At 33.9% G+C, this 72,089-nt stretch overlaps 4 protein-coding genes and 1 long non-coding RNA gene across 7 annotated transcripts; 4 read left to right on the forward strand and 1 right to left on the reverse strand.

Moving 5' to 3' along the window:
- The first annotated feature begins 3,905 nt into the window (after window positions 1-3,905).
- On the forward strand, window positions 3,906-7,030 carry LOC142634138 (uncharacterized). 3 transcript variants are annotated; one of them, XR_012844054.1, is made up of 4 exons: window positions 3,922-4,218; window positions 4,643-4,706; window positions 5,392-5,641; window positions 6,543-7,030. It is a non-coding gene; the product is annotated as an uncharacterized LOC142634138 (long non-coding RNA). The 3 variants fall into 3 exon arrangements; XR_012844055.1 differs by having other exon boundaries at window positions 5,399-5,641; XR_012844056.1 differs by lacking the exon at window positions 5,392-5,641 and having other exon boundaries at window positions 3,906-4,218.
- Window positions 7,031-12,269: 5,239 nt separating this feature from the next.
- LOC142633996 (protein UNUSUAL FLORAL ORGANS-like) lies at window positions 12,270-13,560 on the forward strand. The gene has a single exon (XM_075808258.1). The coding sequence runs from the start codon at window positions 12,307-12,309 to the stop codon at window positions 13,417-13,419; it is 1,113 nt and encodes a 370-aa protein (XP_075664373.1). The 5' UTR covers window positions 12,270-12,306; the 3' UTR covers window positions 13,420-13,560.
- Window positions 13,561-31,971: 18,411 nt separating this feature from the next.
- Window positions 31,972-38,973, forward strand: LOC142634267 (uncharacterized). The gene is made up of 3 exons (XM_075808560.1): window positions 31,972-32,087; window positions 32,362-34,064; window positions 36,762-38,973. The coding sequence occupies exons 2-3, from the start codon at window positions 33,018-33,020 to the stop codon at window positions 38,850-38,852; spliced, it is 3,138 nt and encodes a 1,045-aa protein (XP_075664675.1). The 5' UTR covers window positions 31,972-32,087; window positions 32,362-33,017; the 3' UTR covers window positions 38,853-38,973.
- A 1,119-nt stretch (window positions 38,974-40,092) lies between these two features.
- On the reverse strand, window positions 40,093-43,302 carry LOC142637029 (uncharacterized). The gene is made up of 7 exons (XM_075811323.1): window positions 43,164-43,302; window positions 42,755-42,897; window positions 41,448-41,515; window positions 41,041-41,154; window positions 40,755-40,917; window positions 40,426-40,572; window positions 40,093-40,332 (listed from the first exon to the last, which is right to left on the reverse strand). Exons 2-7 carry the CDS (start codon window positions 42,827-42,829, stop codon window positions 40,306-40,308), a joined length of 594 nt encoding a protein of 197 aa, XP_075667438.1. The 5' UTR covers window positions 42,830-42,897; window positions 43,164-43,302; the 3' UTR covers window positions 40,093-40,305.
- Window positions 43,303-57,520: 14,218 nt separating this feature from the next.
- Window positions 57,521-57,907, forward strand: LOC142634976 (uncharacterized protein At1g15400-like). Its single transcript, XM_075809202.1, has one exon. It carries the CDS (start codon window positions 57,521-57,523, stop codon window positions 57,905-57,907), a length of 387 nt encoding a protein of 128 aa, XP_075665317.1.
- The last annotated feature ends 14,182 nt before the right edge of the window (window positions 57,908-72,089 follow it).

Genomic DNA, 72,089 nt, shown 5'->3' on the forward strand with positions numbered 1-72,089 from the left:
CCCGTACTCTTTGGATTCTTTTAGACGGTATAAATAGACGAGCTCGTTTACCTTAATCATATCCCCGTTAGCGGCCAACCATATTTCCATACAATTGACCACTATTCTCCACGAGTTGGGCATAAGCTGCCCAGGGGCGATCCCCAGATATGCCAGGAGCTCCATCACAAACGGGTGGACAGGAAGCCTAAGTCCACAAGTAAAAGCGGCCTCATAGAAGCATACTTCACCGGGGAAAAACTAGCAAGCCCTATCGTCGTCAGTGGGGCGACGAACACGAACCCACTCTGGAAACTGAAACCTATCCCTAAACCGACTGACGGCGTCAGAATCTAACCCGCACGGCTCCACGAGGGCATGAAAAGCCCTAACCTCTCTAAAAGTCGAGACGGCTGTATCTCCCTCCATAGGGTCGTCGCTAGACGACAACCCAGTATCGAGGTCACTAGACCTAACCTCAGACATCAACTGCAGCTCCTTCACCAAGCCTTCGAACCAATCGATCGACTCTCGGAGCAACGGAAACAAGTCACCTAAAACAACACCTAAGCTGCTACCCTCAAAAACAAAACCCCTCAAATTGGGAAAAGCACCTAAAGACCCCCCTAAGCGAGCAAAGAGAAAAGAAATTGAAGGACAAGCTTCCCTAACCTCTAAATTACTGACCATGAACTCCCAGTCTAAAAAGAAAAATACTAAAATTCCCACAAAAAAGAGGGGGAGAAACAAACAAAAACACAGAAAAAAAAAAAAAAAAAAAACCAAAAATCAGATACTTGCGAAGAAGGAAAAAAGAAGAAGAAGGAGACGAAAAAGCTTACCTCAAAGAAGAGAAGCGAGAAGCCCAACAGCCAAGCAAACAACCAAACTCGGAAAAAAGCAAAGAAATATACGAAGAGGTTGCTCAGAGGAGAAGAACTGAAGTTTGAAAGAAAATGAAGGGTAAAGTACAAAGAAAAGAGTTTAAAAACCAAATAGAGGTGTAAACCGAAAATCGGCGAGAAACCCAAGGATCAGTCCCTCTCCAACCACATCACGCCACGTGGCCACGACCCACGTAACGCCGCCATAACGCATTCAATACGGCACGAAATCCCAAAGGGCAAAAAAAAAAAAAAAACTGTTCGGCTTCCACGATCGTCACCGACGACCATGAAGCCCGGGGGGCATCTGATGGGACTGACGAAGATAAGCATAGACGAAGCTGCCTTCACGGACGAACATGACCAGTATCCGCGTCATCAAAAGGAGTTAATGCCATTCAATGCTGCCAATAAAACCCCAACCGTTACGAGACCAGCTGGACGAACCGATGGGAACACATTAAAGTCCATACCTCCACCAGAGACGTTATCAGGGGAGCCATTAACACTCCAACGGCTATAATCCCAAGGGTATATAAAACCGTCGTAACACCAATGCAAGGTACAGAGACAACATCACAACCTGAACTAATTTTATTCTTAATATTTCGACTATTGCCTTCTTTCGTACTGACTTTGCCATCGGAGGCGTTGTGGCAAGCACCACACCGGTGACCACTCGAATAAGTTCTTGCTCCCTCAAGGTTGTCAGAGTACTGCTAGGAACCATCCGTACGAATCCCAGAGGAACCGACGAGATACTGCTTCATCATCCTAAAAAATCATATTTAAATAAAATAACAATGCTACTAAATTTGAATATAGTAAAAGAAATAATCTAACCTTTATAAACATTATTTTAGTCTCAATTTATTCATTCAAATTATAATATAACCTTACATACTACTATTTAATTAATTTTTCATTTTCTCTACTAAATTTTGTAAATGTTTTGTAGACCTTGAATAAAACACATGTATAATATGTATTGCATTTATTTTGTCTTTGTATATTACAGACTATGCCATGCATATAAACCAAAACCAATATACTTTATCTGCAATCTTGGGTAATTTTGATTTAGAGTATTTTTCCCCTTTTTGTGTTTGAAAGCTCACTTAGTGTATAAATACAAGTGATTGTTTAGACCCCCAAATTCAAATTTTCTAATACAAGCTTATATTTAAGCAATATATGTGCAGAATATGAAATATAAGCAATACCCAAATAAGCAAACTACTCTAAGCCATATTTTAATCACAGCTCAGTAGTAATTAAAAGCAAAGAGTAAGGGATAGAGAGATGCAAACACAAGATAACACCAGCACATGTTATCGAAGAGGAAACCAAAGAACTTAGCGAAAAACCTCTCCGCCGCCCTCTAAACGGTAAATGATCTACTAGAAAATCAGTTGAAATACATGAATAGCAATAGACACTCCAAGCCTAATATATCTGATGCACCTAAGCCTTCCAAACTTCTTGCTCCAACAAGGTTACGCTGAACTGTGTCTTCTCTAGCTTACTAGATCCCAAAATTAGGCCATTGCATCAACCAATATGAATTGGTTCTCTCTTGATCTGCCTCTTAAACACCAAGAACCTTCTCACTATTTTGAGTTTGGTGAGGTAAGGATTTGGTTTATAATTCTCTTATGGGTATGACAATGGAGAGGATGAAAGTAAAGGAATTTGGAGAATCAAATGTATAAGATTGTGGATGAATCATTCTTGTTTTTCTCTAGGGTTTTTCTCTCAAAATTTCATCTAGAAGCTCTCTACATTTTGTGGGTATAAGAGTATTTATAGTAGGGTATGAGATAGAATGTGAAAAGTCACTTTTCAGCAAAACATGATGCACTAGCAAGTCATTCGTGACTGGGATGAGTCGCAAGTTCTAGTCACCAGTTACCAGACTAGGCCAGACTGTACTTTTTATCCTATAGTAATTCAGCTATCCTGACTCTTCACCTTCTTGCATGCTTCACACGTGTGCTTCATTTTGGTGAGTCACTAATCGCGAGTCACTTCTTGTTGTACACTTTTAATCAAATCTTCACACTCTCTCACATATAACCCTTACATTATTCCCACCTAAATACAAGATTTTTAAATGCTGAATTATAAGCAAATTTGGCACGGAATAAAACTAACACATAGCTGAATAAATTCAATTGTATAGTGTTTATATTAAGTATTAACTAGAGTTAGCCCCAAAAATAAAAACAAAGAAGAAGAAGTTTTTATCTAGAGAATTTACTTTGACATTTTCAGAGGAAAAGGAGCTTTAAAATTAAAAAATTTCATATAGGAAATGACAAGATGCATGTCAAATTATTGCTGGTATTATCCAAGAATTGTCAAATTTTCAATTGGCAATGACCAACATAAGCAGGAATGGCAACAGGGTAGCCCATGAACTTGCACAATATGCCAAGAGGTCTGGAGTTTCAAAGAGCTGGTTTGGTGCAACTCCAAAGTTTGTAGTTGACCTTCTTTGCACGGATGCTTACAGCTAGACTAGGCTGGGTTTCTGGTCTATTTTGGTGCCTCTGTCCTATTTTCTTTCTCTGGTTTCTCTAGTTTTTTGTGTTTTGATATGGTTGTATGTCTTTCTCTATGATTGTTTTTTATTATGAATGAATATTCAGTTTCAGAAAAAGATGCATGAAATAAGCAGTAGTATTATATGAGAATAGATCCCACGCTTATGAGGACTACTTCATGAAAGAAAAATTGCTAATATCATAATATATATATATATATATATATATATATATATATATATATATATATATCACATGCCCCTATATGACCCCTATTATATAGAATGACCCTATATACATGATGCAATATCAACTATTGGATTCATATCCCATGCCATACCTAAATTCTCAGCCATAGATTTAATCTAATGGCTTAAATCTTTGACACCTCACCAAATAACAAAAAGAATATTTTGCCCTTAAAAAGTTTCACAGCACGCCCACTGTTTCTGGGTTGAAGGAAAGGGTATAAAACGTAAACTCTTGTTTTTTTTCCCTCTCTCTCTCTCTCTCGCTTGTGCAGTTGCCGCTCTCTGCCTCTCCTTCAACCCATTCTTTACTTCTCCTTCAATCTATTGTCACAGCAGCCCCAACTCATACCCAAACGCTGAAACTTAGCATTTGAAACCAAACCCCCAAACACTCACACTTCCTCTTTCTCGTGTGTGAAGCTGTCCCAAGTCCCAATTCTCATGGAGCGAAGGTCTCTCTGAAGCAACGAAGCCACTGGCCGGATTGGTGGTTCTGACGGTACTTGGCCATTATATCGTTGGAAAATCCCCAAAATCCCTTTTGTCCTCCTCTTTCTGGTACCCCTTTCCCTCTTTCACTTCTTATATATTTGTGTGCGTGTTTGTTATGTATAAGATTTTTTTTTTTTTTGAGAATCGTTATGTATAACATAATTTAATGGTAGTGAAGAAGAATTTCAAATAGGCAATGAAGTTTTTGGAGTCTAATTAAGTGGAATCATTAATTTTTGAAGTGTCCCATATGATAAAAATTACTCTATTTTCATTTTCTTTGTCCTACTACCTAACAAAACAGAGTATTAGTAGTGGTTGGCCATTTGGGTTTTATGCTAAAAATTCAATTTTTGTTTCAAGAAAACTAAGCATAGAAAAATCTGGGCTTTTTTTGTAAATTTGATAACTTTTCGTAAAATGAAGCTTAATTGCTTTAAACTTGAAGGTTAATTTCTTTAATCTTAATTGCTTAATTGTTGTGATGTAGGAATGGAGGATGTTCTGGCGAGCTATGTGTTTGGGAAGAAGAAGACAACATAAGTTGCTCACTTGTAAGTACTTAAAGACTGGAATCCTTGAAATATTGATTTTATATAGTTGTAAATTTGGTTTGCTATTTTGATTCTTTACAAAGATTTTAAACCTTGCTAATTCGGATTAAGATGTAGCTGATTAGAAGGAAATAGAAAAAATCACTTCACCACCTCTTTTGGCTGAGTGCAAAACTGCTAAATTGATAAATATATTATTAGCATTATAGTGGAAACTACAGAAGTAAACAAAGTGAAATATATAAATGCACTCTAAATACAGCAGAGAATAAGTTCTTACAAAAATAGATTGCAATTTTGCATAAGAATCTCTTTTCTGTATGAAATTACAGCACCTGATGCAAGTTTAAGTTTTTGGGGTTGTGTTTACTTACATGTGCATGTGTGGATAAATTTTTTATGAATCTTTGTTTGATATAAGCATAAGTTGGAACATTAGGCAGGTTGGATCACTCTCTACAATTTTCTTATCTTTTTTATCGATCTAACAATTAACGGAAGCCACTTTTAAGGTCCCAGGATATCTTTTAATGACACTTCAATGGCATACTCAATGATGAGATGTTTGCCATACATATTCCATGCTTACTTTACTTCATATCTTGCAAGTTATCTGCTCACCCTTAAAATGAGAATGAATTGCACCAGATCATGCTGCCGTTTATTAATAATTGCTCCTTCATAGGTTCTAGGTGGTGAACTATGAAATGCCATTTTATACACTGGTGCAGATGATTGCAGAACTCTTTTGCGGTTAACCATAAACACACACGCACACCCTTTTTGATACTTAAGTTTATGAGCTGTTTGCTACTTGATACTAGCCTTTTTCTAATCGGAAATCCCTAAAATCCCCGCTGGTACAGTTACCACCAGTGCCAACCAAATTTATCTGTGATTCCTAGACCGCTTCCTACATCGGACTTCACAAGGAGGTGAGTTCTCTCTTTTGTATGCATCCAATCGAAATAAAAATTACTTTTGTAAAATAGACACTCCATTGGCTGAGAGGAGAGCAGGGTCAGGGGTAGGTTTGTCCCTTGGGGTTTGATTTGTTCTATACTTCTACTAGTGATCCATATTTCATCTATGGGGTTTGATGTGGCTGAGCAATATCAGTTATGGCGACTCCACAAACTTCTTGTACTTTGCAAAATGGGTCATTTTTTCCAGCTTTACATTTTTGGGGATTTCTATTGATTGTGTGATGTAATTTATAGCACTAATGATAATCCTTTTCTTAGTCAAAAGGGATACATTTTTTCTGTCATAGAAGCAAGTGCTGTTGAATTTAGCAAGATTGCAGTGGGTCCTCTTGATTGGGATTACTACAGTTGTCCTTGTCTTCTTTTGAGTCTTGATATCATATTTGCTCTGTTTTAGCAGAAAACAAATTATATAATAACAATAATATCATATTTGCTATTAAAAATTTTGGTTTTATACAAAATGTGACTGGCCGAAATCTCATAACTTGTGTTATGACATATTTTCAAAGTATCTTTCAGCTGCATTCTTTCAATCTGTGTTAGAGAGATTAGGTGATTAGGTTGGTTGTAGGATATTGTTGTTATCTTACTCAACCAATTATTATAACTGTTTGAATTGATTAAATTATTTGAATTGGTTGTTATTGTTATCGTTATCTATTGTGTATTTCACTTTTAATTTTGGTTCCTTAGCTGAGTTCTTAAGATGGAAGTTCCTAAGCTAACCCCTCAACAAACTTACATAATTAGTAATGATAATGATCTTATGGCTTTACCCATGCTTCCTGTTAATTGGAAATTTTGATATATGTTTATCAATGAAATCACTCTTTTGTTCTTTTGTCAGGTTGAATGTCATGATTATAGGTATGCTATTCTTCCTTTGATCACTGAGAGCGAGAAAAGACGAGTGCTAGAGGGATTAGTGAAGACCATGAAGCTGGCTTTGTTCATGATTTTTTTTTTTTGGAGAAATTGTTCAAGAAACTGTTCATGAAATTTTAGATATAAAGAACATGACTCATATCTATTTTAGTTGGGATCATAATCAACATAAAATCCCAACTATTCCAAACTTTCTACAACTACATGAACATGTCTTATCTGCAGTGTCATAAGATACTATGTACTCACCAAGCTTATGCAGAAACTCAACAGTGTATGTATGCACTAACAAGTCCTCTTGGCGATTTTTTATCCTTGCTGCTAATTCCAAGTCATACTGATCATGAAGCATTCGAAATATTGTAGGTGTGTACACTTGTATTGCTTGCTTCAACAAGGGAGAATTTTTCAAGTCCAATTGGGGAAATTTTTGCCTAGCATTAAATTTAACTTGTAACTCTTTTTCTCATTTTTGCTCAATTACCCGATCAAAATGTGCAAAAAATTCTGCTACATCCAAATCAGATTTCAAGTAATCTTTCAAATCTCCATTCAAACTTTCACTGAGTTGGGTACTTCACACTTTCAATGTAAATTCATTCTTCATGTAACACTTTGTTCATTTTCCTTTCAATTTGTAGATACTATCTAACCAACTACGATCATGAATAGCATAAGTGTCAATCATGTCCTCTCATGTTTTTTCAAACTCAATTTCATGATTAAACTCAAACATACAAGTTTTACAAACTTGAAGAAAAGAAGAACCATCTTTATCAAATTCCCCATATATTTTATCCGATTTTGCATTATGTGCTAAGTATATAATTTATGGTAAGTGTTAGGCATTACCTCATTCAATACCTTTGCCATTGTAGGATCTTTATCTGTAAAACTTGTTTTAGGTCTTTTACCTGCATGTGCAACTAGAAAGCTTTCAAAAAGCTACTTAAATGAATCCACCGTTTCATCATATAAAAGAACAACCCCAAAAACCATTAACCCTCTATGGTGATTGAAATCGATAAACACCCCTAACAGTCTTAACTCTTAATTAGTATCATATGTAGTGTCAAATGTCACCACTTAACCAAAATTAGAATAATCAATAATCATTCTAGCATCAGCCCAAAAAATGCTTGTAATCTGCTTAACATTGTCCAATTGTACTGCATATTGAAAGGATGGATTTGTAGTCAATTGTTCCTGAAAGTATTCTAATAAGCATGCAACTTGACCATATATCAAATTTTTTTGTCGTCTTGTTCTAAGATAATTATGCTGATCAAGCTCAGTGAATCCAAAATTAGCTCTACCACCAGCCTCTCTACTCATTAACTTATGTACTGCTTTTAGTTTGATTCCAGAAGAGGATGCTAACTCAATCATCCTGCATGAACTTTAGAGATTTTCCGTTGAGATCTCATCATATAAACAATTTTTGATAGATGAAAAGTGTGATTATGTTCTTCAATAAAATCAGTCACTTTATGCTTTCCAGTTTCTCGCACTAATGAAACATATAGCATTACAGGACAATTAGTCCTCGTATTATCTCGGTTACGAGTGCGAATCATATCTTCTTTTTCTAGACCTTGAATGCCCTGCTTTGCACGTACAAATTCTCTTGATGTTATCTTTCCATCATTCTTACTTTTATTTATGTAATGTTTTCTAACATCAAAGCCCATTTGCTTCCATATTTTAGCCAAAATTCTCATATATCTTCTAATGTATCAAATTCCATTCCAACTTTAGGACTCAAATCTTCATTGGCATCCATGACTCTAGGACTCAAATCTTCATTGGCATTCATGTTTTGAGAGAATTCTCTATCAGACGTTATTTACTATTTGATCCATAAACTCATCTTTTATGAATTATTTTAAACTACAAAAATTTGACTTTTAACAATTGATTGATGACATAACTATTAATCTTTGATCACCTTAAAATTTTGCAAGCATAAAGAATGTATGAAGATAATGTAATCCAACGGTGGATTTGTCCACACTATGCAATAAATTAAAGAATACTCCTGTAATTAACAAATAAATGTACAAAATATCAACTATTATAAATATAGAAGAATGAATTTTTTCATTAAAAATAAGAGCTGAAAATTTGTGTACTAATATTGTGCTTATCATATATAAGAATTACAACAAACCAATATATGATCATGAGAGATGATGACCCAATTGATAAAGAGCAGTTTCAAGCTAAATTTTTTTAAGAAACTGTTAAAGTATATCATACCTATACAAAGACAAACTGTCAATTATCAGAATTTTATCTCTAAAAAAACATTATCAAAATTTTCTATCCCTATGACAATAAATTTTTATCAATAAATTCTAACTACAAACTTGAAAGGCAAAGATTCATCCGCCCCACTTTAAAGCTCAAATAAGGTAAAGATTTTTTTTTTTTTTTGGGTGCTGAATAAGGGTAAAGATGTAGTCATATAGATTATCATTCTTCATGAGAAGAGCAATAATGGGCCTGGTAATAGTTATCCAATGTCCCAACCAAACATTTCAATTTAAAACTTCAAATGCTCCCTGCCATCATCACAGCCATTATTTAATATACGCTACGAAATGTTATGAATTAACCCTCTTGAAATTGAAAGGGAGAAGGAATTAACTTCAAATGCTTCCTATAAATTTTTTTTTAACAATAACAGTTTAAAGAAATTAACCTTCAAGTTTAAAGCAATTAAGCTTCATTTTACGAAAAGTTATCAAATTTACAACAAAAACCCAGATTTTTCTATGTTTAGTTTTCTTGAAGCAAAAATTGAATTTTTAGCATAAAACCCAATTGGCCAACCACTACTGATACTCTGTTTTGTTAGGTAGGACAAAGAAAATGAAAATAGAGTAATTTTTATCATATGGGACACTTCAAAAATTAACGATTCCACTTAATTAGACTCCAAAATCTTCATTGCCTATTTGTAATTCTTCTTCACTACCATTAAATTATCTTATACATAACAATTCTCAAAAAAAAAAAAAAAAAAAAAAAAAATCTTTAACCTAGCAAACACGCATACAAATATATAGGAAGTGAAAGAGGGAAAAGGGGCACCAGAAAGAGGAGGACAAAGGGGATTTTGGGGATTTTCTGACGACACAATGGCCAAGTACCGTCGGAACCACCAATCCGGCCAGTGGCTTCGTTGCTTCAGAGAGACCTTCACTCCATGAGAATTGGGACTTGGGACAGCTTCACACACGAGAAAGAGGGAGTGTGAGTGTTTGGGGGTTTAGTTTCAAATGCTAAGTTTCAGTATTTGGATATGAGCTGGCGCTGCTGTAACAATGGATTGAAGGAGAGGCAGAGACCAGAGAGCGGCAGCTGTGCAAGGGAGAGAGAGGAAAAAAAAAAAAAAGAGTTTATGTTTTATGAAAGGTTACTCTCTCCTTCAACCCAGAAACAATAGGCGGGCTGAAACTGAATCAGTGAGCGAGCTGTGAAACTTTTATAAGGGAAAAGTAGTCTTTTTGTTATTTGGTGGGGTGTCAAAGATTTAAGCTATGGCTGAGAATTTAGGTATTGCATGGGATATGAATCCATCAACTATCATTATTTTTCACTTTCAAACCGATTTCTGTAAAAATCAAAAGCTATCATTGTAACGTGCAATTTTAATATAATTCTCAACCACTGGACTACGGAACTATCATACAGATATTGGATTGTTAATTGCAAAAGTAGAATGATTGGTACACCTGTTTTAAGACTTACCAGGACCTTGGACATTCACTTTTTAACATTTTGGATTTTAGATGATATAATGGGAATCTTATTAAACGGGGCAAACGGGCAAGATTTTTTTAAATGAGTTATTCAGAAATGACACCATATGGAGTTCAACTTGTTCAGATGAGTTTTTTTGTCCTCGAGCAGAGGATATTGGGTTGAACATCGTGCATACACAAAAATTAATTAGTGTCTTGACTTAATAATAAGTAACAATTATTATGAACCGACATTACAAGTTAAATTCTATGCTATATAAAAAAATGAATAAAAAAGTAGAATGATTCCATCAGTTTGCAAAGTCAAAAAAGGAAATTATTCTATTTTTTTAGAAATTCATTTAAATATTCAAATTCTATGTATCGAAAAAAAAGGAATAAAGAAGTAGAATAATTCCGTCAATTTGCAAAGTCAAAAAAAGGAAATTATTCTATTTTTTTTAGAAATTCATTTAATTTTTTTTTCTTTACTCTTCCTCTATTTCTTTCTCTCTCTTCCTCTCCGTGTTAACAACCAACAAACTCATACCCACCACCAGCCACATCCACCACTAGCAAACCCAAAATCACCACCGCCACTGCCACCCACAACCCCCCACCAACAAAAACTAACAAACCCATACCCACCGCAATCCTGTGAACAGCCACCTCTATCTCTATCTCTTTCTCTCTCTTCCTCTCCTAGTGAACAACCAACAAATCCAATCCCAAATCTCCAATTCCTAACAAAATCAAACAAATAAATAGGAAAGAGAAAGATTTTTAGCCATAGATAAAACAAAAGAAATAAAAAAAAATAGAGAAGGAAAACATGAGCTTTGACCCTCTCAAAGGTCTTGGTGGTGGCGGTGGTGGCGGCGCCGCCACATGTCGCCAAGTGGCCCTTTCATGAGCTTCAGCCATGGGTATTGATCAAGTCTGGTTGTGAGAGAGAGAGGTGAGAATGAAAAAGAGAAGCTTGGTTGAGAGGGAGTAGGAGAAGATGACAAAGGGAGAAGTGGGAATGAAAAAGAGGAAGGCGTAAAGGTAGCAAAGAAGAATAAAAAAATAATTTTAAACTGTACCTTGCAGCTATGGTGAATTGGTATTGATACCATTTTACTATAGCTTAGGGCATTTTGCAGAAGAGTATGAGTAATATTCTTTGCAGTTTTTTGAAATATGTATATTGTTAAAAAATTAAAAATAAATATTTAAGGTATTCTACCAAATAGAGCCTTAGTTGCTAAAAATTATAATTTTACTACCATTCGATATATTTAGCATGTTTTGGGTATGTTGGTTGCTAAAATTAACAATTTGACTTTTTAGTACCATCAATGCTAATACTCTTAAATCTTGCTTATAAACAAAAAGATTTTCATCAATTAAAATCTTGCTTTCAAAACACCATACGTGAATTTCAAGTGAAATAACGTTCAAAAACTCAATTTCAAACATTTAAAAAAATAATGCTAAATTCACAAATACTTTTAATAAACTGTCAATTTGAATAATTATTATTAAAATAATATATCCTACAAATTTGCCCGGGTTTGTGTAGTCAATTCACAATTCACTAGCCATTTGGTTTATTTTAAATATCATCCAATTTTTATTTGCAGATAATTCGATATTTAAAGGGGAGAACACTAAGAAATAGTAATATATACGAGCTACAAAACTTTTTGTCTACAACCACCCATTATATTCTTATAAAGAAAGCAAGTCGTACAAGGAAACAAATTAAAAATGGGGCGCACATGTAGGTGAGATGATATACTTCGTAGTTCATGTGGGCACACATCTCAATGCTAAGATAGATACCCTCCAATAATTCACCCCCACAATAATTGCTCTGTAAGAAACTGACCACTCAACATCATCACCTTTGACATATATGCATTTATGTGGGTACTTTATGCAAAGATAAAAATAAAAATAAAAACCTTTACTCATTTGCTTCACACAAACACAATGTGGAGCAACCTTCCTTCTGATCTCTTAGCCAACATCTTCTCCTTCCTCTCCCCAGACTCCTTGGCACGAGCCAGCTCTTCTTGCCGGCACTGGCACACGTGTGCCAAGGCTTACACTTTGAGCACAACCTCTAATAATTTGGCATGGTTCTTGGCCATGCCAATTCAGCGCAATCATACACCCTTATCCTGTTTTCTTCACGACCCAATTCTCAACAATTGGCATGCTCTCTCTCTTGACTTTCTTCCAGGCCCAGTTCGGCTTGTTGGTCCAATTGGTAGCCTTGTTCTTATAAGACCAACAAGTTCTACATTTCTCCAATTGGCTATTTGTAACCCATTTACTAGACAATTTAGGCACCTTCCTATGTTGAACATTACAAGGACTAACCCAGCCGTGGGTGTTATCATGGTACTAGATTCGACCCAATCTGCTCCATTTCCTTTCTTTAAGGTTTTCGTGGCGGGTGGGATGTCCGAGGCGGTGGCGCCACGTTGCAGCGCCACGTACGAACCCACATTGGAGATGTACGACTCGCGACACGACACGTGGCAAATTGTGGGGCCCATGCCGGTCGAATTTGCTGTGAGGCTAACGGTTTGGACACCCAATGAGAGTGTGTACTCAAAGGGGGTCTTGTATTGGATTACCTCAGCTCGGGCTTATAGTGTAATGGGGTTTGAGATTGGTACTAACACATGGATGGAGTTGAATGTGCCAATGGCGGACAAGCTTGAATTTGCCACACTAGTGAGAAGGAATGGGGTGCTAACACTTGTTGGTGGCATATGTGATGGAGAGGCTTGTGTATGGGAGCTTGTTGAAGGGTACAATTGGAGACTAGTTGAGAAGATGCCAATTGAATTTGGGATAAGATTTTTAGGTAGCAAGAGAAGTTGGGGTAGTACAAAATGTGTAGGTAGCGATAAGGCTATTTACTTGTATAGAGATCTTAGGTCAGGAATGGTAGTTTGGAGGGAAGTTGTTGATAAGGGTGAATGGGAATGGTTCTGGGTTGAAGGTACTTCCATTGGAGGAAAACAAGTGCAAACTTACCCAATTAAAGGAGTGCTTCTTCAGCCTAGTCTTGCTCCCTCATGCATATCCTAAATTAATGAGGCCCATTTGGGCATGTGAATTCTCTTTTTTAACATCAATGTCACTTTATTGATATTGATTTTCTTTACAAGTGTAATGAATAATGATGTTTCTTTCGCTATAAAATAATAATCGTTTTCCTTTGTAAATTAATTCCTTTCACAATAGTCAGACGATAAGTAATTTTTTATGCTGATTGCCATATTTTGCATTCGGTAATTTTCTCCTCAAATGTTTTTCATATCAATTCTTATTTTATATTTCCTATATAGAATAAGCTTTGTACATTGCACCACAAACTCCAGCAAGAAAAATAACTATATATTCCATGTTGTGGGTACAAAAGGGGGTGGTATGTAATGGAGACAGGTGTAAAACGTACATTGCCGAAGTGCAATGTATGCTTTGGGATTGGGAAACTGATGAAGAATCTTGATGTTTTAAGGCAAACCAACCAACCCAGACCAAAATTTGGGTTAGTTTTCTCAAGTGGAGGAAATAAAGAGATGGGATGGACCGCTATGGCTATTTATTGGGCTTCTAGCCTTCTACGTGACGTCCATTGGGAAGACTTTGGATTATCAAAAACGATTTCATTTTTTTTTTCTTTTTTAACTTTAACAAAATGGAGGGAGAGAGAGACAAAGAAGAGAAAATGAAAGAGAAGGAAAATTTTTGAAAATCAAATTCATGACATCTTTGAACTAACATCAATAGACTCTTGCCAAGAGTCTTGTAGTTCAATTGGTACCTTATGATATTTTCAACAGAAACATCGAAAGTTCGAATCTTTCATCCCCATTACAAGTAATAATTATCGAATTATTATTAAAAATATTAATAATAAAAAAAGAGTATTAGTAGGCTCTCTATTTTTCTTTTTTTAGCTGAAGTTTATCTAAATTTACTTTCAAAGACTTTACATGAAGTTTAACGCATTCTAGCAAAAATAAAATAAAAATCTAAGGGGAAGTACATTTATATAAATAAAAAACCTACAATTTGATTCTTGGGACACATTAAACCCTAAATTTCTACCGGGACAATTTAAACCTCATAGTTTCACAAATATACCGAAAAACCCCAATCTGGGGTTTAAAGTGTCCTATTTATGAAAGTGTGAGGCTTAAATTGTCCCACTCAAAATTGTGGGGGCTTTAATGTGTCCTAAGTATAAAATTACAGGGGTTTTTTTTTTTTTTACATACTTTCCCTATCTACGATTTTTTTTGTTCCATCTAGCGAGACAGTGTTGCTCAGCATTTGATTTTTTTTTTTTTAATTCCCACAGACCTAACTTTGAGGAAAATAGTCCCCCCCTGGTTGTTAAAATTCTGATCTGGATCCTACGATTTTACGATCCCATCTATCCAAAATGACCCGAATCTCTTAAGGATCTTTGCGATCGTTAAGGATTGATAGGATTATACGATTCTGGCGATCCCAAATGACCTTGTCCCACCTATCCAAAACGATCCAGATCTTTCAAGAATCTTTGCGATCGTTCAGGATTGGTAAGATCATACGATTTTGGTGATTCCAAACAACCTTAATTTCTTGTAATCTTCTTTAACTTGACAGAAGGCTCAGTTGAACCCAAATGAAAAATAAAATCCCAATAGACCAAGTTTTTCCACTCTAATGTAGAGAAATTGTCAGTTGGACTCAAATAAAAAATATCTCTATGAAGTGTCACGTTTTGAGGTTTTTAGCCTCTTTAAATGATGCTTACAAATGAATGTAGTGATGTATGGTAATTATATCAATAAATGTATAATTTATGTGATTATTTAACATACCAATGTGCGTTTTTTGTTTTTTTATTAAATAATGTAGGATCTTACAATTCATGATCCGATCCGATCCTACGATCCACGATCCCACCTACCTCCCACGATTCTACGTAGGATCCCGATTTTGACAACCTTACCCCCCCTCCCTCTCTCTCTTCCCAAATCAATTACATACGAACATGGATAGAATAATGTACGGGCCTTACCCCCCGTCAAGCCCAATCGCCCTAAGGCCCATGAAGACTAACTCTTATAGGAGCCCCGCGCTAATCACACATGGTAACGCACGTGCCATCCGAGAGTTGTGAGCTCGGAGTGCTCAAAGCAACCTGTGACGTGCCCCTGCTGAGCACAAAACTTACATGCGGGGTTAATCCCAACGCCACTATCATTATCTCCTTCTTGCCACCAAACATCCACTTAGATGAAACGGTATTGGACCTCCCTTCCATTGCCTAGGGAACACCCCTGCCGAGAATCAAACCCAGTGTTGGAGCTAGTTCCAATGCCACTCTCATTTCCTCCCACTCCTAACTAAACCCCCACCTATGGGTAATAGTATTGAACCCCTCCTTCCACCCACGAGGGGAATAATCATAACCGTTCCTCTAAGTTTGGCTATAAATAGGCAGGGAAGATTCAGTTAAGGGGGTTGGTAATTTTAGAGGGAAAAGACTAGAGAGAGAGCAATATCAATTCTCCCTAAGGAGGAAAGGGGAAAGTTAGTGGGAAAAGATGGGAGACTCAGTAAACGAGCCCGCCGAGCATAGCGCCACCCGTGGTAGGAAATCCAAAAACCCACCATACAAATAGATTGCGAGCCCAAACTCCTCTAAGGCCCAGCAGCCTTACTTTGGGCCGCACAATTGGCGCCGTCTGTGGGGATCTCCTACGTAGCTGTGGTGCTATCTTGGCACGCTTGTAAGGATGTCTGGAAGCAGACAGAGAAGCCATGCAGAGAGCGGCACTGGAGGGTCGTTGCAGGGGTCTACATGGCGAGAAAGGAGGCAAAAAAGTCAGGAGAACAAAAGGCATGAGGAGGTAGAAGAGTCCGGGCCTGGAGAAGGGTCGCACCAAACCCTCCGGACAATGTCTGACACCTCAGGCCGCAGCTGCCTTTGAATTTGAATTTTTGTTCCATCTAGCGAGACAGTGTTGCTCAGCATTTGATTTTTTTTTTTTTAAATTCCCACAAACCTAATTTTGAGGACTCGTTTTTCGGCCCACATGGCATCACTTCATTGGCAACTCATGCCACATCAACGCATTATTGATTTTTTGGGTAAATCTCTATGAAGCCCAAAATAAGCTTATATCTCATGGATTGGGCTCACATGGCCCACAAGATCCTTACTTTAAGAGGCGAATTCATGGTCCCCATTTCCATTTCATCAATTGGGATCATAACTCATAACATCATCAACATCAACATATGAATCGGGCTTAAGTAATGAATCAAAGCTCACGACCTATATTACTTCTCTCACACTCATGGCAAGCAGCTTCTTCAACAAGAGCCCATATTCACACAAAATGACAATAAAACCCGAGGTATGTCATCTCATCTTCGGCTTATGATCCAAGCTCATAAGTCTCTTTGGGGAAAATTTGGGAGTCGTCGTTTGGAGGGCCAAGAGGTATGTTTAGTAAAGCTCCAATGGTTTAAAGTTGATAAAAGAAACATGTTACTTGGTATGTCTTCTTCAACTCCCTAAACTCTGACAAGTTCGTGTGTAGTGGGTAACATATGGTAAACATCTCTTACCACATAGCACTTTAGATGATAATATTCCCCATTACTCTTTTCCTAAAACTTAATATTCATCACGTGACACATACTCAATATCCCCAGCCATCTAACTGCTGGGAAAATAACTGTTCATTCAATCCCCAACTGTTGCTATACAAATTTAGAAACTTCATTATATTATTCTACATAAACTACATTACTGCTTTCAGCTAAAATCCAATTCAAACACATGGCCTAATCTGATTGGCTATCCTTTATCTCCAACTATATGCAAAATATTCATGATATCACTCATACCCAGCTGCTGTCTGCCACAATCAGACCATATATTTCTCTACCAACTGCTAGAGCAAAGCATAAAAAACTTTTCTTACTCACCAAGATTAAGTTACAACATAATGGGACCCCTCATCAAAACCTCAAGGGAGAAGAACTCTTTCACAAACCTCTCTTTTCTCTCTCCCTAAGCTCTGAATGAAGTTATGAGATTTTAGTCTCCAAATCAAGAACAAAACTCTTCAGCCTTTAGCTCATAAATGCCCTTCAAAAGTTCTCATACATCCCAGCAGAAAATTCCAGTAGCAAATCCCAAGAGTAAATTCCAGCAGCAAATCCCAGCAGTTTTGCTAAACACACTACAGCCCTATTACCTCTCTTATAGTTATTCTCTCACTCTCCATATTCAGAAAATACACCTATCTTACTGCTCCTATCTCCAAATACCTAAACACATCTCTATACTCTTCTCTTACAAAATCTTTCCTCTTGGAAAGCAATCTCTACAACTTCTCCAATGGTTATAATCTCATATTTTTACTATCTTTAACCACCATATCTTTCATATTTCTATATATCATACATAATACAAATACTACATCCCACAAAACATCCCTTTCTTCACTTCTCTTACACAATCTCATACATATTTACTACAACATTACATATGACTCACTACACTCTTCTAAACTCCATTCTCATACTCTCTCACTTTGAAGTTCTACTGTTTTGCTGCTCATAAGCACATATCAATACTCTTTTCTATCTCTCTTATAAAAGCTCTTCTCATGGAAGATATAAACTTTTATTACTAAAGCCCTTCTCCTAGAAGGCACCAAGATCTCACATCAAAGCCCTTCTCATAGAAGGCATAAATTCATCTTACATAAAACCCTTCTCTTAGAAGGCACATATACTCCATACAAAAGCCTTTCTCATGGAAGGCAACACTACTCATAACTTCACAATAACTAAAGGAGCATTGTCAATAGAAAAACTCATTTAAGTGCATGATAAGAGAAGCAAGCTTAACTAGCCCCTACACACAGCTGGGCGTACTCTCTCTCCCTCTAGTTGCACCCATTTTTCCCCTTCGATCTTGAAGTTATTATGGCAAACTGTCTCTCTACCGCTGGGGCCAATCTGCTGGGATATCATCAACTCACAAAAGCTGTACAGCTGAGCTACGAACCATACAAAGATAAGTGACTTTACTTCCTTATCTTTAAATTTACATTATTGAGCACATGAATACTTCACATTTAAATACATTTTACTTTATTCCAACCACCATTACAACCATTAACCAAGGCTTAAACTCATTTAAATTGCATGATAAGAGGGTCAAGCTTAACTAGCCTCTACCACTCGCACTCTGCTATAATCCTATCAGCTTACTGATGCTACACGACTGGGCTACAAATCATACAAAGGAGGGGCAAGCTTAGCTAGCCTCTATTGCTGACAGTTTACTAGAATCCTATCAGCTCATTGCTGCTACACAGCTGGGCTATAAACTATACGAAGATAAGTGACTTTGCTTCCTTATTTTTAAATTTACATTATTGAGTACATGACTACTTTACCTCTAAATAAATACTACTTCATCTCAACCGTTGTTACAACTACTAATCAAACTTATTATATGAAGCACATGTTACATATTTATTCAACCATTATCGTGATTCTTAGACTTTGGCTTTAATGGTTTGGTAGGCGTAAAAGGTACACTGGTAACCGTTGGACCACGTGGCCCAATGTTGAGTTCCAGGATGCAACTCCCCAAAAAGAACCCGAGCCTAGCAAGGTCACCCCTCCAAAGGACCACACGTGGCCAAGCAACTGAAAAAGGCCCCCAAAAATTTGGCGACTCCGCTGGGGATATTCACTGTTATACATCATCCCAGCCACAGACGGCCTCAGCAGCAGAAAACCCTCTTCATTCCAGCCACAGAGGGCCTCAACAGGGGAAACCCCTCTTCCCGCTTGAGATATTCACTATTATCAGTCATTCCAGCCATAGAGGGTCTCAGCAGCAGAAACCCCTCTTACCACTGGGGATATTCCCAGTTATTCATCATCCCAGCCACAGAGGGCCTCAGCAATAGAAAACCCTCTTACTGTTGGGGATATTCACTATTATACATCATCCCAGCCATAGAGGGCCTCAGAAATGGATTACCCTTATTTGGTTGCACTATTACCCCAGTAGTTCAACATCAGAGGGCTTTATCATCAAAACCTCATACAGTTGGGTAGATTTATTATTGTCTAGCAATCCAACAACAAAAGGTCTGATCAGCAGCAAGCCCTCATGCTACTAGACATATTCATTGCTATCCATTACTTCCGCAGCAGTAGGCCTCATCAAGCAGAAAGCCCTCATTTTGCTAAACAATCTATTTTCTTCCCCAACAGTTCAATCAAAAAAGCCCCCAGCAGAAAACACTTCTTCAACTGGATGAATTATTACATCTCAAATCCCTATTTTCCCATTCACCAAATACAAAATACTCAAATATTCCCCACATATACTTTCCACATATTACCCAAATACTCTCTATACAAGCCCCATAAATCATTTTGGGCTCATACAAATACTCACCATACCATTGCCATATTGAGCCACAAAATTATACCATCTCTATAAAAAAGCTCAAACTCATTTACATTGTGGGCTAAACCCAAAAAAGGCCCAACAAAACCCTTTACTAAGTCCATTGCTACACGGAACCTCTAAGCCCATTGCTACACAGCACCTTATTAAGCCCGTTGTTACAATGGCACCATTCTAAGCCCGTTGCTACACAACACCTTACTAAGGCAGTTGCTACACGGCACCTTTCTAAGGCAATTGCTACACGGCATCTTACTAAACTCATTGCTACACAGCACCTTACTAAGCTCATTGCTACATGGCATCTTACTAAGCTCGTTGTTACACGGCATCTCTAAGTCCGTTGCTATATGACACCTTACTAAGCTCATTGCTACGCGGCACCTTACTAAGCCCATTGTTATACGGCACCTCTAAGTCCGTTGCTACACGACACCTTACTAAGCCCGTTGCTACACAACACCTCTAAGCCTGTTGCTACATGACACCTTACTAAGCTCGTTGCTACACGGCACCTTTAAGTCCGTTGCTACACGGCACTTTTTCTAAACTCGTTGCTACACGGCACCTTACTAAGCCCATTGCTACATGGCACCTCTAAGCCCCTTGCTACACAACACCTTTACTAAGTCCGTTGCTACACGGCAATATTTTTTACAAAATCTTAAACTATTTTACAAAACTCAAATACTAATTTGGCACCCATTTTACATAGCCCAAAAACTTTTTTTGGCACTTAATTTACAAAGCCCAAATACTATTTTGGCACCCATTTTCCAAAGCTTAAATACGATTTTGGCAACCATTTTCCAAAGCCCAAATACTAATTTGGCAACTATTTTACAAAACCCAAATACTATTTTGGCATCCATTTTACAAAGCCTAAAATCTATTTTGGCACCCATTTTACAAAGCCCAAAAACTATTTTGGCACCCATTTTCCAAAGCCCAATAACTTTTTTGGCACTTATTTTACAAAGCCCAAATACTAATTTGACACCTATTTTACAAAGCCCAAAACTTTTTTAGCACTCATTTTACAAAGCCCAAATACTAATTTAGGCACCCATTTTACAAAGCTCAAATACTAATTTGGCACCTATTTTACAAAGCCCAAAAACGTTTTTGGCACTCACTTTACAAAGCCCAAAAACTAATTTGGCACCTATTTTACAAAACCCAAAAACTTTTTTTGGCACTTATTTTACAAATCCCAAAAACTATTTTGGCAACCATTTTACAAAGCCCAAATACTTTTTTTGGCACTTATATTACAAAGTCCAAATACTATTTTGGCACCCATTTTGCAAAGCCCAAAAATGTTTTTGGCACTCACTTTACAAAGCCCAAATATGATTTTGGCACTAGTTTACAAAGCCCAAATACTATTTTGGCACCTATCTTACAAAGCCCGAAAACTATTTTAGCACTTATTTCATGAAGCCTAAAAACTATTTTGGCATCCATTTTACGAAGCTCAAATACTATTTTGGCACCTATCTTACAAAGCCTAAAAACTATTTTTGGCAATTATTTTTAAAAGCCCAATATTATTTTGGCAACTATTTACAAAAGTCCAAATACTATTTTGGCAACTATTTCTAAAAGCCCAATACTATCATTGGCAAAATTTTATTAAAAGCCAAAATACTAGTTTGGCAAAATTTTACAAATACTCAAAAGACCAAATACTATCATTGGTAATATTTTATCAAAAGCCCAAATACTAGTTTGGCAAAATTTTACAAATCCTACAAAGCTCAAATATTAATTTGGCAAATTATTTTACAAAGCCCAAATATTATTTGGCAACTAATATTGTGTTATGCTCAAAGCCCAAAGTTAATACTGTGGCAATGATATATTTCAAAAGCCCATGATTCAAGTCCATGGCAAAACTACCTTATCAATAGAATTCAATCCCATACTAAAAGCCCATGGCTCAAGCCCATGGCAATTACTTATCAAAGCCCATGGTGAATCTCATGGCAATTATCTCTATGTTACTAACATACAGGTTATCATTTGAGGCCTGCATTCAAAAGGTGGAGAACTTTGCAAGAGAAGTTTCTTAATCCATCTCAGATCATGCCAACATTTTGCTATATTGCTATTCAACCTACTTCCATTGCTACATGGGGGATCTTTGCAGAAAAATGTTCTCATTAAGGTTCACTCTTGTTGCCCTCCATAAGCAAAAATCAAATCCAAAGCTTACTTGAATGCATCTAGCAATTCCATGGCACTATTCCAAATTGCCTACTGTTGTATCTTCACATTACACAATCTACCCAGCTACTACAAAGGTCTGAAAAGTTACTGCATCAGTGAAAGCCTTGCACTGCTGGGAATACTCCACAGTCCTCGTTACTTCTGATCATAACCCAACGAATGGTGAAAAATGCAATTAGCCAATGGCCAACAACTTGACAAGAATCCATCTACCGTTGGGAAAGATGACGTAGTCTCCAAATTATCTACGTCCAACAAAGGATCATCCATCAACATTTCCAAGTGGCACCCTTGATTCTTACTTAAGGGCAACAAGAGGTTCAACTAAACTTACTTCCTAAATACAAGGTGAAAGCTGCCACCATACCATTCTATTACTGGATTCAGACCATCGCCATCAATCTGGTATTTCCTACCTTACCGCTGGGACTCATGTCAGCCATACTTTCCTAGAAGCTGCCAATGCTATTTCCTTCATAGACAATGTCACAAAGATCAAATATTTTCAATCATTATCATCTACTCAACTGTCATTATGTTCAGCAAATCACAAAGTCATCCGGAATGATGAATCACTTATTCAAATCAAGAAAAGATTACCCCAGCGGTAAACTGACACACACCCAGCACCTTGTCTGGGCAGACTGAACAAACCCCAACTATTCATATTCAGAACTCTAGCAGATCCATCAATCTATATAGCTATCCCCAACAGACAGACTTACTGATCTAGCATGCTTAATCAAGATCATTACCACAAGTACCTACACTATTTCAAACAACAAAGTGCCAATTTCTCTACTGAATTTGTCAAGGTACTCCTCACTTGCTAATACATGCTTATCCGATGCCTCTCTACACTTGGGGGCTTGGTCTTATCAATCCAAAAGCTCCGTCTCCGAGGGCTGCAATTGAATATTTATCACAATAATATCAATGGAGGCATTTCCACTATACATATCTATTGGTCCAGCAGCGGCCAACTCTTTTCAAGAACACATTACTCATCAATTTGGCACTCTCACAAAATTACGAGCAACAAATGAAGCTTTATCCATTGGAGTACTATTATGTCAAGTCGTGGCAATTCCACACACCCTCTTCAAAGCCGTGGAGGTCCCACGCACCCTCTTCAAAGCCGTGGTAGTCCCACGCACTATACTATCGAAATCATAGCGGTCTTATGCATCACTCTGCTGGGATCTTTGCAAATGTCATCTTACACTTGGGGGCTTGGTCTCTCACTATCTATTTGAGAAGACTACATATAGATCTACATGAAGAGCAGTCACTCTACCAATTAAATCAAATCTACTGCCCCAGTTATGAAACTTTCTGCTACATTAAATCTCTACATGTCCAGCAATACCTATTTTATTACTCCAGCAGCACCATATCCAGTAGCAATCCTGACCAGCTACAGAATTACCTTGCTGCTCTCACTTTAGCAGCACTGCACCTAGCTGCAATCCTGATCGACTTCAACGTTGCCCTGCTGCCCTCAATCTAGCAACACCAAACCTAGCTGCAACATTACGTTGCTGTCTTCAATCCAGTAGCACCAAATCCAGCTGCAACATTACGTTGCTGCCTTCAACCTAGCAGCATCATCTCCAGCAATCAACAATCTCAGATTGGCTCATCTTAAAAAAAAAAAGTCTTCAAGCAAACTCTCTACTCGTGCATGCCCTTGCAATACAAGCCCATGCACTCAAGGGGCTAAATGTTGAGGACTCTTTTTTCAGCCCACATGGCATCACTTCATTGGCAACTCATGCCACATCAACGCATTATTGATTTTTTGGGTAAATCTCTATGAAGCCTAAAATAAGCTTATATTTCATGGATTGGACTCACATGGCCCACAAGATCCTTACTTCAAAAGGCGAATTCATGGTCCACATTTCTATTTCATCAATTGGGATCATAACTCATAACATCATCAACATCAACATATGGATCGAGCTTAAATAATGAATCAAAACTCACGACACATATTACCTCTCTCACACTCATGGCAAGCGGCTTCTTCAACAAGAGCCCATATTCACACAAAATGACAATAAAACCCGAGCTATGTCATCTCATCTTCGGCTTATGATTGAAGCTCATAAGTCTCTTTGGGGAAAATTTGGGAGTCGCGGTTTGGAAGGCCAAGAGGTATGTTCAGTAAAGCTCCAGCGGTTTAAAGTTGATAAAAGAAACATGTTACTTGGCGTGTCTTCTTCAACTTCCTAAATTCTGACAAGTCCGTGTGTAGTGGGTAACATATGGTAGGCATCTCTTACCACATAGCACTTTAGATGATAATATTCCCCATTGCTCTTTTCCTAAAACTTAATATTCATCACATGACACATACTCAATATCCCCAGCCATCTAACTGCTGGGAAAATAACTGTTCATTCAATCCCCAGCTGTTGCTATACAAATTTAGAAATTTCATTATATTATTCTACATAAACTACATTACTGCTTTCAGCTAAAATCCAACTCAAACACATGGCCTAATCTGATTGACTATCCTTTATCTCCAACTATATGCAAAATATTCGTGATATCACTCATACCCAGCTACTGTCTGCCATAATCAGACCATATATTTCTTTGTCAGCTACCAGAGCAGAGCATTAAAAACTCTTCTTGCTCACCAAGATTAAGTTTCAACACAATGGGACCCCTCATTAACACCTTAAGGGAGAGGACAAAAGGGAGAAGAACTCTTTCACAAACCTTTCTATTCTCTCTCCCTAAGCTCTGAATGAAGTTATGAGATTTTAGTCTCCAAATCAAGAACAAAACTCTTCAACCTTTAACTCATAAATGCCCTTCATAAGCTCTCATACATCCCAACAGAAAATTCCAGTAGCAAATCCCAACAGTAAATTCCAGCAGCAAATCCCAGCAGATTTGCTAAACACACTACAGCCCTATTACCTCTCTTAAACTCATTCTCTCACTTTCCATATTCAGAAAATATACTTATCTTACTGCTCCTATCTCCAAATACCTAAACACATCTCCATACTCTTCTCTTACAAAATCTTTCCTTTAGAAAAGCAATCTTTACAACTTCTCCAATGGTTATAATCTCATAATTTTACTATCTTTAACTACCATATCTTTCATATTTCTATATATCATACATATTACAAATACTACATCCCACAAAACATCCCTTTCTTCACTTCTCTTACACAATCTCATACATATTTACTACAACATTACATATGACTCACTACACTCTTCTAAACTCCATTCTCATACTCTCTCACTCTGAAGTTCTACTGTTTTGCTGCTCATAAACACATATCAATACTCTTCTCTATCTCTCTTATAAAAGTCATTCTCATGGAAGGCATAAACTTTTATTACTAAAGCCCTTCTCCTAGAAGGCACCAAGATCTCACATCAAAGCTCTTCTCATAGAAGGCACAAATCCATCTTACATAAAGTCCTTCTCTTAGAAGACACAAATACTCCATACAAAAGCCCTTCTCATGGAAGACAACACTACTCATAACTTCACAATAACTAAAAAAGCATTGTCAATGGGAAAACTCATTTAAGTGCATGATAAGAGAAGCAAGCTTAACTAGCCTCTACACACAGCTGGGCATACTCTCTCTCCCTCCAGTGACACCCATTTTTCCCCTTCGATCTTAAAGTTATTATGGCAAACTACCTCTCTACCGCTAGGGTCACTCTGCTGGGATATCATCAACTCACAGAAGCTGTACAGCTAGGCTACGAATCATACAAAGATAAGTGACTTTGCTTCCTTATCTTTAAATTTACATTATTGAGCACATGAATACTTCACATTTAAATCCATTTTACTTTATTTCAACCACCATTATAACCATTAACCAAGGCTTAAACTCATTTAAATTGCATGGTAAGAAGGTCAAGCTTAACTAGCCTCTACCGCTGGCACTCTACTATAATCCTATCAGCTCACTGATACTACACGGCTGGGCTACAAATCATACAAAGGAGGGGCAAGCTTAACTAGCATCTATCGTTGGCAGTCTACTAGAATCCTATCAGCTCACAGCTGGGCTATAAACTATACGAAGATAAGTGACTTTGCTTTCTTATCTTTAAATTTACATTATTAAGTACATGACTACTTTACCTCTAAATAAATACTACTTTATCTCAACCGTTGTTACAACTACTAATCAAACCTCTTATATCAAGCACATGTTACATATTTATTCAACCATTATCGTGATTCTTAGACTTTGACTTTAATGGTTTGGTAGGCGTAAAAGGTACACCAGTAGCCGTTGGACCACGTGGCCCAATGTTGAGTTCTGGGATGCAACTCCCCAAAAAGAACCCGGGCCTAGCAAGGTCACTCCTCCAAAGGACCACACGTGGCCGAGCAACCGAAAAAGGCCCCCCTAACACCTAACTTTGAGGAAAATAGTCCCCCCCTGGTTGTCAAAATCCTGATTTGGATCCTACGATTTTATGATCTCACCTATCCAAAATGATCCGAATCTCTCAAGGATCTTTGCGATCGTTAAGGATTGATAGGATTATACGATTCTGGCGATCTCAAATGACTTTATCCCACCTATCCAAAACGATCCAGATCTTTCAAGGATCTTTGCGATCGTTCAGAATTGGTAAGATCATACGATTCTAATGATTCCAAACAACCTTAATTTCTTGTAATCTTCTTTAACTGGACAGAAGGCTCAGTTGGACCCAAATGAAAAATAAAATCCCAATAGACCAAGTTTTTCCACTCTAATGTAAAGAAATTGTCAGTTGGACCCAAATAAATAAATCTCTTTATGAAGGGTCAGATTTTGAGGTTTTTAGCCTCTTTAAATGATGCTTACAAATGGATGTAGTGATGTATGGTAATTATATCAATAAATGTATAATTTATGTGATTATTTAACATACCAATGTGTGTTTTTTGTTTTTTTTCTTAAATAATGTAGGATTTTACAATTCACGATCCAATCCTACGATCCACGATCCCACCTACCTCCCACGATCCTACGTAGGATCCCGATTTTGACAACCTTACCCCCTCCCTCTCTCTCTCTCTCTCTCTCTCTCTCTTCCTAAATCAATTACATACGAACATGGATAGAATAAAAATTTTGAAATCAAATCAAATTTGATGAACCAAAATTGAAAAATATCAAATTTAAGGGACCAAAGTGAAAACAACTAGTCCAAATTTTAAGGGTCAAAAGTATAACTTAATCAAGATTTTAAAATTGAATTTTACCCAAAATTATAATTTGAGAATTTCTTATGTTAATTTTCCTTGATTGGATAATAAATTTTCTTCAAAAAATATGTGAAATTTGGATACTTTGAAAAGTTTATGTTCAAAATTTCACGAAAATCTCTTCTTTTTTTATGCAAAGGGGAATTTGATTTAATCATAAAGATAATTAATATGTTTGTATAGCCATTAGCAGGGCACTTTGTATGAGTGCCTAGTTGCATTGCATCACTTAAGTAGTTGTCATACCCAATTTGGGCATGTAGCATATTTCAAAAGGTTGTCTTGCTACAAGCTTCCTGGTTTTGCTAGCCCAGTCACTACTTTATATGAAAAGGATGGACGATCCACTCTCAAGCTAAAAGGTTCTTGCAATCATCAAGTAAATGGACAATTTTCGGTACATAAACACCATCCATTGTTAATCATTGTAAAACTAGAATTGAATCACCATGAAGATAAATATTTAAAACCCATATTCTAAGCTAGGGGTGGCAAATGGGTGGGTTGGGTTGTAAATGGATTGGGTCATAAATGGGTTGGATGTGTAATTACCCATTTATCCATTTATGATCCATTTATATATAAATTAATTATCCATTACCTGCCCAACCCATTTAATTAGTAACCCGCCCATTTAACCCAATATGACCCAAATAAATAAATAACTTGTTACTAGATTTTCCCATTAAGTTAGCAACTACAAAATTTCTCATAAACCAAACAGGACCCTTGAAAATCATATTAAAATCTTTTAGCTTTATAACAACATCAACCACTTCATTTTCATTTATTTTCCCAAACTTTCTCACAAACCAAACAGAATTTCTCCTCACCCAAACCAATACCTAGCTAATCAAACAATCTTTTAAGCAAACAAACAAATACTCATAGAACTAACTTGAACTTTAGTCTAAACTCTGAAATACAGTTTTTCCCTAATTTTCTCAAAACTTTCTCGGCAACCAAATAGAAAAATGAAAAAAAAAAACTCATGTGTCTCATGTTTGACCCTCCATTCTTGAACTCATCGTACAAATCCTGATCTTCTTCTTCGTTGTTCTCAACGTTGAGCCCTTCGTCGTTGTTGTTGTCGTTTTCGTCGTTGACTCGAGGCTTAGCCGAAGGACCTTTCTCCATGGCGTCCATGCGCTTGAAATAGACCCAGGAGGAGATAAACCTCGAAACGGGCATGGATCTCCGTGCAGTACTGTTTCCTTAGCTTCTCCATCGAAACGAGCATGGATCTCCTGCCAGTGGATCGCCTTCAAAGTCCCCCACCAGAGCGAATACCATTTCTTGCCATAGGAGTCGATCAGCACGACGAACTCCAATTCCATCCTCGTTCTCTCTCTAGAATTTCCTTTTGTTTGGCTATTGGGAAAATTTGAGGGAAAGTGTTTGGGCTTAGAAATCTAGAGGTTAAAGTGTTTGGGAAAGTGTTTGGTTAATGAGAAAATCTGAGGTAGAGTGAGACTGAGGGCTTTGGGCTTAGAAATCTAGTTTATTTAAGTTTTTAGATTTTAGAAGGGTTTAGTGGGTTTATTTAATTTTAAATTTTAGATGGGTTTAGTGGGTATTAGTGGATTTATCCATTTATACCCATCTAATTAAATAACCAAATGGGCCTTTATCCATTTAACCCAAATACTCAAATGGGTTGGGTTAAGACTTATCCAAATAAGATGGGTAATGGGCGAATTCATGGATATGGATAAAAATTACCACCCCTATTCCAAGCTAAGGTTGATCCATATCTAACAGCCCCTATTTAAGCTATATTATTAGTTTTAATACCAAACTTTGCATAAAACCCTTTTTTATTCATTGCCCATTGTGGTTTCAAAGTACTCCCCACCCCCAAGCTAAATCAGGATTTCCCAATGATGTTACATATGGCTCTTTTGGGAATCTTCATTGAATTGATTTAATTTCTCTTACTTTCAGGTTTTTAACAGGTACAGTGAAATAAAAGTCTAAAGCTAAATCAAAGGATAGTTTTGTGCATAATTTGAGATTGCAAGCTAGAGGGTGCATGAAATTTTTTAAATAATTTTGTTTTTAACCCAACCAAGAGATATTAATTCTAAATCCCCTTTCTCTCCTTGCAAATTGTAATAGGGAAAAAAGAAAAATCAATATTAGAAAGTCTCAAGTAATTGTTCCCCATACTTATTTAACTTGCTTTCTTGTATATGAGATAGAATTTCCAAATATAGACTTTTAAATACAAGGAATCATATTTGTTCGAACAAAAGAACCAAGAATACTTTCTTTCTTTCTTTTTTTGAGAGAGAGAGAGAAAGAGTTTCAACCTATGGTGGCCACTTCTGATAATAGCATTTTATCATCAGACGAAGACACCAATCGGTTTTTTGTCTAGGTAAGAATTTAACCCAGATCTCTTATTTAATCATCAAAAATTTTACCAATTGAGCTAACTAAAACCCACAACAACCAAAAATACTAAACTCTTAACTGTGACACAATCCTTTATCTTTTCCAATTTTCTTTCATGTAATAATTAGGATTTGGACTCCAAATAAATCTATCAATATTTTATTCTATATATGTAATAACACTGGTTTTGACCAAAGCTTTATATTTCAGGACTCCAAATAAATCCGTCAATATTCTATTCAATACATGTAATAACACTGGTTTTGACCAAAGTTTTATATTTCAGGACATTGACCGATTCTTTTAAGAGTTCAGGTCCCTTTCACTTGTTAGAGAGAGAGAGAGAGATCAAATTCACTACATGTTGAAAATAATATGATCAAATTGACAGTGACTCTAAAATGTACAGATCAAAATGATATTTTCACCACTTTTAAAATGTCATTCGAATGTAGAGATATTTTCACCAATTTTAAAATATGTCATTAGTGCTAGACACATGCAAATTGTAATAAATCTAAAACATTGGTAGAAATATAACATACATCATGCAACTGTTGTTCAAGTGATCTGTAAAGAAAAATCCACCCTAGAATAATGAATTAGAAAGGAATCTTATGATCTATTGGGTATACCTTACCCTTAGATTAAAAAAAAGAAGCTTTTTTCGAATGTTAGACTAGAAATCTCTTCAATTTTAAAGTTGATATTCTATTTATACTTTTTTCGAGTATCATTGAGAGATAATTGTCAAGTGAATGTTCCCCAAAAACAACACCTATCCACTAATTAACATTTTAAGAAAGAATACATACCGGCGTGATTTCGATCCAGTGTTTGTGCCAGCCCACTAACTCCAGGAGGGGGTACACCAAAGACAAAGACAGTCCAACCAAAGAACAAGGGCACAACTTCGCGGCTTTATCTGCCGTTACACGAGTACTTATTCATATTCGTGGAAGGCAAGCCACCCTAGGAACAGTTTATGGATAAGAAGTATTGTCAACTAGAGGGAAAGCTCTATCAACTCCTTATCCCACTCATGACATTCTTGACCTGGAAAATCCCCCTTGGAATACCTTATAAGCTGGGGGGGCAATCGGTTTGACTATCAGCTGCTCCCCGCCCATCAGCGAATGGGAGCCCTGCGAGCTGCGAGTGGAGAAAACGAGCCATCCTCCCCCACCTTGGGCAAACTTGCAATGAACCGAAAGGTGAGAGGCAAGGAAAAAGGCAGCTTTCAGCGGACACAAGCCCTTGGGACTTGACAACTATTTACGAGCCTCCCTATCCTTTAAAGCCGGACAAAAAAAAGGATCTTAATCAAACCAAGCTACTGTTCACCGATAGTCTTCCAATGTAATGGATGTTTACCTATTACTCTAATTATTACTATTATCACAAAAAATATTAGTATTATTATTAGATAAAATAAATTTAAATATACATCATTAAATATTTAACTCTAAGTTAGATATTCTTAAGCATTTGCATTTGTTCTCACAGAAATTCTTGTTTATTTTAGTTTATTTTAATTTATTTTTTATTTTAGTATACTCAATTTTTTAACGCACTGCACATAAATTATCTATTTTACACTATATTTAATTAAAATATTAATTTTTTTTCTTTTAAAATTTTTTTTTCACACATCAATCATCATCTTCAAAATACATAAAGAAATAATAAAAAACTAAATTCAAAATAAATAGTTCCAAAAAAACATAAATATAAAATAAATAATATAAATGTAAATAATATGGTGCATTATACAAGTCATGACAACTTTTTTTTTTATTTTTTTGAAACGACAACTACAGTTTAGTCCGTTGACAAGTAGATAGTACGTCAGCCGTTAGGTGACTTTTCTTTTTCAAATATTATGACTTAAACCTTTCTTTTCTAGTTTCAACTTTCAACATTTAGAGGGCATTCAGCTTTTGCGTTTCCACATTTCAGTTTTCACGTTTTGCCTTCTTTTCTTCTTTTTTTTTTTTTTTTTTTGCTGCAGCTGCAGGGGACAAATGCACAGTGCGCACACTGCACGCCACTGTGCACGTAGTGTGCGTATACTATGCACGCACTGTTCACGTACTTTTTTATCAATTTTTTATTAAAAATGAGTCCCGCATCACTATTTACACATTTAAAAATTATTTTGCTACAGTGTTTTCAGTTTTCAGCAATAAGTTCTATCCAAACGGACCCTTAATCTTTTTTTTTTTTTTTTTTTGATTGATTCAACACCAACAACATTCAAATATTCAATCTTAATCCAATAGAACATGCATCTTTGACTTTGAGGCTCTATTTTTTCAGCGTAGAGCTTTTTGAGTTTCACTCCAAGCCTTCAAGGTCAGACAATCTCTCTCAACTCTTGCTTTAAGTTTTATGTATGTTTTGTGAATGTTGAAGTTCTTGATTTCCTGCCACGATAACTGAGGGCCCTTAAATAACAGTTTTTAGTTCTTTTTTAAAGAAATACGTTACTGTAAAAGTATATGAAAATACGTGTAATGTTGCACGTGCCAAACATGTACTGATTTTCAATTGTTTTTTAACTATAATGGTATTGAACTATGTTAAAGAACTGGGTTTTGATTTGTATGGATAATGGATGGTTTTGCAGGTTTAAGAGTTCAAGAATCTTGCTAGAAGAAAACAGGGTTTTGATTGCTTATTAAACAGTTTTAAAGCATTTTGGAGATTTGGGTTTTGATTTTTATATGTGGGTTGGTTCTGTTCTGGAAATTCATGGTTGTTGATGGGTGGATGGTGATTATTGCAAAATGGGCATGGTTGGTTGGCGAGTTTATGTCTATTAGGTGGAAATTGATTCTGATTGCAAGTTTATTCGATGGAAATCAACCACATTACATACCTTTTTCTATGACTGGTCTTTGTTTGTTGTATGGATTTGTCAGACTGCAAAAGAGAGTTGGAATTATTGAAATTGCTAAAGAAGGTGTTTTAAATGCTGTGAGGAACTTCTTTGAGCATAATTTTGTATTTATCTTCCATTCAGTCAAATTGGGTTATCACTGTTGCTGGTTCAAATCCAGGTCCTTAGTGAGCATATGAGAATGTGATCTCAATATTTTTAAACCATTACAATCCATAACCAACCAATAAGGAAATCCCCATCACATACATTTCACATTGAGGATCAATTAGGATAGTCACCAAGGCTTCTTTGAATCACTTCAATAATTTTTTTGAGCACATCTTTTTCATTAGTGATTATATGGAAATACTTATACGGGTAGCAAGTTGATTCATGTGGCAATGGATGCTTCAGAATTTATTTCTTCAGCAACACAAATAGTGTCAAGTATGGTAGGGACTATTGGTGCATTAGAACAAGCCTCTTGGGATCTTGATGAAGCTCCAAAGCGAATCAAAAACCTAGAGGAGTTTGTGTGCGATCTTGAGAATTTGACACGTAGAATAAAGCAAAAGCATGCCAACAAGCTTCATAACCCTCAATTGTATCACCAAATTCAAAGCTTAAATGCCCTGGTCCAAAGGCTTCATCCAAATATCCCAAAGGCAAGAGGGATTGTGTCAAGCAGTAAGCGGAAGAGCATGGCTAAGATAGTACAGAATTCTGTGGCTGGGGACCCACTTGGGAAACTAGTAAGCACAATCAGGGATGACTTAAACTGGTGGCTTGAATCTCAAAGATTGATGCAAGATGTTGAGAAGGTAATAGAATCCACTGCACGACACATCCCAGCTCGATTAAAAATAAATACTGAACATGGGTACCCAATATCTAGTAAATGTAATCTAATAAGGAATTTACTAGAACAAGAGGGTTCTCATCGGGTCATTCTGATTGTTGGGTTATCTGGTATTGGGAAGTCATGTATGGCCCGTCAAGTGGGTTCTGATCCACCTGCTAACTTTGTGGATGGCGCAGTTCAACTTGGCTTTGGACAATGGTGTAGTAGGGCTGCCTGTAACGGAAACAGGGCTGAATATCAGAAGCGTTTAGCAAGAAAAATTTGTAAATTTTTGGTGCAGATTGGATTTTGGAAGAAGATTGAAGATGAGAACACTGGAGATCTTGAATATATATGTTGCTTGCTTCAAGAAGCCTTATATGGGAAGAGCATTTTGATCCTTCTTGATGATGTATGGGAGCAGGACATTGTGGAGCGTTTTGCAAAGCTGTATGATAATGATTGCAAATACTTAGTGACAACAAGAAATGAAGCTGTCTATGAAATTACAGAAGCTGAGAAAGTAGAATTAGGCAAAGATGACACAACAGAAATGGGCAAGGCAATCCTTCTGTACCATAGCCTCCTTAGTGAGGAGGAGTTGCCGGTAAGGGCCGAATCTCTCTTTCTCTTTGTTTTGGGTGATTAGCACATAGCAGGATATGACTATCTCCAATATTTCATTCTTCATGCATAACCATATATGCATAACACAAAGGTGGTTAATTCAAATGCAATTTCATATCACTTTGGTTTTTGGGCATGTAGTGTGCATCAATACCTATACAATGGCAATCGCATTCACAACCATGAAGTTCTACTTTTTATTATTATACAGAACATATTTGAGTAATTTACATCAAACCAAACTTCAAAGATGTGACTAGTGAATTGCAAGTTTCATGCTTACACAAACAGTTCACATTCATAATGCTAATCTTTGTTTTTTCCCAAAAAAGGATAGCTAGCTGAGATGAACTTCTATTTCTAATAAATCTGCTAAGTCCAATGTTCTTACTTGTGAGCCAAACACACAAACTTATTCATTCTTATTAACAATCTATTATCAAGCTGATCCTTGGAGCGCGCGCGCGCACACACACATATATATTTAATTTTAGTTGTCAATTGAATTTTTACTATTGGTCGACTGGATTTTATGTTAAATCTTTTTAGCTAATTGGATTATTAGTATTTTATTTATATCCCTTGATTCATTTATCAAAAGAAAAAAATAATTCCCTAGAGTCAAGATTATTTTTGTAAATCAATAATTGGGCTCTGACCCAAGTCAATTAGAGTTAATATTTAGTCCCAATAGTCTATATAAGAATGTTGTACTCTTATGGTGACAAGTTATTGATGAATGAAATTTCTATTAGAAATTTTCAATGCCTTAGTGCTAATTCAAGGCAATCTTATCCATTGATTCCAAGGCATTCTATCTTGTACAGTGTTGATTCCAAGCAACCTTAAGTGCCAAGTCTCAAGTTTATCTTAATTTTTGTTCTTTGTTATTCTCAAATCCCTTTGAGAATTGTGTTGCATTAGTTGAATAATACTTTTTTTTTATTTGGTTTTAGAAGTCAAAAATATTTTTACTATTGGTCCATTGTATTTTATTTTAGGTCTTTTTAGCTAATTAGGTTATTATTATTTTATGAAATTTCCTATAGTCAAGGTTATTTTTGTAAACCAATAATTGGGCTTTGACCCTAGTCAATTACGGTTAGGATTTAGTCCTAATAGTCTATATAAGCATGCTATTGTTTTCCTATGAAACATGTTATTGATGAATATAATTTCTATGAGAATTTTTAAATGCCTTTTGAGGATTTTTTGCTACGTTAGTTTTGGTATTAGAGCTTGTTGTCAACCCCCTTTCATATGCAAGCCTGCTTAGTCCTTGAGTTGCATGTGTAGAATAAAAAAAATTACCAAAATAAAAAAGGTTTCCAAGATTCAAACCAAAGACTTCAATGGAATCCCTCCTTCTTAAGATCAGTCCAAGAGTGGGAATTAGAGTCAATGTCTTCTAGATGATTCATGTGCTTCTAAATTTACTCAGGGAGGTGAAGACAATTTGGTTTGTTCTCTTTCCAAAGCCAAGATTTCAGTGTGAAAGATTATTACAAGGCTTTGAGAAAGGGGGTGACATATTTTCCATGGTAAAGCATATGGTGAGTAAAAGTTACACCACAAGTGGCCTTCTTTGGGTGGACAGTGTGAAAGATTATTACAAGGCTTTGAGAAAGGGGGGTGACATATTTTCCATGGCAAAGTATATGGTGAGTAAAAGTTACACCACAAGTGGCCTTCTTTGGGTGGACAGCTGCTATGGATAAGATTCTAATGATGGATAATCATAGCCGACATAATAAATCATGCTGCATGAGTAAGTCTTATGAAAAATCAGTAGATCATCTTTTACTTCTGTCTGAGATAGATAGAAATTTATGGTCTTTTGTTCTTTGTTTATTTGGTGTGACTTGGGTTATGCCAAGATTTGTGACCAGTTTGCTGGCTTATTGGAATGGGCACTTTTAGAAACACGATAGGGCTGAAACTTGGAAGGTTGTTCCTTTGTGCTTGACGTGAACTATCTGAAGAGAAAGGAATGCCCACACATTTGAGGACAATCAACTGTCAGTGGTGAAGTTGAGATTTCTTATTTTTACCCACCTTACATGTGTGGGATCAGGCTCGACATCATTCTGTGATTCCATTGAACATCTGAATTTTAGATGTTGATTTCTTTACCTTTTTCTTTTTCTTTTTGGCTCATCCTTCGTATAATTCTCATGTACTAGAGGATGAGCCAAAAAGAAAAAGAAAGCTTAGTATTAACACAACACCATTAAATCAAAGAAAAAGAAAGCTTAGTATTATCTGTTATTTATAGTACTAGAAATCATATAAACATGGACTTCTTATGTGCATTATCTCATAATAAAAAATTAAAAATAAAAAAAATAAATCAATAGTCAGTCAATATTTTTTTGTGGTATGAAGTTTATTGTGTAGGTCCGTAGAGTACTTCCATCTACCCTCTTTAATGTGCATCCTCTGTAATTCTGGAACTACCATATGTGTCATGGCAGGAATAATGGCTGCTGTCACAGGAGTTTTTGTTTTTGTGGCCCATTGCCATGATAGGGCTTATTTCAAACTAAATTTTGTTTTAAGTAGTCCATTTCTGTATTATCTAGATTTCAACTCCCTGTGCTGTGCTCAGTTTCTAATTGTTCCTTTATTGTTTATTTTTCATTTTTTCTAGGATTTCTAAGATTTACTTGTTTCATAGAGTGTAGCAGAAAGCTTGCTTGAGCGCTGTGGCCACCACCCTCTTACAGTTGCTGTCATGGGTAAGGCTCTTAGGAAAGAAATAAGAGCTGAGAAATGGGAGAAGGCCATCACAAATTTATCCACCTTTGCCACATGTGCACCTGGTCCTGTCTCATATGTAAATGAGAAAGAAGCTGAGAACACACTAACCATTTTTGGGTCATTTGAGTTCAGTCTAGAAGCAATGCCTGGAGACTCAAGAAAGCTCTTCATAGCTCTTGCTGCTCTTTCATGGGCAGAACCTGTACCTGAAGCTTGTTTGGAGGCCATTTGGTCGGTTCTTGGGCAGGAGATGATATTTCCTCTCATAGTCTGTAAGCTTGTTGAAGGCTCCCTGCTGATGAAAACTGATACAGATCCCTTGTATCAAGTGCACGACATGGTTTCACTATACCTTGACAGCAAGACAAATGATTCAGTTGTGTTTCTTGTAAATGAATCTAGTGATGAAAACAAAGCATTGATTTGCCCTTGGCTTTTTATTTTTGGGAAAGAGAGTGTCAAAAGAATTTCCGAGCAAAAGATAGAGACATTCCTCAGTGTTTTCGAAGAAAAGCAGGCTGTCACCACCATAGAAGCAATTATCAAGGCGCTAATGGCTAGCAAAACCATCTCCGATTTTGAAGCTAGCAGAGCAACCTTTGTTGGCATATTGGGACCTAGAATTGAAGGCCTGATATCGTCCGGTTCACAGGGTCTTGTTGCAGTGTCTGCAGAAGCTATCACAAATATATTCAATAGAAGTGACTACTGCAATTACTTTCCATCGTTTGAAAGTACTGGTGCAGTTGAGAAGCTGTCAATGATACTAGAAAACTGTGAGGACCCCAAGATCCAAACTAACATTTCAATTGTCCTTGCAAAGCTTGCAGAATTTGGAAGTTCCGAGACAGTCAATAAGGTGCTTCAGAGTATTCACTTTAACCAACTGGCTGATTTGCTCTCTCCAGATGCCGAGGAATGGCATGAGAGCATGTTCACAATATTGATGTCGTTGACCATAGCTGGAAAGTCAAAAGCTGTTGAGAGAATGATTGCTTGTGAAATTGATAAAAATCTAATTAAACTTCTTGAGAATGGAACTGAAGTAGTGCAACACCATGCCATTGTAACATTGAAGGCATTTTACGAGCTAGGAGGCTGTCCTACAAATGGCTCTCTTCAGCCTGCTAATCTGAACCTTTTACCATGGCAAGTGAGGCTTCGCTTGGAAAGTTTTGTTTTGTCAGACCAGAATGTTACCCTTTTACCAAAGCCACAAATTTTAGAAGATCTCATCCACATGGTACTTGACAGCAATTACAAGCAGGTAATGGAAGCAATGCAAGACCTCATACCAATTGTTGAGAAAGCAGGGAACCCCAAAATCAGAGACATGATTTTAAACAGCCCCCTCATCAAAAGGCTTTCTGAACTTTTGCAAAGTGGAAACTCACAACAGAGCTCAATGAAATCTGAATCTGCCTTTTTATTAATGAAACTAGCTTGCGCTGGTGGAGAACCTTGCATTAAGAAATATCTTGAGTATGATATTATTCCTGAGCTAGTCAAGATGATGCAGTGCACCATTGTGCAGCATCAGGATGCAGCCTATGCAGCTCTACACCAGATGCTGTTTGGCAGTGGTGGGGTCCTGGTTTTAAAGAATCTCTTTCAGATGGGTCTTATAGAGAAGATGGCTCACTCAATTGAAAGCAAATCAATGCAAACGCGAGAAATCAATGTGCACTGTCTTTTAGATATTGTTGAGTTGGGAAACAAAAAATGCTTGGAGCGGATGTTTTCTTTGCAAGTAGTGGAGAAGCTTGCAAAGTTGGAAAAATTGAGTGGGGGCTCTGGTGAAACTGTGGTTGGATTTCTCAAGGGAATTGATAAGTGCAAACATCTTTCGCAAGCGGAGCGTAGGGTTATGAAGCAACAAGTGGTTAGAAAAGTGAGGGTTGCCATGAAAGGCCAGAAATTTGAATCCCGGATATTAGCAGGTTTAGATGCTTGTGCATCTGAAGGATCAATAAGAGGAGCCAGTAGTAGTGGTAGTGGTAGAAAGTAGAAACAAAAACTTGTAGATTCTAGTCAGACTAAAGAGGAAAGATATACCATGAGCCTGCTTCTTTGGCTCAAGGCCCTTTGCTTATTACAATACATTGATGAATACACATGAATTAAATGAATGAATTCAATTCTCAATCATTTTATATCAGCAAACTGTAAAATATATGACTTCACTCTGTTCTCATAAATTGTCTAGAAGCTAAACAGATTTAGTGGCATTATCTAGGTCCCTCTCATCTCATTGTAAGTTTTCTCAATGAAATCCCCAACTCTGTGTGCCAAGAAAACCTGCTCTCACCGCCCTTTTTACTGAGCCATTCCATTTGGTTTCTTTTTGTTACAACTTGGACATGTTGGAAAACAGAAAGTAGGTCTCTACAATCATTATTCCTCACTTGACATCAGAACTCTTCTGTATTCAAACTAATAAAGCCATTCCACTTCATATTGACCAACCAAACTCTCCACCCCACCAACCAATACCATCTTATTTTTTTGGACATTTCTTCAGCATGGGTTGCGTAGGTAAACTATATAAGAAAGCAGAATCCAGAATCAATCCAGGTGCAGCCGAACTGGTGGTTTACTCCTTGAAACACTAACAGTCTTAAAATTCGTTTAACACAATTAAGAATTTGAGATTTAGGTAAATAAAATTAGAGATTTTAATTTGTCTTTTTGCTTCTTTGTGGGTGAAAAAGGCAAGGATTACTGTAGCTTGGGGGGCTTCTATACAAAATCAGGTAGTAACAGACCTGTGTACTGAAGCAGACAATTGAGACCTTCAATAGAATATGGATTATTCACAACTGTACAACCTCCTTAACAAGCTTTGGAGGCAAAAGCCCAGGCACATGCTATAGACTGCTAAGCTGTTTGTTCTGTAGTCAATTTCAAGCGTGGTCCTTACACTGATGTTCAGGAGTCAACTCCACAAGCGTAGTCCTTCCACCATCCCTTTTTGTAATCAAAATTGGAAAGAAAGATTTCACTTTTCTCTCAATTTGAAACAACATTAACAAAATTTTCCTTCCAACCAGTTTGAAATAATAGAAAAGTTGCCTACGATTTGAGGGAAGATAACAACATTATTTTTAATTTTATTGGCCACTCTTCACCTCCAAAATGTGGTATTTTTGGCTTGGTTCAGCTTCATACAGTAAGGTGAATAATGTTTTATTAAAAATCTATTGAAGAATTGTATTCGTTTATCTGAAACCCCAAAAACATGAGGCTGATTGTAGAAGATTTTTAGCATACCATCAAGGTTCATTCTTGGTAATGACCAAAACATAAGTTCAAAAAACAGCATTATGTTGTAACAAATATGTACACAGTGCCAAAAGTAACAAACATCATCAAGCCCCACGGGTAAGAAATGCTTAAACATAACTGATCTCTTCTCTACATTTACATTGAAAAGGATAAACATTAAGAAATAAGGTGTTAAGTCAGCTTGTGAGCTCCTCCATCAAACCCTGTTATCAAAGGGAATAAGATAGAGGTTAAAGAAATTCCAAAAAACCATTCTGAAATGAGAATTCAAGTTAAGAAGTTAATGGACAACCCACCCTCGAGATAAATTGCTCAGCATCAGTTCGTTTAAGAAAGTGCATTGAGTGGCGAGCAAAATTGGTTGTCTTATCGTCACTTAGTACCACACCAATATCATCAAGAACTCTCACCTGGATGTAGGGATCTTTGGGTGGCACCATATCCTGCCAAAGAAGAGATATAGGTGTTACATTTCAGATGCAAAATCATGCCATATAAATAAATTTAATTTTTAAAAATTCAGAATATGGATACTTCCAACTCTGTAGCATTGATAATCACATAAATAGAAGCTGTAATTTGCCTGCGTTGTAGTTTGAGAGAGAGAGAGAGAGAGAGAGGTTACCACAGTCAAATCAAGGTCAAGTCTCGACATGTATGATTGCAAAGCTCCAGAATGTTTCTTAAAATACTCTTCCTCTGTGTGACTGAGCTTCTCTTGAATTTGTTGAGGAAGCACAGGCCCTACCTTCCATATCAAACTCCGTATTATTTCTGCTCTGTTATACCTGCATGGTTATCAAAAGACCATACCCATTATAACTGGTGAAGATGATAAACCTTCATTGAAATAGGAAGCTAGAAGCTGTTTGCATATAAAAAAAAATCCATAGCAAGCAAGAGATAATTACATATACGCCATTAGACAGCGCTTATTGCGAACCAAAGAAAGGTGGTGGATGAGTGCTCCATAATGATCTGCATTTCTAGTTGTTTGTACATCCAATCCTTCTTCCTGCATTTTTCTGTAATAATATAAAGTTATACGAGCCACATCAAACCAAACTGATGTTATATATTATTGCATATGAAATGGTAATAGAAATGGTAGCTGTATGCAAAATTATAGTCAATGAATGAAAGGAATTCCCAAGAACAAATTCCAGCTGAATAAGTTAACAGAATTTTCAACTCGCCATTTTGCTAATATTACAAGGTTATAGTTGGGAATTTCTAGACCACACACCAAAAACAGGTAGGCTGATATGACAGTATACATGGTGGAACAGTAATAAGCATAACAGGAAATTAACATTACCTTATCAGGGACTGAAGCTCGAGGTGATGCTGACTACATTCTGCAATCACTTGATCAAATAGGTCGCTCTACAAGATCATAGTAAGAAAAAATTGTGTTAGAGGCATCATGGCAATGTAATTGAAGGGAGAGAGAGGATGATGGGAATGTTAAATCCTAAGCAGTTGACACAACATGTACCAAGAAAAAAAGTTTCACACTATTCTATCAAAAGACACTTTGGAGACATGATCAAAATAGATAATATGAGTGCTTTCACAATTGGGCATCCAAAGTATAGCTCCATGACATAGATTTCCATGTCCCATACAAGAAAACAAGTGCGCTCATAAAACATTATGACCATCAAGGCTTAAAAATGTGAGCCAAGCAATTCAAAAAATTCCAAATTTCAAGGAAGGCACTCCTGTTCAAAGAACAAATAAAAAATTGAAGATCAACTTCTAGGTCCCCAATCAGATTACAAGCATTATCAAGCATTAACAAGATACTGTATGTTTGGCAAAATGTATATTCTATTAAATATGAGAAATTATAAACCACCAAAAATTATGGCCAAAAGAAAAGCTACAATGATGGAATTTATCTAAATAAAACATATCCAATAAAAGGTTAGTTATAGACCAGACAGGAAGGCACAAAAGGAAGAAATATTGTTATAGTACTAATAGCACCAACCCATTAATACAACTATGTCAACAAACCAACCACGTACCACCAAATTTTGAATAATTATAATAAAATAAAATAAAATAAAAAACCAAACAGGTGCGGTGCTTACACTTTACAAAGACTACTTTGGATATGACGTGAGTGTCAAGTTGGTCCTTAGACACTTGAGTAGTCTGTTCCGTCAAAGCTAATGAATGTAACCATGTGATGAAACATGGTAATAATGGCATCTTAAAATTATTGACAAAGAGGTGGAAAATCTTTGCACATCACGTGATTAAATCTGTTAATTTTTAACCAAAAAAATATACTACCAAAAGGTTGAAATTGTCACAACCGAACATCCATAGGGTTAATTTCTCAAATCAAAAGTCCAAGAACCAAATTGACACTCACATCAAAGTTGAAGAAGAGTAATATTTATGCCCAAAAAACAATTTCATCAAATTCACAGCCAGATATCACCAAATTTTGAGGAACCGAAACTTACCCACCAAATGAATTTCCAAATATTTCCCAAAAAACAAAAGCTTCATCCACCCATTGCCAAAAACTTTATATATATTAGGACACCAAACAGCCGTGTCCTTTAGCAATACAAGCTAAGCATATTAGAACCAAGTCCGGAGACTTACATTGTAAGGAGTGAGCTGCCCCTTTTCACCACTTGCAAGTTCTTTCACCAGCTGGCATGCCTTTCTCCCATACATCTTTCAATTCAAAGAAAACTCCAACACCACCTTAGTCTTCAAATTCACCAAAACTATCCAGCACAAACCTACACCCATCGAAACATTTCGTCGAACACTTGTTAGGCATGTGAAAATTAACAGCATCCAAAATTCCAAAGTAAACCCAACAACATATATACAAGCAGATATACATAAAAGCATTCATTTTGTGAATATAAGGTGAATTGAAAAAAAAAATATATATTTTAAATCTGGAATTTGTTGGGACGAGTATAAACACTAAAAAGGTTTGATCTTTGTGATAAGTGGTGATAAGTAACAAAAGGGTTATGAGATTGAGAATTGGAAGTACCTTTTTCAGTGTTTGGTGGGAGAGAAAAACAGAGAGAAAGTGAATGGAAATTATTGAGAGAGAAACGTAAAGTTGCTAATGAAATGTGGTTCACTGGCTTTTGGCGGTGCCAAAAATTTCAAATTTGCCGCCAAAACTAATTTGACTTGTCTGTTTGGATATAGGAATTAAAAATGTCTGGATTTGGGATGGGATTTTTCCTAAACCATGAGAGGGTTTTATTGATCCCGATCCGGACGACCCAAAACCCGGGTCAACATTAACAAAGAAGATATAACCATTCGCTATAGTCCTGGTGCATACTCTATCGACTATAGACCAAAAATGTAGTTATTTATTTATTTGAAGGAACACATATAATTGAGAAAAACAAATATAAGAGCCAATGGGACCAAAATCACTTCTTCTTCTTTTCTTTTCTTTTAAGAAGGGGGACCAAGATCACAATCCTGTAGTTTTTATTTTATTTTCTATATTGAATCCTGTAGTTAAAACTTGAAACAAAGTTTATAATTTAGAAACTTGAAGAGTAAAACTTTGTCCAGTACATATGGTACATAGTGGATATTTTCAGCCGACTTATGACATCCACTCCTGATGATAACTCTTTATCATTAGACCAAGACACCAATTAATTTTTGTTGTAGGCAAGGGTTGAACTCCAGATTTTTTATTCAATCATTAGAGACTTTACCAATTAAGCTAGTAGGAACTCACATTTTCGGCCGTTACTTTAAAATGATATTAATAACTTCAAAGGGAATCAATCTCAAACACAACTCACCTAGAAGGCTCCAACCCAAAGCAAATCAAACGTCACAAACCAAATCGATTAAAGAATTTTACCTATCGGGATAGATTGAGACAGATGCCATAAATTAAATAAATAAATAAATAACCAATAATTGCAATTCCCAAGTGGCGTTTTTATTTTTTTTTAAATGTTTAAAGAATTTTATATGGTTTTTAAAATAAATAATAATTATTATATGGGTTTTTACTTTTTAATCATGCTGCTAAAAGTCTTCAACGTGTTGGATTTGGCATGTAATTAACCTTTGATTCGTTATATAATTCATTTTAATTAATTGATTTATAAGTATATTCGATCTAACCATTTATTAAAGCAAGATCTTATCTCATTGCGAGCCTAATTTCAAACATATAATTATAGACAAAATATCAATATATGTACACAAAAATTATATCATTTGTACAATATTTAACTTTCATTTTTTATTATAGAATAATACACAAAAATGAGTTTTGGATCAGATAGTAAGTACATCCAATTAACAATATTTTTGGCATTTATGTTTTTCTTCTTGATAATTAGTTTATTATAACAAATGATAAATTATTTAAACTCTGAAAGTCTTTATTGAAAACGACAAAATGTATCAATTGAGTTACAAAGTTCTGGGCAATTTATCATATATATTAAGAACAAAGAAAATTTGTAATATATTGAATGATATTTTCATATATTATGAGTGTTGTAACATTAACAAAGCATTCGAATCACATCAATTGTAGCATGTTCTTATATATATTTATAAGGTTGTGTTTGAGTTACACTTGACAATGTTAAATTACTCAATAATTTTTTATTGGATATGTGTTTTGATAAATCTACTTTTGGATTACACTTTCACCTTTTTTTTTTTTTATAGTTAAACTAGATAAATAACATTAATCACAAACAAGTCTACTACAATATAGCTCAACTTTGTCAAAAGTGAGCAAAGGTCCCACCACATGCTGCAATGCATTAAAAATAACAAAGTCTATGGGTTGTAAAAACTAAAGACCCAATTTTTGCTATGCTATTTGCACACATATTAACTTCTTTGAAGAATGAAGATATAATCCACCGTAAACTTTTAAGCATATTAGAGATGAATAACCATGTCATCTATTAATTATTTAAATTTACAAGATTTTTTTTTTTTTGTATTTTAAAATTATATACGAAACAATGTTAACCTGTCTCTTTAGTTAATTAACATTATACAAAATAAAAAGGAGTTAACCTTGTATGACACATATAATCTAACAATATAATTAGTGGCTCCTACAAATTTTTAAAACGCATTTTCCTGACAACCAAAACGGGGGATAGTGTCAAAATGATGGAAAATGAAAGTATGTCTTTATTTTGAAGAGAAATGAAAAGTTGACCAGGTTTTCAGAAATCATGCACCCTTAGTTTATCAAAATTTATTTAATTCTCTACTCTGTTTCATAGTTCTATTTCACTCTCCCAATTCAATAAGAGAGGACAAAACCTTGACATCAACATTTTGGCAGTTTCCATCACATGCAAGAGGATAGCTGACGGAAATAATATTTATGAAGCCTTGGCTGTTCATCCAAAAAAAACAAAATAATTAGAACAACAGTTTCTTGTTTTCTACTGATTTTGTAAGATTTCACCTACTTTTTATTTTTTATAGGGGAAATTTCATCATACATTTTGTCAGTATTGAGAAAAATCATTTTCAATTAAAAAAAAATAGTTCTCTTCATAACCTTTCAAGAGTATGACGGATCATGAATTCGAATCCTATTGTTTATTATAATATATATATATATATATATATATATATATAAATATATATATATAAAATTAATTAAAAGGAGAACAAGCACAAGAGCAAACTAGTAAGCATAACATTGTAATTAACAAGAACTTTTCAATGAAGAATTGTTCAATGGATCACTTTCCAAGAGCTAATTATCACCATGCTTTAAAGTAATAAGACATGACCTTTTCAAAAAAAAGAAAAAAAAAAAGTGACCGAATGTTGGGATGCGTTCATCTAACAATTTTCTTACTAAAAACCAAAAGGCATGAAAGGGATAAAATATAAAATGTCTAACATTTGGAAGGTTGAGACTTTAGAGCAAGAGAGGGCAGCATATTAGAGCATTAACATCGGTATTTGTAAAATTGATTGACTATTTTAATTTTTAACAAAACATTTTATCTTTTCTATTTTACACGACCACTTTTTCAAATAATCCATATCAGGTTATCTATTTTATACTACAATTTCATTAAAATAATATTTCTTTATCAATTTTTTAATCAATCTCTCAATTCATATATCTCTCTTTTCCCTCAACCAATCTTCCTCAATTTACCACCCCCGCCAACAAAACCTAGTCAAAGGGCTCAAAGCAATACCAAATACAAAACTCATACATTCTATAATCAATTTTGGCAAACCCACAAAATTCCACCAAGCTTGAACATCAATTCCAGCAAACCCACAAAATCCCACCAACCTTGAAGCCAAATAAGAGTAAAAAAAACCTAGTCAATAGCTCAAAGCAAAACCAAAACAAAACCCACAAATTTTATCATCACTTCCAGCAAACCTACAAAATTCTCAAATGTCAAATACCCAAATCAAATCTAACCTAAAACAAATACCCAAAAAAAAAAAAAAACACTTCTCAACCCAAGTCACTTCTTTGCTTGATATTTGCAATGGCTTTGGAGTGGTGGAGTTCATCGAACTTTCAGTAGTGGCAGTAGCAATGGTTATGTTTGTTGCAATGGTATGGCTGAGATGTGGGTTTTTCTTTGTGGGTTGGGTCTTGATTATGGGTTTGTATAGGTGAAGTATTTGATGTTAAGATTGTGTGGGGATTTTGTGTTTGGAGGGATAGAATTGTGTAGGTGAAGTATTTGAGTAAGAGAGGGGGAAAATGGGCATTTGCCCTTATTTTTTAAAATATCCAGCAAATTGTACATATTTTGAAATTATTAAGTATCGTGCTCCTGTTTTGAAACTTGAATTTTTAAAAAACGAGTTTCAATGTAACTCTATTTTCTAAAAATTAAGTTTCAATGTAACTCGATTTTATGATTGTCAAATTTTAGGAAAGTTTTTCCCTAGAATTTGATTTCAGTAAAATCGAGTTCCAACTGGATTTTTTAAATTGGGAAAACCCACATGTGCTCCTCCAATGTTGCAAAAACTTACCTAGAACTCGATAATCATAAAATCAAGTTCTATGGGAAACTCGATTTTCTAAAAATTGATTTTCAAAATAGGGACATGGTACTTAATAGTTTCAAAACAGGGACATTGTGTTAAATATTTTTAAAAATAAGGGCAAAAGCCCATTTTTCCCTAGAAGAAAGCATGTCTGATGAAGTAGAGAGAGAAGAAAGTGAAGGGAAAGTGACGAGAGAGAGAGAGAGCTTTCTTCTAATGAAGTAGAGAGAGAAGAAAGTGAAGGGAAAGTGACGAGAGAGAGAGAGAGAGAGAGAGAGAGAGAGAGAGAGAGAGATCTGTGGAGTGAAAAAATAATAATAAAATATAAAATACAAATGAACAATAACCATGTAAATATACACAATTACTATAGTTACTTTGGATATTTAGACAACTTTGGCTTGACTAATGTGGAAGATTTTGGGGGCAAAATGTGTAAAACTTGCTACTTTTTGTATTTTACAAAACCTAGTGTGATTGCTCACTGATCTAAAGACTAAGTTTTTATGCCTAGAGTTCATATTTGTACAATGAATAATATTTTTACATTTTAGAAAAATTAAAATGGAATTCTTCTTCCAAAAAAAAAGGTGTTTGGAATTTAAAATTGTACTCAATTACCTATCATACAAGAGATACTCAATTGGAGTTCAAGTGATAGTTTAGTGGTGATGATGAGTGATGACATCCTTTATAATATCTCATGTCTAATTTTTGAACCTCATCTGTGCCTCCTTCTCTCCTGCCATCTAACTATCTCAAAGCAAAAGAGAGAACCTATTAAATAGTTTAAATTACAAGAGAACTTTACCATTATATAATTAAAAAATCGTGGCCCCATTAACTTTGATAAGGCCTTGTCTTATCACAACCTTGTTCATATCTAAATATTTACACAACTATTTTCCCACATGAAGTTGGCTTTCTACTAAGGAAGTTCATAAACTCAATACTATACTGGGAAATATATTGTACTAGCCATTAAACTGATACTGGTAATCTTCTAAAGTATATAGAAAAAATACCAAGTTGTACCGGCTATACCGAGCATATTTCAAGTGTTTCAACCATTATTGGCATTTTAGTTGGTACAACATAAAAATTTTAAAAAATGAATTTTTTATAATAAAAAAAATGTTATTTTAAGCTAATATATTTGTTAATGTACTTAGGCTAATTATTAGGCATATAAAATATGTTGATTTTAAATTTTTTGTTGATAATTAATCATGTATATAAATTTATACATGTATCAACTGGTATCAATTGATACCGAAATCTTTCGTTCCCCTAGCCAAACAGAAACAACCTCTGGTACGAAATTGACTCCCTTAATTCTACATGAACATTGTCATGGTCTCCTAAGGTATAATGGTTACTATAAACAAGTTCATGATTCCAACAAGTAGGGGGCAAAAATACACTCAAAACAACAAGTCAAAACAAAAATTCTCCATATTTCAAGCTTGCGTGATGCACAAAAATAACTCACATGTAAAACGAGATAAGGTTAGCAATGAACATAAAACACACACACACATAATAGAGTAACATGAATAAGAAAAACCCTAAATGCAAATTTTATATGGCGCGAGAGTAAGTGTCATGAAGCCCTCATTTTCACCATTAAAAAAAAATGAAACCCTCGTTTTAGTTTAGATCACATGTAAACAACTCAATTTAAACCAAAAAATAAAATGTTTTTTATTTGATTATCTTTTATATGATTCGGAAACTATTGAAGCATGAAATTATTTTAAAGGTTTAATGATGCATGAACATTGTTTAAAATTCATGTAAACCTAGATTTAAGACATATGATTAAATAAAACCCTAGATCTACATTTTGAATTAAATTCCAAATTTACAGGGTCAAATTAAATTCCTAGATCTATAGATTCAATTCAAAACCCTAGATCTATATATAATCATATGGATGAAACAATTGATCATGTGAATGCAAGAACATGTTATCAAATAAATTATTACTAGATCTAAATTAAGAACCCTAACATATTAGTTATTAGAACATGAGATTGAAATCATACTCTAGAACATATTTTGATAAAAAGATCAGAACACTACATGCATGCAAATTCCAAATTAGGAATTAATTGAAGACCAGGATGGATTTTGATTCTCTTCACTACAAGGATCATGCTTGATCTTCAATTCGTTGAGATCTCCACCCCTTTGTGGTTTATCTATAAATATGGTGACAATGTCGACAAACGAATCTTCACGTCTTGATGAAGCTGTATGATGCATATGACTATTCCTATGGACTAGAGTGATTTGTATGTGTATGTTTTATGGTGGATCTATGCTAAATTGTGCATAAAATAAAAAGGAAATTTGTAGCTATGGGGATGGGGGAGTAAAAAATATGCGCTAGAGGGCTCTAGCCTAAGTTTTTGAAAAATTTGGTCCACTTCGGGTCAATAATTCCTCTTCCCATTTATAGAAAGAGGAAAAGAGGTGTTTTTCTTGTTTTTAGGTACTGAAAGTCACATTTGATACAAGAAGATCAAGTTCATCCCTCTTAAATTTTTGCTAAGAGCCTTATAGTTCAATTGGCTGGTATTTCTTGATGTTTTTAACAAAAACATGCATGGTTCAAATTCTCTCTCTCATAACTACCAAATACTATGTTATATGTATATGTGTGCGTGTGAGAGAGGTCATAAACACAAGCGCCGATAGACACTCCAGAGTCTATGATTATTATAGCACTTATGTTCTTGACTGGTGTGCCAAAGAATCAAAGTGGGGCCCACTTTCAATTTCTCCAATTTGACATTGGCTATTCACATTTTTTGAGAGTTAATTTAGCCTTTTAAGCATATATAGACTATTCAGTTGATGAGTAATGTTATGACCACAAATTATTTTACAATATTTTCACAAACTATTAATATGACAAACTCTTACTAGTTCTAATTTGGGTTTACCACTAACATCACATTCTTACTTACCAATATTAAGTATTTGAAAAATGCTAAAGTCATATTAGTAGTTTGTAAAAATGTTCTAAAATAGTTTATATCTGTAACATTACTCTCATTTGATAAGGTTCTTCCATGATTCAAATTCTAATTGGCTAATTCAATAAATATATTATCTAACTAGATAAATGCAATTATTTAAATTTAATTAAAATTTCAATATACCATAACTTTTGAATGGAATTTGTATTGTACTGTTATGTTAGAACCCATTTCAATCCCTCCCTTTCTCTATATGTTTGTTTCTTAAAAAAAAATTAATATTATCTACATGAAATTATTATGTGTTTGCATATCTAAAATAATTAGAATAACTAACCAATAGAATGTTATCTTTTGATTACATTAAACTCGGAAACTTTGATTCGTAATCATATCCCCTTTACCACTTTTTTAGATAGACAGTGGGGGGAGGGGGAGGTAGGAAAAATCACTCACTCCACAAAGGGGACCACATCAGCAATGAATAGTTTCTTTCTTTCACTAGTAGTAGAAAGAAAATAAAAGGTTGCTATCTATCAAATTAAACTTATCAAATAATAATTGTGCATTTTTGTTTTCAATTGAAAATAAAAATAGTTTACTTTTAAAGACATTATGAGGGACCTCATACAAAATTATGAAAAGAGTTGCAATTCAATCGATACCGTATCGGCCGGTACATACCGTATCAGCCAGTGTACCGGTACCAGTACACTTCTATTTTGTACCGGAAAAAATACAGGTCGTACCGGACCGAAACACAAAATGCTGTGTTTTTTTTTTTTTGTTGTAATTGTGGCAGTTTTTGTCTCTAAAATAATCAATAATGAAAGTATTTTGTAGATAATTTCATTATTTCACCTAACTTTTGATCTCTCCAATTCTTTTACTTAATTTGGATTTGGTGTTTGAATTAAAAGTTCAATTTTCTTCTTTTTTAATTGTTTTATCTGCATAAATTCTAATCTCCAGTTGATCTTTAGGTTGCTGTATCAATCAGTACACAATAGTTGAAATGGAAGGTATTTATGAGACTAAAAATTGGAGAGTCTGTGTGTGTATGTGTGTGTAAATAGAGATTTTGTGTGTACGTGTGTGTGTGTGTATATATATATATATTAAATATATAAAATAGCGGTAAATCCGAAACGGTACACCGATATTGACCGGTGTCCGAAATATATCGTACCGATGGCCAAACCAATACAGTCTCCGGTACGGTATTGACTTCCTTGCATCAAACTGCCAAAGTGGATCTCTATTATCGTAGCATAAACAAACTATTGATTCGAAAAGAGGGACAAAATTTACACTTCTTCAGTACACTGATCAATTTTATTTATAAACGATTATTTATTTATTTATTTTTAGAAACAAACACACACACAAAAGAGGGAACGAGATTTTAACATAATGGCACATCACAAACTCTACTTTAAAGTCATGATGATTATTTAAAAAATTTAACAAGAAGGTTTCAAAAATAATAATAATAAGAAAGATTAGCAATTTTTTTATTATAGTAAACTACATATTTGATCTCTACCCTTTACACCATATTTTAATTTGGTTTTTAACATTTCAATTGTGTCAATTTGGTTTCTATCCTTTCAGTGCAATGTTTAGCCTGCCATTATCTCTTCGATGGAAATTGATGACGTAACAAATGACCAAAATAAAAAATTAGTTTCCTCTAACAGGTAACAACAGAGACTAAATTGATATGGCTATGAAACGATAGGAACTAAATTGATACAATTGAATGTTTAGGACCAAATTAAAATATGATGTAAAGAGACCAAATATGTAATTTTTTTTTTAAAGGAAGAGTAGCATTTATTTTATCTAATCATAAAGCAACATTCGTTTTCCAATATAAAATTTTTCTATGAATTCATAATTATATGATACGTATGTCCATACTTGAAAGTCAATTGGGTTGTTAACTGCCCACACGGCATTCGGTTAAAAGTTCAATTGATATTTGACTAATCATGGTTCTTGGATTTTACATTTGGTTAGGACTGTTTACATTTGTTATTCATAATTGGATAGTGTTGAATGCGATGATGATGATAAGGTTATTTTCAAATTGTTCCTTGATGATGTTTTAGACTTCAAATTACTTAACCAAATTCTCTGTCTTGATCATAATTGCTTTACCAAATTCAACACTCCAATTATGAGTGTTAAAATTGAGTGGGCCCAAACATATTCAAATATTTGACTTCCTTTAAAGTGAACAATTATAGAGATGAAGCTGCCAGGTTTGAAACAAGAAAGTTTTGAAGTTTAAAAGAACTTGAAAGAAATTTATCGACAAGGAGAGCTTATTAATGCTTTTTTCTGACTTTAATTTCTTGACTATGATAAGGCAGTGGGTACAAAGAGTGTTCCCTTTAGAGGTAAGAAGTTGTGCATATCGATTACATGGACCTAGCTTTAATTGGCCTTTGCCTTCTTGACAGTTCTTGTGCATATTCTCATTTAATGTGAAACTGATTTCCAATGTGAATGGTAGAATCAATTTGTCAACAGGTATCTTGAGAATAAATTCTATTTATTTTTAAATTAAATTGTATATAAATATAACATCTATTTATTTTTAAATTAAATTGTATATAAATAGGAATTTAACTTTTTTAAGCCTTTGTTCAATTAGGTAGGTTAGTGTAAATAGTTTGCATTTTAGAAGAGGTGGATGTCTTACTTCGAATTAGGTGAAAATTGAGTGTAAGAAAGGAAAACCTATCCTAAATTTTGAGGTGTGTAAGGTGAGTGTAAACATTTTAAAATAAAAATAACCTAAATTTTGAGTTTTTATAGATGGAATCATTATTAGTTTTTTATGGCCAAAATATATATTATTGGCCTGTAAAATTTACCTAGTGAGCGTCTTTTGTCACAAATATTTCAAATGAGTGCTATTGATTCTTGAAATTTGAAAAACGAACAATTTTAGTCCCTTCGTCGATTTTACAACAGTAATGAAACCCTGTGACTCAAAACTGCACAACATGAAAGAAGATCAAGTATGTCTACATCTTTTACGGTTCTGGATTGGCTATAAGAAGTTCTTCAGGTCTACAACAGAGAAAGACCATAACAAATTGACAATGTAGAGCTTTCTCTTCTTGTTTGGATCCTAGGTTAAGGTTTGCTTCGGTTCTTCATCTACCACAACCTCCTCTAGTCCTCTTCTACCGTATAGCATAGTGTGGTTTGGGTCAGATTTGATTTGGGAAAAGATCCAAATAGAAATGGGATGGGTTATGGGACTTCCTAAGCTAATTTGCTCATATGTAATTTTTTATATATTTTTTTAATTTAAAAATGTTGCAACCCTTTAAAAAGAGTCACATCATTGATCTAATAGGCATAAGCCAGGAAAATTGAAGTTGACCGAATGTTTAATTATGTTCATTTTTTAAACTTCAAGAATTAATAGCAACCCTTTAAAAACTCAAGAAAGAAAAATGCTTAATAAGTATTTTGGCCTGTTTATTGTTTTGATGTTTTATAAGAATAAAAGGACACACACACACACACACACACACACACACATACATATATATATATATATATATATATATATATATATATATATATATATATATATATATATATATATATTCAGAAGAACATGCATGTTCAAATAGAATCTAATATAACATAACATGGTTATTAAACAAGGGCTGGACCTTAGCCTAACGTTGGTTTTTTTTTTTTTTTTGATGGACCTAATTTTAGTTTTGCTCACTAGTTCAAACAATAAATCTTCAATGGTAATGTCAATTACAGGTTAAATTCCCATAAAAAATTACAAATTAAATACAAAAAAATGAGAATATTAATAATAAAAAAGACAAGTTTTAAAATTCAATTAATCAATTTAAAAATAAGATATACGCTATTAATTGCGTGTATATATAGTGACATACAAAAAAAAATATTAATTGTTGAGCACATATGTTCCATTTTTCCCTCTAACGATCTTTTACTCCACCCTTTCAATTATGTAGTTATGTAAGAGAATAAAAATAAATTTGAAAAAGACAATCATTGTGTTTGTGGGGAACAAAAACTATACTTCCCAGGGATAAGGTAAGGCTCCTCGGGAAATAGTTTAATTGACAGACAATTCAATTATAAAAATGCAAAGAGGGAATTAACACTCTACAATGGTAGACTCAAACAATTGACTTCATCAACACCATTTATTTCATATAAAACTAGAGTATTACATCAGGAGTTTCTCTCTATTTCCCGTCCACACCATTTCTCTCATCTAAAACTAGATAGACTGATGTTCTTTCTTTTTCCTTTTTTTCTATATCCTTTTTGTTTTGTCACCCCCTCTACTTGCTTCCCTCTTCCCTTATATAGGTACATGCCTTGTTCTTATCTCTATAGTTGTCCAATTTCCAGCTAGGTTTTCAGGGATATTTTCTCCTCATTTATTGGTTTCCTCCCTTCCCTTATCTTGAAATTTTGACTTCTGGGGATATTTGTACTATTCAAATTGTCTTACTTGCATTCAATGTGGCAGGAGTTGGGTGGAAACCCCCTCATTAATGCGGAGGTAAAAATCTTCAACCTTCCTGTAGGTTCTGGAAGATTCCTTGAGATTCTAGGTACCCTTTGAAAGTAAAATGTGGGATTTCCAGTGCATCTCGTCTTGGATATAGTTTGGTTCCATTTATCTTGTTGCTCCCTCCATGGGTACAATTTGCAAAGGCTTCTACCTTCCTTGGGTTGCTCGGGATAACCCCGCACCATTCCTTCAATTCTTATAACTTCACTGGGCCCCTCTATGAACATGGGTGTATGGTCCAATTTATTCCTGGGGCCCAACTAACATCTGGGCTTTAGGTCGGGAAGGGGGGAGGACTCTTCCACTCCCCACAATATATATATATATATATATATATATATATATATATATATATATATATATATATATTATTTTAGCATTTATATTGTTGTGGTGGGAAGAGATAAAAAATAAAGGAATAGATACCGATGTTTTTTATTATGTTTTATCTCCAATTTTTTAATAAGTATGTTTTATCTCCGTTGGTTAAATGATAAGTGAAAAATGGTAAAATTGTCAATTTATAACAAATGTAATTTTTTTTTTAACTTGGAAATTTGGATACCCACCTGTTTTAAAGGGAATCACTGATTCTCTTGTATGATTTGCAACCAAACATAGCAATAATTCAACATTCTCGAGAAATTCTAAAATATTATCCTGTATCAAATGCTACCTTGATGTGCTTTTTTTTTTTTTTTTTAGCTGGAAGAAAGGACACGTAATGAGCTATTCCAAAAGTTTTTTTAGCCCCCCCCCCCCCCTCCCCCCAAAAAAAAAAAAATCTAAAAGTTTGTATTGTTCCCTATGAAAAAGAAAAACACTTTGTATAGTAAATTTTTTCGTTACAACTTCCCCTAATTGTTAGTGATTTCTTATCCAAATTTATCTTTCAGTATCCCCATATCAAAGTTCTTTTGAATCTTTTAGCAATAATTTAATAGCTACAAGAATGAAGCAAAAAAAAAAAAAAAGCTACAACAATCATTTAAGGGTACACTACACTCCATTTTCAAAAAAAATTTAAAAATTATATCATTTGTCTCAAAAAATAAAATAAAATAAAATAAATTTCCCAAATTTCTTTTTAACATAGTAAAAAAATCTTTTAAATGGTAAATGTGAAAATCACTGCACACAATTTTTTTTTGAGTTGAGTTAGAAATCCTAATCTACCTTATTTACCCTTGTAATCCTCCCTCTAGAGCTTGAGCCTATGATCCATTGATCCCCTCTCCCCTTGACCAACATGTTACTTGTCATGGTAGTGTGGACACAATTTTTGAGTCATAACTTTGTCATAATTCTAATGCGATTACTTGTAATTGGTGTAGAAGTGGAACAAGTAGTGAGCCAATGTGTAAATGATAGACAACTTCTCACAATTAGCCACATCAAAGTTAGAACAAAAATTGTGCCATAAAAGTTGTGGTCCTAGGAGAACGTAGTCAATTATCAGAACTCTAGACTTGTCAAGTATTAAGATGACAAAGTTTTAATGATGAATTTTGTTAATGGATTTTGTTAATAGATTCCCAGCGTTTGTTAAAGAACCATTTTAAGAATTTTTTAATAAAAAGTTAAAAAATGAATTTGAATTGTTACTAGCCTTTTCTATTTCCTACCAAAACAATATAAAAATTTTACTAAAATTGTTCATTAAAAATTGCTCCAAGAGTATCAATTAATTAGACCCTTTAATGATTATCAAACTAATAGTATAAATTATAGAGTAATTATTAGAAGTTTTCGAAGTACGGTTATGTATATTCTTTTCTCTCATATTCATGATGAATTCCATCATGTATTTAATTAATAGGATCTATCATGAATTTGAGAGAAGAGAGCACCATTTAATTATAAGAGATGCTACGTTTATAATATTTTTACAGTAAATCATAAATGATTAGTTATTATTGGTTCTAATTTGAACCTAATACTAAATTTACTTTTTAATCCTAATAGTAACAACCCATAACAACTTGCCACGTATGATTTATTGTGAAAATATTGTAAACATAATATTTCTCTTTTAAGTACTCTATTTTCCTTCAAAGACTACCCAATAAATTTCCAAAATTGTCAAAGAAAAATTAAATGACACCAATGTTTATATTTTAATTCTTTTAACTTCAAAAATGCACATGCCACCTACTAACCACACTAAAACCCGAAATCACAGGTTATCACTACTTTAGAATTCAAACCCATGGTTTTTAAATTCCTTTCTTCTTCTTGTTGAATTTGCTTATCCTGGAAACCACATCGAACATCCATAATCATTAAAAAAGAATTAATCTTTCTAAAATAATAAAAAAAAAATTAATCAAAATAAGGTGGCTAGCTTTTACTCCTACATGATAATGAAGGCCAGATCAGCGGAGGTGGACAAAACACTCAATCAAGCCCATACTACTGCAATAAATCTTTTCACAGAAAACTAAACATAAACAGACAAATTAAACAATAAAATAATTAAGAAAATTAAACAAACCCATCTTATAAATTATAATATACAATTTTAACTTTTCACCCAAAAAAAAAAAACAATTTTAACATAAACAAATATTAAAAGAACAGAGAAAGTTGACCCAGTTGTTATGTTATGACCTCATAATAACTTAAAAAAAAAAAAAAAAAAAACCCTTCTTCATATCTTCCTAGCCCTTCTGTCCCTTTATATATAAGCAAAAAAGGTCTTCTTTACAACAACTAAAAAGGTTTCACATTGCTTAAGAAAGGTCCAGAGAGAGAGAGAGGGAGGTTATGGCTGGTTTGCAAAGATCTGCAGTTTCATTTAGGAGGCAAGGCTCATCAGGGCTTGTGTGGGATGACAGGTTCATATCTGAGGAGCTAAACAAAGTGAACCAAAAAGATGACCAAGAACAAGGGCAACAACAAGGACAACAACAAGAGCTAATAGAGAAGTTAGATATCAAAGAGGTTAAGCCGTCAATAAACGTTGGATCAACCAACACCATCGAGCGCAGCCGATCCAACGGTGGAACGCGCGGCTACCGAACTGGAAAGGTGTCTCCGGCCATCGAGCCGCCATCGCCGAAGGTCTCCGCTTGTGGGTTTTGCCGGGCTTTCGGAAATCCGGACAAAAAGGGTGGTCAAAGGACAAAGCGTGGTAAGCATAGATCACGATAAATTTGCTGTTTTCCGGTGACCGGAGTTGATAAATTCCGATGGACGTGGAGTACTATAAGGTTCTTTTATAGTGTTCTTATATAGTAGTATATGTTTTAGTTTTTTAGCTTGCTAGGGGGGTTAAGTAAGTTCATCTCTATAAAGTGAGATGTTAAGAGTTTTGGGAAACAAAGACAAATGATTAATGTAATTTTTTTTTTGGGTTCTAAATTCCTTGTTTGCTATCTGTGGTCATGTTCATGTTTTGTTTCTCTTAGATTTTAGAGATGGTTTGGTGGTTTTGGTAGATGTAATTATGTGTATATTTTTTTTTTTTCTTTTCCTAAATTAATCTTTGGGAAACTTTGTTTTGTACAAAGCAAATGTCAATTGGGGGGATCTCTTTCAATCTCTATTATTTTTTCTCTCTTGTGAACAAGTTGTTTTGATATGGAATTGTTTTTTGTATGCAACGTGGTTTTGACGTATTGAGATAAAAGAAAAAAAAAAAAAAAAAAGTTGGGTTTTGATGCGGGACGTATATCCTTTTAGGAAGGAATCTTTCCATGTTGTACATGTGAGATTTCAATTTCATGGTCGGGGTTGGGATCTCATCTCTATCTCCATGGTTAAAAGTGAAAAGTCAGAACCTTTGAGAATCTCCTCGATCCTGCCTTTTCTATCTTTGGTAAAAGGAAATTATGTGTTCTCGGGATCACCAAAGAATGGTGGACCTTGCTATCCTAGTCTCTTCAATTGTCGCTCTCTCTGCTCTGTTTTTAGTGTTTTAAAAAACATCCATTTTTCCTTTCGCATGTTTTGTTTTAGTTGATTGTTAACACAAGTGAATGATTATAGTGTTAGGATCTTTAGCTTGATTTTTTGGATTCTTTAAAATTGGGATTGTGGTAAGTGATCATACTCTCCTTGATTATGTAGTTAAATTCACATTCAAGTCATTCAATCTTTCACTTCTAACTATTAATGTAACAAAAAAAATATGAAATTCCAATTTTTTAGGCTCAAGAGTATTCATACCAGCCTGCTCAAAAAATTCTATTTGTTTTAATATAAGAATTTAATTTTTATATTTTACGCACACATTTTTTAATACAACTCACATCAAATTATTTATTTTATATTACATCACATTAAAAATATCAATTTTTCCTAATTATTTTTCTTTTATTACATCCAATAACTATCTTCCATTCTTTTCTTTTAACCTCGTGGTAAGTAAAGAAAGAATAAAAATTTATATGTAAAGTGAATATTGTCATTGTAAATTTACATAGTTATTGTAGTAATTTTATAAATGCACACATTTTTAGCTTATCTGATGTGAGTGATCTTGAGAGTTGAACGTAGAAATTGATATATTTTTCTATTTTACATTGTTTGATACAAATGCTCCAATGCTTATCATATATACAAAGCTGTACTTGGCATCAAACTGATTCTAGCATAAGCTTTGTGTAAGCAGCTTGGTCAGTATATACTACTCTGTACATTTTTTTTTTTTTTGAAATTCTAGTACTATAAATTTATGATATTCTATTTTCATCTGTTAATGAGCTATGTTTCAAGAACATTTCTTTTCTTTCTCTCATAAAAAATGAGTTCAAAATTCATATATTACTTGTACTGTCATTTATCAGTGAAAAATACTTTCTATTATCCGTACTTGATTACAAAGTGGATTAGCCTATCTAATGAAAAAGGAAATGAAAATAATAACATGAGGTACAATCATATTGTTATTAGAAAAAAATAAGTTACTATATTCACATTATATATATATATATATTTTCTTCCTTGGTGCCATCCTCTCATGTGGATTGTGGAGGATGAGATGGGTATTAATTTCTCCTATCATATAAATGGTATTGGCCTAGAAGAAGCTACTTCAGATAAAGCAATAATGCCATCAACACACCGTCCGCTCTTTCAAAAGTGCCCACGCACATGCACAATATATTTTATTTACAAAGTACTAAAATAATCTCTATTTTGTAAAAATGTTTTATAAATCTTCTCATTTTTTATTTGCTAGTAAAGTTACACACTTAATGAATCTTGACTCTTGAACCCAAGATCTCATCATCAATGATTTTGCAAAGGGAGGCGAGGGGGACATTTGCCTCCTTGGCCTGATATTACGTATATTATCCATAACCTAAAGTTCCAAAAAAAACCCATCCCTTTTTCACCAATACTATCTTACTTTTCTTTCCATGAAACCAAACCCACGGATCTCCTCAATATCCCACATTATTTGGAATCCACATTTAAAATGATAATAAAAAGAGAGAAAAAAAAAAAGTGCTACATTCACAACATTTAGGTCAAGACACTTCGCAAGTACTTTTGTTCATGTTTTATAGGGTTTTTGTTACAAATTCAAATTTTGAATAAATTGGAAGAGATTAGATGCCATGCAATTAAAAAAAAAATCGTTGCACCTATAATATTGATTTATTTTCTCAGTTTACTTTTAATTAACCAAATTATATGTTTGCAATTATTATATATAGATTGCTTATATTTGTGGGGCATATGGCATATCTTACGGAAAATTTTTAATATGATATATGTAGAAAAAGTCTTAAAAAGTTGAACCTAATAACCGAGAGAAAATAAGTTAAACAAATGGATACTAACTATATTACAGAGGGTTTTGTTTTTGCTTTTTTCTTAACAATAATTCTTAGATTGTAAGATTTGAGCTCTTCAAGCTTCAAGGAGAGTATGATCGGAAAATGTGGCCCATTAGGCTTTTTACTTAGCCAATTATTATTTTCCCCAACTATTTATTTTCCGGTTTCAATAATTATAATTTGACAGTATATGCATTTTTATAAAATGTATTATGGATAGCAAAAACATTTAACATCATTTCCAAAAATAAATTCCTAACTCCGCTTCTGGTTAGTCTATCCTATAATATCTACGGTTAAATTTGTGGATTCACTTTAGGAGGTTCCTAAGTTCATGCTTATTAAAAGGTTAAATTGCAACCTACAGCCTTAAAGTTTGGGAGTTTTTGAACTTTACCCTTGAAATTTTAGAATTTGAAATTTACCCCTGATGTTCTATTATGTTTGTTTAATAGACCCTCCATCCATATTTTTCGTTAGGTGTCACATAAGTTTGTCACGCGTGTTTAGTTCATCTAATAAAATGATGTCACCTCATTTTTATTATACCATGTCATTTTTAATTACTTAATTTTTTAGGCTACAAAAATGATGTGACATCACTTTATTGGACAAACTAAATACATATAGCAAGCTTATGTGGTACTTAGCTAAAAATATGAATGAAAGGGCTACTGATGCTTACAAAATAGAATTTTAAGGGATAAAATTCAAATTCGAAATTTTAAAGTGTAAAATTTAAATGTTTCCAAATTTTAGGGATATAGTTTGCAATTTAGTCTTATTATTATCATAAAATGTATACTTCTTCTAAAATATGCACATATTTTTTAAATTATAAATTCTTAGATAGTAAGATTTGAGCTCATAATATCCATCAGGACACCCCAAAAAAAAAAAACCCACTTTTGTTCCACCTTTTTATTGTTTATTTTCTTAATTTGGATTGTGTTCCTCTCGCCCTAAGTTTTGCGAAAAACAGCCATAAGTCTTATAGCGTACGATTTTGTTACTAGAAAAAAAAATTACAATTTCAAACCAAAACAGCTATAAATATGATTCTCAAAAAAAAAAAAAAAAAGCTATAAATATAATAACAAGGCTAAGCGAAACTGAGAACAATAGGGTCTGTTTGTTACACAATCTCAAACTCACATTTTTACATTTTAAACAACTTTACACATATTTTCACACACATTTTCGCAAACGTACTTTGCCTTAAAAAATACAATACTACGATTCCGAACAAAACGCATGCGCCCTATCGGCATTAAAAAAAAAAATGTCAACGTGGTTATCCTAATTCCTATCCTCAAAATTCAACTATGCGCTCTATCAGCATTAAAAAAAAAGTCAACGTGGTTATCCTAATTACTATCCTCAAAATTTAACTAATAAATTAGGAAAATGTTAGAATCACAATTTTTTTCCATAATTTTTGTCACAATTTTTTTACGTGACAAGTCGTGAATGATAGGTTCACAACTCCACTCACTCACTCACAACTTGCCAGACGAACAAATCGTGGCAAAAATTGCAGGAAAAATGATGATCCTAACATTACTCAATAGATTACCCGCAATATTTCCTGCAATTTGTAATCCCTCTTTTTGTGCTCAACATTATGTATCATCTTTTTGACTTTTTGTTTGTTAGAGAATCAAATTATCTTTTGACTAATACACCAAGTTTGGCAAAAGTTGCCTAAATGTAAGATCTAAATGGACAAAAAATAATATGGGAATAATGTAAATAAAAAGTAAAATAAAATCATGTATTTGTTAATTTTTTCGATTAGAAGTCCCATCATTTATAGGCTGCAACCTTGATCAATGCGCTGACCAACTAATCATTGATCATGCATATTTTTGGTGTTTATTGATGATGATGCTGATGCATATGGAGATTAACAATGTTGGTAAAAAAATTTAAACCCAAAATTCACTGGTCTGAAATAACATTACGGTCCCTTTCATTCGACCCACCGGGCCACCACCATTCACATCAAAGTAAGGATCAAAATCAAATTATTGAGAAAAAGTGTTACATCTTCAATGATGGAGGTCTCACCTAGTCATGATTTCACCAAAAGTTGTCAACAACATAATCAATCAATACCGCCCATAATTTTTTTTTTATTTTAAAAAATCAATCAATACCTAGTAGGGTAAGAAACCATACCAAAAAGAAAGAAAGAAAATTAAAATGAAAAAACATTAAACGGACCAACACTTAGGTATACATCAAATTCTTTATGCCAAAAGATCAACTGGTCAACAATAAAAAGTAGGGAGAAAAAAAAAATTACTCTCCTCTATTTAGGGCTCGTTTAGTAAGAGATTCTTAGTAACGTTAACTGTTTAAGTATTGGAAAAATACATGTGGACGAAAAAGTATTGTAAAAATACGTGTTATGATGTTTAAACAACAAAAATTGTTGTTTAAATAACAGTACCAAACAAACACTGTTTTAGAATTAGCAACCAAAAAAATAAAAATTTCTACTTAGAGCATCTCCAATAGGCTCTCTAAAGCCTAATTTGGAGAGCAAACACACCAAAAAACCCCTCCAACAGCCTCTCTATCTCCAATAGGCTCTCTTAACCTTTTTAGCTTTGTCTACTATTTGTCTTTTGTTAGAAAAGAAAACAAGTGTGATTAAACTATCCTTTATTTATCACATTTCATGTTAGATTCAAGGGTTAAAACAAATCTACCCTAAATTATGGGGTATTTGCACTTTGTGCCCCAAATTATAAAAATTTAAAAATCACACCCCATTATAATAAATTTAGTAATTTTCACCCTACACTCGAGAAAACAGAAAAACGGAAAGAAGGAGAAGAGCCTAGAGGCTGAGAGAAAAAAATGTAGAGTGCATGGTGGAGGTTGAGATTAAGGTAATAATGTCACAGTTCAACTATATAGCATTTTGATAGTGTATCAAAAATTGCATTCATAGAAGTGACAAACCAATCAAACCGTACTGTTTTGCCATGTTTCATCATGCTTTGGCCTGAATAAAAAATAAATGAGTAAAAGGAATTTCGGGCATCATATTGCAGTTATTACTGTTAGATTGGAATTTTGAGAAAAGGGTTTCATTATTATTATTTTTTATTCATTTTTAAGGTGAGGATAACTTAGTAAATTTGAGGACATCTTGTCATTTCATTTTTCAAAGGCACATTAAAGGTAACATCCAAATGGAGCAATTTAATAGATTTGTTATAATAGGGTTGTTAATTGCAAAATTTTGTAGTTTGGTGGTGCAAAGTACAAATATCTCATAGTGCAATTAACCCCAAAATTTAAGAGTAGCGAGATTTATTGACTTTATTATTTTGGTCACACCATTTAATATTACTCTCTCTCTCTCTCTCTCTCTCTCTCTCTCTCTCTCTCTCAATAATATAGGGTCTTAAAATCACCACAAATAAGATTAGACGCTGAATCAAAATTATAAACAACATTGGGAAGTCATTTGTATTCTAAGTTTAAATTAGATATAGTGATATTACTGGTTAATTTGTGAGTTTGATATAGGAATTTTGTATTTCAGAATCAAAACTATAAAAAACATTGGGGAGTACGTAAAAAAAAAAAAGTTACGAAACTTATGATTCTATAATATGAGTATTGGTATTAGCTTATCAATTTTATTTTCTATTATATAATAAGAATCTATTTTTCTTATTTTAGTTAACTACTTTTTATTTTCATCCACGTTAGATTTTCTATTTTGAATCCTACTTCATTTAAATATTATTTCTTCATTAATTTTTTTTTTAATTATTTATATCACACAGTTCAAAACACTCACTTTTCTTTATCATAATTACCAAGACACATAAACATGATATTCTTCTTTTTTAGTAATGCCCCATACTTGTGGTTCAAATTTGACACTCCTTTCCCCCTATCTACCTATCAAAATTGTGCTAAACACTCACAAAACCCTTGGTCTTCTGCTATGTTAAACCTTTCCCTAGGCCTCATGTATTATATATGCCTCTAAAATAAATAGCTTTGAATACTATAAAAAGAAAAATCATAAGAGAAATTTAAACAATATAATCTCCATGAAATATGGCTTATGGGCATCCATAATCAAATAGAATATTTTTATTATAAAGCTATGGGAGTGAGTTCCAGTTAGCTCAACTGAAACAAACGGCATAGGTTAAAACTATCTCAAAAAAGAAAAAAAGAAAAAAAGTCATGAAACAACCTTCATAATTAGAAATTAGAGAGAAGGTTTGTAGAAGCACAATCATATGAGTTTGGGTAAAATGATAAAGCGAATTTTATGAATGCATAAAAAAAATGTAATTAAATTATTTAACCGTGAAATGGATCATCCTATTATAATATTTTTTTTATAGAAAAAAATAATAATGCCACTATTGCATAATTACTCTTTCCAATAGTTTTTGGTTTTCCCTTTTCTTTTTCCTCTATCTCCTAAATTTGGCCCTTATGGTGAATAAAATAAAATGACCTTTTGAACCTATAAATCCTCCTAGTCCTATTTCCTGTGTAAATTTGAGTTGCATCAAATGTGTTTTAATTACAACCATTGAAAAAAAAAAAAAACCAAGGAATAAATTTACAGAAGATATTTATATGCAGCAACTGTAATAAGTATACAGCAATCCGTATAAACTTGTGCATACTGCATAGGTGACTCCATTATATACCCCTTTCAATTTTACATGAATTTATATTATATATCATTTTTTCTTTTGAGAGAGTTTCAACTTATAGCATCCGCTCTTAATGATAGCTTTTCATCATCAGACGAAGACACCAATCAGTTTTTGGTGTAAATGGGAATTGAATCCCAAATCTTTTATACAACTATCAGAGACTTTACTAGTTGAACTAACTAAAACTCACTATTATATACTAATTAAAACATAATATCTCAACAATCGTTATGAAAATTTTGAAAAACTTTGTATTCCTAAATAAATGGGGAAGTGTTCATAAATAAATAAAAAAAAGGTAAGTGAATTTCATAATGTTCACATGTCGGACAGGAAACCAGGCATGTGTCCTATGAATTATGATGTCCAATCAAAATGAAGGGAGACACCTGTCACCGACATAGCAGTCAAATTGGACCAATCTACTTCTCTCCTATCCGTCTATCAAGGCCCTTGGCGCAACCATATTTGACCTTATCTTTTTATTTATTTTTAAGTCCAAACATTTGACATTGGTTTTTTTTTTTTTTCCTTCAGGGTAGCTATTTTCTCTCTCTCTCTTTTATTTTATTTTATTTTATAATATCCTCTCTATTTTATTTTCAACCGGTTTGAAGAGTATAAAGGCCTATTCCGTAATGGTTTTTAAATAATAGTTTTCAGTATTTAAACAATAATAAAACTTTTAACACGTATTTCTATAATACAAACATGTATTTTTACAACACTAAAAACTGAACAACAATACTTAAATACTGCCACTAAACGGGCTAAAGTTATTGAAAGTTGCATGCTAAGAAATTTTAGCAAAAATTATCAAATTTCCTTTCAAAAAATAAATTTTAGCATATCCATTTTTGTGTTTTTTTTTGGGCTTAGTGAATGACTTGATATCTATTACTTATATCATGCATCCCACGACATAATAACTAGTAACATGAAAATGATTATATCATATAGTAATTATGTCATATCATTTACTATATAATAAAAATTGGGTTTAAAAGCTATGAATGCATTAAGTAACTATTCTCACTAATTAGTAAATTAATTTTATATTATTTTTTAGGATATATTATCTCAAATTAAACTATTTAATCTAAGTAAAATTTGATCATGTAGATTTCAAAAAATTTGAATTCTATTTAAACTAAAAGTCTTTTATAAAAAGAGTATGAATTTGGTAAGGAGAGGCCATATAGTAAGAAATTGTCATATCAATTTTTTACTTAAAACTCAATACATCCTACCATACATAATAACATCTCAATAAACTCACTTTTAATTTGGGTTTCCAAATGGGTATTAGAACTGGTTGAGTGTGGTTAATTGTGTCTATTCTTTAATATATAATATGATGATGTATCATATTGGGATTGAAATGTTAAAATTTGGGTTTTACACCACATCCTTATAGAATTTAATCTCTTATAAAAAATGCTTAACTTAAATCCCAAATAACAACTCACGTTTTATAAAAGTTGAGCTTAAAAGCAGTGGTTGCGCCAAGTGGCTACTCTAAAAAATTAGTAAATTAATTTTATATTATTTGATAAGGTATATTATATCATATCATATAACTATATGATAAAAGTTGGGTTTAAAAACCGTAGTTGTGCCAAATGGCTACTCTCACTAATTAGAAAATTAATTTTATATGATTTGTTAGGATATATTTCCTCAAATTAAGGAATAATATTTAAAAACTGTTTAATTGAGGTAAATCTTTATCATTTAAATTTTAAAAAGTTTAAATTCTATTCAACTAAAATTATATCATCAATATTTTAAGAACAAATAATTAGTAAATCAATTTTATACATTTAAACTTCAATAAATTTAAATTATATTCAAACTAAAAGTTTATTATAAAAAATTATAAATTTAAATCTTCGACAATGTGAGGACACGATTCACTCCACAACCCAAATGGAATGGACAATGGCCCAAAGAGCCTAAAACAATGAATTTGTTAGAGAGTGTGCTTGATAATGAACGTTCAATGAGTTAGGTGATGGGTTAGTTAATATCAGAATAAACGAGATAAACAGTTTGGACAAAGAAAAAGGCTCCTCGGTCAGTTCTGAGGAAGGTTTGTTCTTATATATATATATATACATCTTCAACTTATACAAATGTTCAAATCCTTAATTACACAATACTATTTCCTTCTTTAGTCTCAAATGCCCCTTTCTGTCATGGGGTTCTTTCCTTTTATATCTCATTCTCTTCTTTCATCCCAGCCTTTCACGTGTAGATTAGATTACTAATTTTCTTAATACTTGTCCCATCAGTACCTTCCTGAAATCTCTGTGGGTAGCTGTAAGGCTGGAAACTACTGTTCAGATATCACTTTCACATTAATGCAACCAAGAGGTTAGATGCAGAGCATTCAATGCGGTGATAGCAGCTTTATGCCAAGATCTTTCTCATCTTTCTAGTGACTCACCTCTCACTAAAATTTATCCTCCCAAATATGATTGCTCATTGCCTAGGGCTTGATAGGTGGTCGGACTTTAGGCCTTTAATCTACCATCCGAAGAGGAGTAGCTCCTCAGACAACATCACTTGTTTACTATGACTTGAAATTTTCTTTGGCTTAATAACCTACTCGTTTTCGTCAACACTTATCTGTCCTCGGGCTACCTGATATCCTCGAGTGTGGCCCACAGCCCAATATCCTTATATGGGCCCTTCACCCCTATAGACAACAACCCACGTTTTCTTTCTAAAAAAAAAATACAACCTTTTGACTTCTACTTCAGCTAATAGTCTATTATAAGCATTTTAAGGTCAACTAATTAGTAAATTAATTTTATATTATTTTTTATAATATATTTCCTCAAATTGAGGGATAACATTTAACATTTGTTTAATTTAAATAAATCTCAAAGTCCATCATTAGAAATTTCTAAACTTAAATCCCACATAACTCACAGTTTTGTTTTTGTTTTTGTTTTTTGTTTTCCTTAAGTTGCATCTTATTAAATTAATATTTTATTAGTATATTAAGTTACAAGACTCTTGATTAAGGGATAAGCTTTAACAATAATTTAATTTAGAAAAAAATTTATCATCTAAGTTTTTGAAATTTAAATTCCACTCCAACTAATAGTCTATTATCAAAATTTTCACACATACACACACGCACACATGCGTGCACACACACACACACACACACACATATTAAGCCATGACTTTTTGATATAATTTCTCTTAACAAATAAAGTTATTCCTATAATCAAGTCCCACACAATATACCCCATGTTGTTGTGTGTTTTTTTATTCACTTTTTTTTTTTCCCAAGATGCAACTTATGCTTATATTTTAGTCTAATAAATTCATTTTACTCATTGTTCTTTGCTTCTGAATTTGTGTGCAAAATATTATGCTAAAGGAAGTTTACTATAAATAAGCAAAATAATGGACACCCATTTAAGTTCTTGGTTCTCTTATGTAAGTTTTTTATTTATTATTATTATTATTATTATTATTCTCAATTTTTGAACTCTTTTGTCTATGTTTTGGTTTTGGTTATTATATTTGATTTGTAAGTGTGTTGATTTTTTTAGTTAGACTATCACTAGGAAACTTTTTTTATTGATGAACTATTTTATTTATTCTTGTTTGTGCTGTCTATAGTATAGATTAAATATAACCCATATAGGAACAATTAATCTCATTTTATATCTCATATTAAGAAATTAACACAAAGCATAAAGATAGATTTCAATAATAAAAATAGATAAATACTGATAAAGTCTAAACTCTAAACAATTAGAACTTAAAGCAATTTTTAAATTAAAATTATTTACTTATTTTATAATTTATTATTACTATTTACTTAATAATTTTGTTTTAAATTAGCTTATATATATTTTTTGAGAAAGAAAATTAGTTTATATATGAATTTTTATCAAGCCATCCTTCCCACATAAATAATACTAGTTATATGGTATTTTAGATATACAACAACATCTATTATATCATCCAACATAAATATGTGTCATACTAATTAAATATATTGTGAGATGCACCTATAAACACAAAATTTTCCAATTGCAGAAAATCAAACAATTGAAAGGAAATATGGTTTGCAAATATAAATTTGTATTGATGAATAATGAGTACAATTTCTATTTCAATTCTTTTACAAAAGAATACCCTCTGATTCTATCTTCTTTGAACTTGACTCGAACAAGAGATCTTCTTGACTTTGGTTGGAAGATGGCTTGAACGGTCTTCACAACAAATTTCTAGCTTTAAGTTTGTTAGAGATTTATTATTCTTCAAGTCTTCGAATGTGAAGGCTCTTAGGTGGAAGTTTTTCGGGGCTTTAGAAGCTTGATCCGTTGAGCTTCAAAGATTTGGGTTTGTTAAGGTTTATGGAGGTTTTTTAGCTTAATTCCAATAAAACTTCAAAGAACTTGAACAAGAGATCTTCTTGACTTTGATTGGAAGATGGATTGAACGGTCTTCACAATAAATTTCTAGCTTTGAGCTTGTTAGAGATTTGTTGTCCTTCAAGTTCTTCAAGCCCTTTGAATGTTCTTCAAAGATGCTTCAAGTTCTTCAAAGATTCTTGAGACATAATTTCTCTAGAGCTAGGGCCTTTTGAAAACTTCGTCTTGAAAATGAGAGGGGATATCCTCTATTTATATTGATTTTAGAGAATAAGCTCCACTTCGAATTGATATACTTGAAAGTATGTAATAGACTTTTAATTGACCCAAATTCTTCTTAGAGATAATTATCTCAGTTTATCAATTTTGATAAAGATCATATTTTGATAAAGATAATAATCAACAAAGATAAATAATTATCTCTATTTAATTTATTTTAATAAAGATAATTATCTATCAATTTTGAATAGAAAATTTATCTTTATTTTATTCATTTATTTATTTATTTTAATAAAGATAATTATCCATAAATTTTGAATATAAAATTTATCTTTATTTTGTGGGCCAAATGACATGTGGCAAATTTTGATATGCCAATTTGGATGACACATGTCATCATCTAATTTAATCAATTTAATGGCATTAATTTAGAATTTGACACTAAATTTTGATGTGGCATTTTATAATTGGCTTAAAATTTTGCCTCCTACAGCACTAATTCATAATACGGTCACTTTGTTTTTGTAGTACTTAAAATTTTTTCTATACAAATAAATCATAAAATTTTATTTTATTAAGTTTTAGTGCTTACTGATTCCAAAGAAAAAAAAAAGGAGTATTATTTAAATACCCAATTACAAGACAATAATAGAACAGTAGTATATGTGGCGTTTGGGCTTTTGGTTGTTGGACTCGGATATTATCGTCCAACCTGAGTTGAATTGTAGGGATATCAAACCTTTACAAAACATGCCCAAAATCTAAGATTACATGACCCAAGTTGCCTACTTCCATTACACAAATGTGACACAAACTGATAACATCCCAAAAATCATGAGCACACAAAAGAAAAAGACCAAGCCAATAAGAGCCTTATTTCCAATACAATCACATGTCTAGCGACAAAACGAGAACAACTAGAGGAGGATTTTTCATTTTTGAAAAGTACAATTATTGTAATAGGAATATGCTTCTTGGTGATATACCAAGAGCAACTACCTTCAAGGTTGTTACCCATGGATGCAGAACTCCTTGTAACAGTACACCTTCCAAAGCCACTCACCAGTCACCACCCATGAATGAGAATGTAAGTTTCAAGGATGGTTTATCAATAATCATTTGTTTTTCCTTTTTAAGATGTAAAAGTGGGGCTGTACAAATCAGATTTCTTTATGAGCTAAGCAAGATGGATGGAGAACTTCTATAGGCTTGAGAGAGGGTGACAAACTAAGTCTCCTTAATGGTTCGTAAGATCTTATTATATTAATGAGATTTTGGGTTCGAAATCTCTTGCTAGCATTTTAAAGCCACTCCCATGAAAGTCCTTTTTGTAATAACTTGATGCATGTGGAACGGACGACTGTATTTACCAAAAGAAATAGTTAGATACTTAAAGAGGTTTGGACACTCATTTTTTTTTTTTTTTTAAATCTCAATATTACATTAGATTTCCATCATACATTCAAATACAAAAATTGGGTAAAGGTTCATTAATATTCTAAGATCTCTTTCCCACTCTATAGGAAAACTTATGGGACGTACAAGGATTTGTTAGTATTCCAATTTTCCAATAGAGTTTCTGAGTTTGAGTGAAATTTTCTCAGAGTCACTTGCTAAACTAAGCTAGGTATTAATCATGATAATTATGAATATAATTTTGTATCGCTATGAATATTTCCTTACTAAAGTGAATCTGTGAATGAGATTTGGATTTGGTGCAACACCTGGGTGCAATTACACCACACCCACTCACATTAATTTTTACTACTTTTATTTTTTAACTTTAACATTTTAACTTTTTCAACTTCTTTTTAACTTTTTTTTATTCAATGGTTGAGATTGAAAGTTCTTTTTTGAATTTTCAATCTCAACCGTGTATTACTATTGCACTAGGTGCAATACCCTAGGTATTTCAATGATCAATAGTGTTTTGTAATTGCCTTTCCACATTAGGGAGATTAATTGCCCCCCCAACCCTAAGTTTTGCCTGTGTCATCTTCTAGAGGCTGCTCTCTACTGTATTATGTTGCTGTGTTGTGTCTATTTTCTTCTTTTGTTAATAAAAGTTTGTTATTCATAAAAAAAGGGAGATTACTTGCCAATTTAATTTATTAATTTATTTCACTTTGTTCAAATTCGCAATTTGACCAAATGAATTAAAGATAAGAATAAATGTTCCTATGTAGCACATTGACAAATATTATTATTTTTTAAT

This window comes from Castanea sativa, chromosome 5, assembly GCF_040712315.1.
Source record: "Castanea sativa cultivar Marrone di Chiusa Pesio chromosome 5, ASM4071231v1".
NCBI lineage: Eukaryota > Viridiplantae > Streptophyta > Magnoliopsida > Fagales > Fagaceae > Castanea > Castanea sativa.

Coding starts and splice junctions, on each gene's coding strand:
- LOC142633996 (XM_075808258.1), top strand. CDS start 12,307: ATGTGGAGCAACCTTCCTTCTGATCTCTTAGCCAACATCTTCTCCTTC.
- LOC142634267 (XM_075808560.1), top strand. CDS start 33,018: ATGGATGCTTCAGAATTTATTTCTTCAGCAACACAAATAGTGTCAAGT. Junction 34,065..36,761: donor TTAGTGAGGAGGAGTTGCCG/GTAAGGGCCGAA, acceptor CTTGTTTCATAG/AGTGTAGCAGAAAGCTTGCT.
- LOC142637029 (XM_075811323.1), bottom strand. CDS start 42,829: ATGTATGGGAGAAAGGCATGCCAGCTGGTGAAAGAACTTGCAAGTGGT. Junction 41,155..41,447: donor GAGCTTCAGTCCCTGATAAG/GTAATGTTAATT, acceptor ATATTATTACAG/AAAAATGCAGGAAGAAGGAT. Junction 40,333..40,425: donor CTGAGCAATTTATCTCGAGG/GTGGGTTGTCCA, acceptor CTTTGATAACAG/GGTTTGATGGAGGAGCTCAC.
- LOC142634976 (XM_075809202.1), top strand. CDS start 57,521: ATGGCTGGTTTGCAAAGATCTGCAGTTTCATTTAGGAGGCAAGGCTCA.